This window comes from Cervus elaphus, chromosome 4, assembly GCF_910594005.1.
Source record: "Cervus elaphus chromosome 4, mCerEla1.1, whole genome shotgun sequence".
Lineage (NCBI taxonomy): Eukaryota > Metazoa > Chordata > Mammalia > Artiodactyla > Cervidae > Cervus > Cervus elaphus.
Window position 1 is genome coordinate 40,849,329 of NC_057818.1, and position 71,446 is coordinate 40,920,774.

The window sequence follows — 71,446 nt, forward strand, 5'->3', positions numbered from 1 at the left end:
CTTCTTGTTCTCCTTCACTTTCCGGACTCCCAAAAGGAATCTCATTTGAAGAAAGACCTCTCCTCAGCTGACAGGAGGTTAAGACCGGAGCTGTCGACAGCTCTTCTACCACCACATGGGGACCACTTGCCCGAGAATAATGCCAACACAGAGAAAGGCAGAGACAAAGAAGAAAGAGTCCTGTCAGCAGAATTCAAGCCCCTGGAGCCAGCCATACCTGAAATCCGTAGATGTTTTGACAGCAAGAGCCAATAATTTGTTGATGTTATTTCAGTTTTCACGTGAGCCTGTTGACTCAGGGTTCTGTCACTTTTAGCTGAACGAATCCTGATGAGTATGGGTCTATCTACCCTAGAATAAGCACCAAGCTTTCCCCGGCTTTGAAGACTTTTCCTGCCATCACAACAAAGAGAGACGCTCTAACACCCTGGAGGGACTGTCTTTCCTTGAGTTCCGTCAAGAGAGAGGAGGCGCTAGCATGAAGCCACTCACACCCTCACTTTCCCACCGAGGGTGCCTTGGAGACCAAGGTTAAGAACCAGAAGTCTGGAGAGGGGCCTATGGCTCTCCCAGCCAGAGGGACCCTCACCCACCACAACACCTTCTAATGTCAATTTTCCAGCCAGCAGCCTGATGGAGCTTGGAACAGAAACCAGCCCTGTCTCTCCCCTGCTCAAAACCACCCAGGTCTCTCTGCACTTAGATTCCAGCCAGCCCAGTGCTGTGCCTCAGCCTGGTCTCTCCACTCCCCCCTTCCTGGGCTCCAGCCCCTCTGGCTTGTTCTCTCCTCTAGGATCAGACCGCCTGCTCCACCTCCCAAGGTGGGAAGGCAGCTGTCACCTCCCCGGGGGCCTTCCCTGACCAGCCCCTTCCAGTCTCCCTGTGATTTCCTTCCTCTCCCACCACCCCTTGTGAACCTGCTGGCCCCCTGGAACAGAAGATAATTAGCGTTACGGTGACCACAGGGCCTGAACGAGAGCCCTTACACATCGGGCACTCAATAAACACTTGTGGGAGGAAGGAGGAATGGAAGGAGGGAAGCAAGAGGAGGGAGGGAGGGACAGAGGGGAGGGAAGGAAGAAAAAAAGAAAGACCATCGGGTGAACCCAGCCTCGAAGCCTTGCCAATAACACTCACGGCTCCTGCTCACCCAGCCTCATCTTTCATCTTCACTTGCACCACATCAGAGCAACCCACCCTCACTCTCCACCTTTCTTCCAGAGAAGGTTCAGCCCCCGTGATGAGGGGTCTTTCTTCTATCCCCGAAGTCCTCTCACCAACCCATGGCCACCCCTCTGATGAACCTGGGAATAAACGCCTCCCGAGATGCTGCTGGCCACAGCTGCTCCAGGGGACCCCCCATCAGCCCTCTGGGACTGCCCAGATGGGCTGGAGGTGGGGGTTCCAGCAGGCCTTGTTCCAGGGAGCAGTGGCCCAGGATAGTGGGGTTTTTTTTTTTTTTCCATATGAGGAAAAAATTAGCTTTCCTTACCAGACAAGAATGACAATTTACAGAAAATTATGCTCTGAATTCATAATCTGGAGTGAGCGGAAATGGTATTCTATAGTAATCCATCCCAACTGACTCGCTATTGTATACGCACCTGCTAACATTTTTTAAGCCGGGACTTTATGGAAAGGACATTTTGATCGCTTCTGAAGTTTGCTGAGCAATTCCCCCCTCTCTCAGGCATACGGTCTTTGTGCTGGAAATTTCCCTCGTGGCTTCCTGCAGGCACCGGCAGACGGGCACGTGGGCTCGCAGGCGGGCACGCGTACATACAGCCGCAGCCCCCTCTCGTTGGCATGACTCTAATGGGGGGCTTTGCAGGTGCCGAGCTGTGGAAATGGAAGCTGGGAGAGTGAAATAACAGTTGGCACCTGTGCCGAGCTTGCCCGAGGAGCTGCAAACTGTGGTGCCCACCGGAATTAGAGCTGCTTTCCAGCACGGGCTGAAAGGAGAGTGGAGGACAGGGGAGGGCTGGAGGGCTCGGACTGGGCTGCCCCTGGGCCATCCAGGGTCAGGGATGTGAGAGTGGGGCATCAGGCTGTGGAGATGCTGGGAAAGAGGGGGCCAGGTGATCATCAAGCCCTCGAGCACCCAGCCTCTGTGCTCCCAGAGATATCACCCACTCCAGGCCCATTGGTCCTTGCCTCAGCCTCCAGCCCAGCACTGACCCAAGGCATAGTGGACTGGGAGCCCCATGGGCAGAATGAGGCTGCAACATGCCTCAGTGCCCTGCCTGGGGTTGGCACATAACAGGTACTAGAAAAGTACCTCCAAACCTTAGTCAAGACCTGGTCAGAGGACCACTCCTCTGGAGAATGGGCCCTTCACACTGATGTTCAGGCCCTGCAGCTCCTGGATCTCCAAGTCCTGTTCTTTCAGGGGCTCACTGACACCAAAGATCAGAGAACAGGTGGGTTGTGGGCGGGGACAGCAGGGAGGGGCCTTGTTTCCATTGGGATCATCAGGAGAGTGACAGTCACGCCAACCTATGACCCAGCTGTGAAGAGTTTGCTGAAGCTCTCTCTAGAAGAACTAGTATTTAGGAACCTCCTGAATTGACAGCAGGAGGGTAGCAGCAGACAAGCCATGGAAATGGGCTACAACAGCAGTGGGTGAGAAGTCTGAGATGCACTCTCCTGTAGAGGAAACTTCTGGTGATGCTCTTCCTGACAAAGAAAGCACATTTAAGACAAAGTAAGATGCAAACAACATACAATGTGATTTCACTTATTTTTGTCCTTTTTACTTTTTTTTTTCACTTTTTAAAAAAGTCTTACAAAATGATACCATACACTGTGATCAGGTGTGTGCATGCATACACACTCCCACATACACAAATATGTCAAATGTGCAGAGAGCAGGGAAGGAAGTCACCAGCTATCGACCATATCTCCCTCTGGGGTGAAGGAGTTTCTGGAGTTGGTGAGAAAGGGGTGCTTGGGCCTTACCTGTATGATCTAGTAAGTGTCTAGATCATACTTACTATGGGGATGTTCATGCCTGATTCTATAATTAAAAGTTAATGATTATTTTAAAAGAATCATCTGAGACGGGACAGTCCCCTCAACCCGAACCATTATGAAGCCCTCCTTATTTATTCCTTTGTTTCATTCATACATACATTAGTTCATTCATTCAATAGGTACCCTTCTCCTGTCATTTGCTTATTTAAGAAGCATTAACTGTTAATCCAGGTTCTAAACTGCATCACTGAATAAACACACAAGGTCCCTGTCCCCAAACTACACATTTATGTGTGTGTGTGTGTATAAATGCACACTCATGCATGTGTGTCTTCTCCACAGCCCCACTGGGTACCTGGAGAGGGAGAGGAACAACAGACAGTTGTTTTCCTTCGTCCTCTGAGTTGATGGAGGTGGAGGGGGACAGTAAAATGGCTTCCCCTGAGCATATGAAAATAACACATTGGCTAGGAAATGGGCTGACAGGAGGCCACTGCCTCTTCCTGCAAAGTCTCTGTCATGGGCTTGTGGACTCTGCTCAACCTTCAGGCCCAAGTCAAATGCCCCCTTTTATTGAAAGTCCTGCTGAGTGTCCCCATTCCTGCCCCAACCATGTGGGCTCTGCCTCGCCAGTAGCTCCAGGTCATAGTCACAGACTGGCAGCCAGCTGGCAATTGGAAAGCTGAGGGGTATTTGGTGATGTCAGCCCGGTGGGTTGAGAGGCTCCATACCTGTGCAGGCACGAGGCCCGGCTGACCTGCATCTAGCCTACTTCCCATCCTGTGGCACCAGAGTTTGTAGCCCTCCCTTCACAGTACATCTGGGTGTGCGTCTGTCGTGCTCCTGCACCTACCACCCGACCTGATGCATTGCATTAATCCCAGGCCAGGCCAGTCCATGCCAAGTGGACGGCTGGATGGTTAGACAGAGGGGTAGATGGCTGGATGGGTAGGCACGTGGATAAACAGATTAAAAAAAGGAAAAAGAAGGGGCAGCCTGACACCTAGGTGTCAAACTACTCTGCATCAGGAATCTTGGGGATGAAGGAAGATGTTGGGGAAGGGTAGAGGGGCATCTCCTTCTCTTCCCCAATAAGAGGAAAATGTTGTCAATGAAGTCAGCCAGATAGCTGCTGCCCTACTGTGTGCCACCTGCTGCGTGGTGGGTGGGGAGGAGCAAGAGAAAAGGGAGGAGGCAGAGAGGGCTAGGCAGGGGAGTGGGGACGGGGTGTGGAGAGAGAGAAATCAGGCCCAAGGCTGTATGGACAGGAATGTGAGGTTGGGGGAGCCTGCATGCAGCCCAGGTCAGCTAGAGGGAGGGCGGCGCCCTGGAAAGTTCAGCCCTTCCCCCTGCCACCTGCAGACGCTGTGCTCTGGTATTATAGGTGGTTTTTCTGGGAATTAGGCCTTGAGATGCCCAACCTGGAATGAGCCAGTTCTTGTCTCTCTAGAACAGCCTCTGCCACGTAAAGGCTTGGGCTCTGGAGTAGACAGGGGTCCCCAGACTGAGGCGGGGGTAGGGATCACCAACCTTATTGGAACTTCCCCCAGTTTGGTGTCAGCTCCCTGAACCTGAGAATCATGACAATTTCCCCCAAAGGTATGTCTAATGCCCCACCTGCAGTGACCACCCAGAATTCGTTCATTTAATGAATATTTATTGGGGCCCTTTGGTGTGGGAGGCTGTGCAAGTATTGAATAGGACAGGTACTGAAATCTGCTCTCATGGAAGCTGACAAAATCATGGGCATGGGGGTTTGGGAGAGAGATAATAAGAAAACAAACAGGGAAAACAACAGCTGGGTTGAATGCTAGGAAGAAAAGAAAACCAGTACTATGATAAGGTGACTGAAGGGCGACAGGTCAGAGGGTGGGCAGGGAAGGCCATGTGGAGGAGGTGGCACCTAAGCTGAGAGCTGACAGAGCTGAGGGAGGAAGCTTGTGAGTCTGTTTTCCCAAGGCAGGCAAGGCATACCCAGGTTCCTCACTCCCTCCAGTTCTTAGATCTGTCAACAGACACTGCCCAGGTGCCATCACTGGGCCTGGCACCAGGCTAGGCATTGGGGAGGTGGCCGAGAAGAAGCACCTTCAGGGCATGCATGGGCCAGAGAGTGTGCCACCAGCGTCAGCCTAGTTCAGAAGGGTGAATGGCTTTGGGCACCCAACAGAGGGCACTCTTAACTGCTCAGTAAAGTCCTGGAGGCCTTCCTGGAGGAGATGATGGCTAAGCTAGGTATTGAAGAAGAATTTGCCAGTCAGACAAGCTGGAAAAGGGCATCCCAAGCAGTGGCTTGGGGCAACTTGAGGTTTGAAAAGCCTATTGCACAAGTCTCAGAGGGAGGAAAGAGCAAGGAGAGATGGGGCTGGAGGGGCACAGGATCAGATTACCAAGAGTTTGGACATACTTTTTAAAGAAGAGTGGGCTTCATCCAGGGGACAATGAGGAGCCATCAAGGGTTTTAAGCAGGATGCGATCTTTTTATGTCTTAGAAAAACCTAAATTTTCTAAAACTTATGTTTTAGAAAAACCACTTGGCTGTCCCTTCAGGGAGAAGGGACAATGGTAGTCCAGGGAAGGGATGGGAAAGGGATACGTTCTTGGTGAGAATAAGACACAAGTGTGAGAAATAGCCTGGAGGAAAGTAAATAAGACGTGCACACCCCTGAATGGGCCACTGAGAGGGAAGAAGGAATCAGGAAAGATTACCTGCAGGGTGCTCCTGTTGTTTTGCCTGCCAGGAGCTAGGATTTCCCTTGGGAAGCACCTCTCCTCTCACTCTTGGTCTGTGGCAACACCCCCAGGCCCAAGATGAGCACATAATGTGAGCCAGAACAGTGGACATCAAGTCGGGGGCGCTGCTGGGATAGCTAAGCTGGCCATTCCTGCCACCACTCAAGGAGAGCCTGCCAGACATCAGGATCGAGAAGTGGACAAAGCCCTGATGAAAGGGGCCCTGAACCCAGCTACACCTGAAGTACCATACTTTAAGTAACATGAATTGGAAAATCCTTTTCCTAAGGCCAATTTGCACTAAGATTCTGCTACTGGCAACCAAAACAACTCTGACCAAATCAATACAGAAGGCAGAGGTAAGTGGCACCAGGTTCCTGTTCTTAAGGAGAGCCATGGTAGCTGATGGGACCTGAAGTTACAGGCCACCTAGAGCACAGAGTGCCAGGCATCAAAATGAAGTGCAAACGTACTGCTTCACAGGACATTCAGGGAGAGCAAAGACAGGATAGCTCCCTGGAGGAGGTGGCATTTGACCAGGCCTTGAATCATGTTGACAGCTGAAGATGGACAGATGCACAGATCAGGAAAGAAAGCAGTGAGGGAAAAGAAGAAAAGGTGAGACTCTCAGATGCATCTGGCTCCCAAGTGGCAGAGTTGGTGCAGGGGTGCACTGGGAGACTGGGCCCTAGGAGGTGCTGACCCTGCCAGGGCAAACATATGCCTGTTGTAGCCTCACCTGTTCAGGGAAGCAAATTGCCAAATATTGCACACCACGAGGAAGAGCCACCTCAGGTAGGCAGCCTCGTCTGATGCAGCGCCATCTTGAGGACAGGGGCTGGACTGCAATCTGGACAAGACATCTGAGACTGTGATCCACATGTGGACCCAGCTTCCTTGCCAGCTGAGCCCTTGGCCTTCAAGACCAGGCTCATGGACTGTTTCATCCTGGCCTGGCCACTTCCAGAGATGCCAGGCCCCTGCAGCACGAGCAATCTCCTTGGTTAGCAGCACTGGGAACATCAGTAGGCATTCTGTGGCAGGAGCTCGAGGACGCTGTTTGGAAGGTGGGCTCATTTCTAGGGGTCATCTGCTCTCAGCAAACTCCTCTTTCCTGTCACCTTCCCAGTGCCACCCATTATGGCTTGCAGAGCAACAGCCTCAGCAACCAGTGGGCAGGCCCAGAGCCCTAGCCCGGTCTCCTGCACCTTCACCTCTCTGAGGCCTCAGTTTCCCCAACTTAAGAACTTCTGCCCTGGCTGCTTCCTGGGGATCTTTTGGGACATGGAATGAAATTGTAGTAGGGAAGTGCAGGATCTGGCAAAGTACAAAAGTAAGACAGCAATGCCACCCAGCCCAGTGCACCATTTGCATCCTCCATGGTCTGGGGTAAGGCGAGGCTGCAGGAGGGGATGGTCAGATGGGCCTAGAGAAAATCCTCCATTGTGGAACACTGAACATAACTACATCCAAAAGTCATATAATAACAAGTGTTGGTCAGGATACAGAGAAATCATAACCCTCATATACTGCTGATGGGAGTATAAAACAGAGCAACTGCTTTAGGAAAAGTCTGGTAGGTCCTTCTGTGATTAAGCATAGAGTTACCATGTGTGCATGTCCTCAGTTGTGTCTGACTCCTTGAGACCCCATGAGCTGTAGCCTGCCAGGCTCCTCTGTCCATAGGATTTTCTAGGCAAGAGTGTTGGAGTGGCTTGCCATTTCCTACTCCAGGGGAGTAGGCGATCTTCCTGACCCAGAAATCAAACTTACCACCTGGGAAGCCCATAGAGAGTTACCATCAGTCAGTCAGTCAGTTCAGTCACTCAGTGATGTCCGACTCCTGGCGACCCCATGAACCGCAGCATGCCAGGCCTCCGTGTCCATCACCAACTCCCGGAGTTTACCCAAACTCATGTCCATTGAGTCGGTGATGCCATCTAACCATCTCATCCTCTGCCATCCCCTTCTCCTCCTGCCTTCAATCTTTCCCAACATCAGGGTCTTTTCAAATGAGTCAGCTCTTTGCATCAGGTGGCCAAAAATATTGGAGTTTCAGCTTCAACATCAGTCTTCCAATGAACACCCAGGACTGATTTCCTTTAAGATGGACTGGTTGGATTTCCTTGTAGTCCAAGGGACTCTCAAGAGTCTTCTCCAATACCACAGTTCAAAAGCATCAATTCTTCAGCACTCAGCTTTCTTTATAGTCCAACTCTCACATCCATACGTGACTCCTGGAAAAACCATAGCCTTGACTAGACAGACCTTTGTTGACAAAGTAATGTCTCTGCTTTTTAATATGCTGTCTAGGTTGGTCATAACTTTCCTTCCAAGGAGTAGGCGTCTTTTAATTTCATGGCTGCAGTCACCATCTGCAGTGATTTTGAAGCCCCCCAAAATAAAGTCAGCCACTGTTTCCACTGTTTCCCCATCTATCTGCCATGAAGTGATGGGACTGGATGCCATGATCTTAGTTTTCTGAATGTTGAGCTTTAAGCCATTTTCACTCTCCTCTTTCACTTTCATCAAGAGGCTCTTTAGTTCTTCTTCACTTTCTGCCATAAGAGTGGTGTCATCTGCTTATCTGAGGTTATTGATATTTCTCCCAGCAAACTTGATTCCAGCTTGTGCTTCCTCCAGGCCAGCGTTTCTCATGATGTACTCTGCATATAAGTTAAATAAGCAGGGTGACAATATACAGCCTTGACATACTCCTTTTCCTATTTGGAACCAGTCTGTTGTTCCATGTCCAGTTCTAACTGTTGCTTCCTGACCTGCAAACAGGTTTCTCAAGAAGCAGGTCAGGTGGTCTGGTATTCCCATCTCTTTCAGAATTTTCCATAGTTTATTGTGATCCACACAGTCAAAAGCTTTGGCATATGGCCCAGCAATTCTACTCCTGGGTACATACTGAAGAGAAATGAATATATATGTTCCTACAAAATCATGTACCCAGATGCTTATAGTAGTAGTAGTAGTAGTAGCCAAGAGGTAGAAACAACCCAAAACAAAATGTGGTATTTTCACACAATGGAATATTATTCACTCGTAAAAAGGAACATGGATAAACTTTGAAAACATTATGCTAAGTGAAAGAAGGCAGACACAAATGCCATATACTAGTAATATAATGATTCCAGTCTATTAAAAGCCAGGTTCGGAAAAATCTAGAGACAGAAAGTAAATCAGTGGTTGCTTAGGGCTGAGGAGAGGGGCTTAGAAGGGTAAGAGGTAATGAGTTTCTTTTTGAGGTAATAAAAATTTTATAAAATTGACTTGGTGATGGTTGCTCATATCTGTGAATAAATTAAAGCCATTTAATTGTCCACTTTAAATGGGTAAACTATGTGCCATGTGAATTATATCACAGTAAAGCTCTTTTAAAAAAGAAAAAGCAAAAGAATTGCAACTACCAGACAAATTCAGAGTGGACAATGTCCTATAAGACAGCTGGCCCGGACTTGTCAAAAAGCCAAAGCCATGGGAAGAAAGGGGGTGGGCATGGGGTCAGGGCTGCTCTGCACTGAACAAGCACAAAGAGCAGACCCCACAACCAAAAGCAATGTAGGGACTTTGACTGGATCTAGGCTGAAAGCAAAACCTGGGGACAACTGGAGCTTTTTGACATGGATTAGGTATCAAGTGGTGTTGTGAGATAATTGTTAGTGTTCTTATATTTGAAAGTGCCATGGGTTTTATGGAGGAGAATGTCCTTATTCTTAGAAGATACAAATATTTAGGGGTGACGTGTCATGATGTCTACAATTGTACAGCAGAAAAGGTGTGTGTGCGTGTGTGTGTGTGTAGAAAGAATGAGAACAAGCAAATATAGCAAAATATTAACAACTGGGAATTCTAAGTGGGAGTTAGGTGTTCATCACACTATTCCTTTAATGTTTTAATATATTTGATATGAAAAAGTCAGAGGGGAAAAGGTCATTTTTGCCTTTGTGTTACTCCCCCAGACTTTGAAACCTGGGTTCTCCACCCCAGTGAAGGGTGTCATTAGAGGCCAGCTCTGCAAGCCAGAAACTCTGGATCTCTGGACTCTTGCTCCCCACCACAAATCAACCCAAGCCGAGTTGATCTTACTCCATACAGCACTGAATCCACCCTCTTCCTGCCTGGCCCTGCCATACGCAGGCCCCGGTAGCCACCATCTCTCTGATGATCACTGTAGTCTCCAGCATCTATCTCCCCCAGAAGCTCGTTCTCCACAGGGCAGCCCAAGGAGTCTCTCTAGGACACATCTTTGGTTTCCTCCTATGGCTCTCAGTATGAAGAAGGGAGAACTCACCATGGCCTGAACCCCAGCTTGAGCACCCGGGCCCCTGCCACCTTCCAGCTCCGGGTCTCACCTGTGCCAGGGCCTTTTCCATGCCCTTCCCTTCACTAGGAGTGCCTCCTTTCTCTGTCAATTCCTTCCAACCCTGTACCTCTCAGCTGAAGCATCAACTAATCTCAACTCCTTAGAGGAGCCATCCTGGACCTCCACCCTCCTCCTGCCTCCACTGTCCAGGTGGTGATGGTGGTTTAGTTGCTACATCGAGTCCAACTCTTGCGACCCTATGGACTGTAACCCACCAGGCTCCTCTGTTCATGGGATTCTCCAGGCAAGAATATTGGAGGGGGTTGCCATTTTCTTCTCCAGGGGATCTTCCCAACCCAGGAATCGAACCCGGCTCTCCTGCAATGCAGGCAGATTCTTTACTATCTGAACTATAAGACTGGGTTCTGGATAACTCCATTCCTGCTTTCAGTACAGGTACCTGTGCTGGGAAAGACTGAAGACAAAAGGAGAAGAGGGCGGCAGAGGATGAGATGGTTGGTTGGCATCACCAATTTAATGGACATGAATTTGGGAGAACTCCAGGAAATGGTGAGGGACAGGGAGGCCTGGCATGCTACAGTCCATAGGATCACAGAGAGTCAGACACGACTTAGCGACTGAACAACAACCTGTGCTCTGCTGTCTCCCAGCCGGTGACCTTGAGGGCTGCTGTGACCTGATCTGAGGAGAGGCTAGCACTAACCAGCATCAGGTTGTTGACAGTGTTGGTGTCATATCTTGTACTTGCTGAGATGACGCAGCTAACACACTAAAGCAGCAATGTTTGCTGTTATCAGTATTCACGATGTGGTCCTCGGTGTGGTCATGTGATGGATGTCTCCCTGCCTCACGAGCCTGTGGACCCCATGAGGGCAGGACAGCCCTGAGCACACTGGGAACACACACAGTGCACGGTTCTAAAGAACTGAATTATTAACAGATTGACCAGGGCTGCCTAATAGGGCCTGGCTCAAAGCCTCCATTTAAGGGGCATTTGTCTTTGCTCCTCTAAGCTGCTGGCACATATTATAAATGGGGCTCCCACTGAGTCTGCTGCTCATGGCCTTGGACCTTTGGCTAGTCCTGCTTAAGGAAAAGGAAGATGACCCTTGAGCACAAGCCCAACTGCTGGTTTACAAATCAGTCACGTCTGAATTAGTGAAGTGTGATGAACACACAGCATGCCGCCCAAGACCCCTCTGAAGAAAGTCCTGTTGTCCTGGCTATTAGCAGTGCTGTGGGCCCTCCGCCTCCAGCCGCCAGTCCAGTCACGGATGGAGCAGAGACAGCAAGGGCCAGCCGCTGTGGCCCAGCACCGCGCGGCTCCAAAGCTCAGAGACCCCTGCCCGCTCCTGCTTGCCCGTCTTCCTTCACCAGGAGATGGTCCCTCGGGCGCTCCCTGACACACCTCTGGACGTGTGTTTCCACAGAACCCAAACTGCAGCGTGTAGTTTGCCTCTGTTATGTGGTGCACGCTCAGTCACTTCAGTGGTGTCTGATTCTTCATGATCCTGTGGACTGTGGCCTGCGAGGCTCCTCTGTCCAGGAGATTCTCCAGGCAAGAATACTTGCCATTCCCTTCTCCAGGGGATCTTTCCAACCCAGGGATCGAACCTGGGTGTCCTGCATTGTAGGCGGATTCTTTCACTGCTGAGTCACCAGGGAAGCCTGAGCCTCTTCTCGGATAAGGCAAAGGGGCACTCACATGACTAAGACGCAAAGGCCTGCGGCTATGGCTGAACAGGAACATGAGCCCTTGCTGGGGTGAAAGGGCCAGGCTTTCTCCACCAGCTGCTGTGCAGTGCCGCCAGGTGGCCCTGGGAAGGGCCGTCTGACACCCGGGGCTAGCTGGGGTCATCCGGAGGCGGCCCTGTCACTGAGTGATCTCACGCAGTCACCCCTCCTCCCCAGATCTCCACCTGCCAGAAGAATGGCAGTGGCCTGTCACTATGCTTATGACCACAGAGGTGAGAAGACGGGAAAGAAAGCTAGGTTTTCCACAAAGAATGAGAGAGACGGGGCACCTTGCTGCAGAGATTTATGTTTTCACAGCTACCCTTGGCTCCTGTCAGCCTCTGGGCCTCAAGGCTATAGGTCCCCATTCTCAGCCAACCCTCACTCTATTTGCAAACATATCTGATCCCCATGTCCACTCCACCTTGCCCCAACTCTGGCCAAGCTGCCATCTTGCCTGGCTTGCACCACTGGTCCCTAGGCTCCAGGATATGCCCGTTTTCCATGTCCACACTCCCCTCAGCAGCAGGGTGACCTTTCAACATGTAAATCTGATGAACCACTCTCCTACTTAAAACCCTTCAAGGGTTTCTAATAGCATTAGAGTAGAACCCAAATTCCCACCTACATGCAGCTGACGACACCTTGGCTCCTCTCCCCCGACTCCCCCTCTCCCCATACCCCTCACTCACTATACATACTCCAGCCTTCTTGCTGCTCCACTACAACGCTGAATTTGTGCCCACTTCTATGCCTTTGTACACACTGTTCCCTCTGCCCGGGACACTGTTCCCACAGCTCTACTTGCTGCATTTTACTTATGCTTCAGGTCTTAGCTCATATGTCTCCTCTTGAGAGAGACCTTCCTGAGGCCACATGTCTGAAGTGGTTTCCCTCTGCTCTGCTGACTCTGTCACATCACCCAATCCTTTCTTCAGGAGCTCTCAGAACAGCTGGGAAACATCTTATCTTTTTCACATGTTGGTTTACTTACTTACGTCCTGATCTTCTCTCCCCTCTGATCTCTGCTGACATGGTTCCTCCATTGCTAGTAAAGGAGCAGTACTTGGCACATGACAGGACTGCAGTGAAGCTTTGATACACAGATGGATGGATGGGTGGATGGATGGATGGATGGATGAAAGCTGACCGGCCTCAGAGAGGACAGGCACGGCACTTGCTGAGGGAGCTCTTCAGACGAAGGCCGGGTGACGTGCTTCTGTTGTCTTCCTTTTCAAGTTTTCACCATATGGCTTGCTGCATTCTTGGCTGAATTGCAGATGCTCTAACTTGGAGCTTTCTTGCTTTTGTGTGTTAATAACATAAAGATGGAACACAGCTTACCACACATTTTGTGTTTGCTATCTATATGTACATAAAACAGACTTCAGTGTTACTAGCCAACCCACTTGTGAAGTGGAAGGAAAACAGAGCAATTAGAGAGAGAGCAAGGCGCGTGCTTGTGGAGAGCACGGCCAAATCTCCACACTGGGTGCGCTTCCCGAGGAGCAGGCTCCATCCAGGAGGCCATGAGGCAGGTGCTGGGGGGTGGCCACAGAGATTTTAGGGCCCATGTGCCCAGGATAGAGTCCATCGTGGGTGCTCCTCTGACCCCTGGCCCTGAGCCCCCCTCAGCCTCAGCACTCCCCCTTTCCCACCTCGGCCCTGGCCCCAGACACACTCATCACCTGTCCTCCCAGAATGTGTTGTGCTGTCTTTATCCTCTGAGTCTTCTCCCCAAACACTCGCCTCTGCCGCCCCACCTCTAAGACTGCCGTCTCAGCCCTCCCAGCCTTCGTCTGTGAATCTTTCACTCAAATGTGTGAAGACCGAGTGCCTCCCACGAGCCTTTGTGCAGATTCCTCCTGAAGGATGAAGGACCCCGAACAAGTAAAAGAATGCACAATTATGAAATATCTCAAGTGCTATGAAGAATGAAAATATGGAGCCTAATTAAAAGGAGAGAACTCAGAATTCAGCATGTGTTCTACCATTTGAGCTGTATTTCAGGGCAACCAAGTAGCCCTAATTGATAGGGAAAATTTCTTTACAGAAGACTCCAGTGAATAAATTCGGAACAGCAGTGTATGTCATGGGGTGCTGGGCAGGTGCACTCTGCCCCTGCCAGGAGCAGTGGTCCTTCACTGATGTTGTTTAGGATGGCAAGGCCATGGTGATGATAAAGTAACAACTAAAATGATTTTTTTAAGTTCTTTACAGAAAATGCACCCCCAGCTGCCTGCCTCAGGGGGGACTACTCCCACATTCCATCCCCTCTGGGTGCACTTCTATTTTGGAAGAAATGAAGGAAATAGGAAAAACACCATTTGGCAAACCCTCATCAAATAACTCGGGAAACACTTATCAATGGATGAAAACAACAGGAGAAGAGCTGATAGGAAGCTGTAAGATGGGAGAAAGAGGCTGTCACCACCTGACCCCACTGGTCAGTCTCAGCATCACGAGAAGGGATAGCAGGGCACCATGGGCCTCCAGGATGCTGACACAGGAAGCCCATGGCATCACCTACAGATGTGAATTTAAGCGGGTTACTCCTACCCTCAGGAAGTACAGGGAAGAGAGGAACATGAAAGACGGCTCCGTGGAGAAGCAAACAGACAAAACCAGAACACGGAATGATCCTGCAGGAGGCTGACCTGGCTTCTGAGGCAAGCGTGGAGAAGGAGGAGCTGCTCTAGAGTAGAGAGCAAAGGGTACCGGAGCCATGCGGTACGTGGATCCTGTTTAGGTTGCAATCCACACCAACGGTTCAAAGACATATCGGAGATAACTGGCAAACTTGACTTTGGACTGAGTACTGAATGACACCAAGAACCACCCACTTTGCTATGTCTGTCACTGGCATTTTGGTCATGTAAGAAAATATCCATATTTTTCAAAGATGCATACTCGAGTATGTAAAAGTGAAATGGCATAATGTTTCAAATATGCCTTAAAAGACTTGAGCAAAAAAAAAAAAAAAAAGAAAGCTGCAGGCTTGAAGAAGTAAATATGACAAAATCTTTTTTTTGGTGAGGCTGTGTTGGCTCTTCACTGCAGCACGCAGGCTTCTCCTGTTTTGTGCACGGGCTCTCGCGCGTGTGGGCTCAGGAGGTGCAGCGTGCAGATTCAGTGGTTGTGGCACTTGAGCTCTGCAGTTTTGGCGCACAGGCTTAGCTGGTCTGTGGCTTGTGGGATATTAGTTCCCTGACCAGGGATCAAACCTGAATCCCCTGCACTGGAAGGTGGATTCTTAACCACTGGACCACTACGGAAGTCCCAACAGAATCTTAATTATTAAATCTATAGACCAAGCTTATGAGGGTTCATTGTACTATTCTCTCTCTACTTGTGTGTACCTGTGAAATTTTTGTAATTAAAAAAACAAAAAAGATGCTGAGAGAAAATTGGCGACATTGAGAAAGAAAACACGTGTACTAGGAATTTCCTGGCAGGCCAATGGTTAGGACTGGGCACTTTCACTGCAGGGGCCAGGGATCAATTCCTGGTTGGGGAGCTAAGATCCCACAAGCCACACAGCATGGCCAAATTTTTTTTTTTAATTTAAAAAATTGAAAATATCTGTTCTTCAATGGAGACAACCGAATTTCGGTGGTGTTAACTAGGCAAGACCTCCTTGAGGAGGGGATATTGAAGAAGGGGACAGATACTGACAGACAGTGGGGGGTGGGTGGAGAACAAGTGCAAACACACCAAAGGAATCGAGCTCTTGGCATAGCAGAGAAAGAGGCCGTGAGCCTGCCAGGCTGGGGCAGAGGCAGAGGTGGGAAGAGGGCCCAGGGTCCCAGGACAAGAGGGCAGTAACAGGAGCTGGGTCAGGCAGGTCCCCCTGCTGCTGCAACCAGTGGGAAGCTGACAAATAGTTTTCAAAAGGGGCATGTTTGATTGAGGTTATGGACGTGAATTTGAGAAGACTAGCCATTCCACGCAACAGGCAGTGATGATGGGAAAATAGTTCAGGAGACATTGCACCTGTCCAGGAAGCAGACAGCAGCCTCGCTCCAGCATGGGGTAGAGAAGCAGAGAAGTAGACGAACTGGAGATACTTGGTGGGGCAGAGAGCTATTGGGCTTGGCTGATGCATGCAGTACAGAGGATGAGAGAAAAGGAAAAGATCAAGGATGAATATCAGGTCTGTGGCTTAAGCAACTGAATGAATGGCTGGCAGCAGGTGGAGGAACTTTGAGGCAGGGAGAGGATAACCAGAGTTCACTTCTGGGCACCTTACACCGAGAGGCTGGTAGACTGACACGTGCAGTGGTCCAGGGGGCTGGGCAGAGGTGTGAACTGGATGTGTTAAGACAGCGCAGGGAGGGAGAACCACCACATCGCCTGAGAAAAGGAGGAGCGAAGGCGGTAAAGAAGAGAACCAGGGCAGGAGGAGGGACCCCAGGAGAGGGCAGTGGTGTTCTTGGGGGGAGGGCAGTGAGCGATCACACCGATACTCCCAAGAGGGTTGAGCAACACAGCCTGGAAAGTGCCCTTTGGAGTTGGCAAGATGGAGGGTGCTGGTGACCTTGACAAAGACAGTTTTGGTGACTCCGCTTTCTGCCCCTCTCCCCTCCCTGAGCTGGAGCAGGACCCCTTCTGCCAGATGTGTCCCTCCCTGCATTTCTCTTACTGCTCTGTGGTGACAGGTGGGCTGCTTTTCTCCTCCATTGGGCGTGAGCATCTTGAGGACAGGACACTTGTTCACCCTTCACGCTCCTAGAACAGAATTCATCCCTGAACTCTGTCAATGGACACTTAAAGAGACAATGGCAAGATCACAGATTCCTCCATTGGCCAGCATCTTGAAGGACGTGAAGCAGGGAGTTTGATCAACTAACTGTCCCAGACACTGGAACCAAACTCATAGATCTCCCCACCAAAACTGACCAGGGAGAACCCAAGGGGGCTCCTTGTGGAAGCCGGGGAGAGAGCCTGCAGAGTGCTCTCCCACCCAGCACCCAACTACAACCTCATGTCCACCCTTTCCTCTCCTCTTGGCCAGAGGAGGAAGTTGAGGCAGCTGGAGATGAAGTGCTTTCCCAAGATCATGCTGAGCTGGGAACCCTGCAGCTGGAACCCGTGCCTCCTCAGCACGGGCTCACAACAGCCTACAGCAGCTCAGGACCTCACGGCAGGACACACGGACACCCACACTGCAGAGCGGCTGCCCTTCTGCACACCTTCTTAAACTTCTGGCTTATCCCTTTTCTTCCTCTGACCACAGCTTTGCATACTGATTTGAAATAATACGATGTTACATGGTGAGTCACTCTCTTTCCAATTCTTCACATGTTCTGATTAATCAAGGAGAAAGTCTCAGTTTGAAAAAGATGGCTTTGACACCTCTCTAATGTCTACGCAGCTCCTCTAAAAAACGTGGTAAAATACACATAACAATTAACCACCATAACCATTTTTAAATGTCTAATTTGGGGGCATCAACTCCATTCACAATATTGTGTAACCATCACCACAATCATCCTCAGAACTTTTGAATCTTGCAGAACTGAAACTCTGTACCCATTAAATAATAACTTCCATTCCTGCTCCCCAGCCCTGGCAAACGCCCTCTTAGTTTCTGTCTCTATGAATTTGACTACGCTACTACCTGGTATAAATGGAATCATACCGTCATCTCCTGTTTTAAGCAGAAAGAGACCAGGCCTCAGACTCATGGCCTGTCTCACATTGTCCTGTCTGTGGTTATCAACTCTTTGAAGCTTCCCTTCTCTTTGTGGCTGGTGATGTTGGTTTTTCATTTATGATAGGGACAGTAGATTTCCCTTTTAAAACAGATTTAAGTCGGAAAAATAATTCACAGTGAAACGTTGAAGGTAGAGAGGCTCTCAGACAGAGAAGAGAGGGTGTGAGTGTGGGAGGTGGGGAAGCCCCAGCCTTGACTGTGGAGGCTACTTGTGCCTAGCCCTCTGTGACCCTGATACCAGCCCCATGTAGGCTGCAGCAAAGGAATGTGCCCCCCATTCCACGCACCTGGGCTCTTCAGCTTCCCGTCACCATCTGGAAAAGGCTTTCTGTACCTCTCACCTTTGCCCCCTATACATTCATCCATGCACTTATTTATTCAGCAAACCTGGCTGTCCAGACTCTGTGCTGGTCTCTGGGGAATGCTTAGGTCTGGGTTCCTCCCAGTCTACGCCCTCCTCAATACCTTCTTCCTTCTCTCCTTCTTGTTTATTTAATCCTGACCTCTCTCATCCAAGACCCTGCTATGCAAGCTCTGGTTCAGCTCTGAATTCCCAGCAAGGTCTCAAGGTCAGACAAGTAGGAGGCCAAGGTTGATACCAAAAGGAGTAAAGACATAGGGTGAAGCTGCCCCACCCAAAGAGGTTAGCAGACTGCTGTTGCCCTGCACAGACATGGGCCCAACTTTGCCAAATCATCCTGTTGCTCAACAAGTCGGAAATCCTCATGTGTACAAGGATTCAAGCTTTTGCTAATACTATGTGGACCAGGAGCATCAGTTTGTACCCTCTATCTGATCATGTTAGGAGTGAATCTTGCTCAGGTTGAGTTCACTTGCTTCCAGAAGGTGTGTGGTGCTCTTGGGAGCTCCTGGAGGCCAGAGTCAAGCCAGTCCACCCCAAACCAACCTGCACTTGGGGGTGCTGAGGCTGCCAGGCTGATTAATAAGCAGAGTTCTATGTGACGGATGGCAGCAAATAATTAAGGAGGTTGCCATGGAAGTCAGGATTCTGGAGGAATTGAGACCACAACCATCCCTGGCACCACCAGAACCACATGCCAGCCAGCCAGCCAGCCATGCCACTATAGACTTACAGACCTTATAGAGAAGGGCCTGAATGAGTCCGGGAGACCACCAGAGGCTCTTTGGTGGGCACAAATGACACCCACAACTCTCTCGGCAGCAAGTTATGAGAAATCCAAACTCTACTGTCTAAATAAACATGAAAATAATTGGCTCCAGCATCCGGAAAATTCCTAGTAATCTGGTCTTGGGCTTGATTAGATCCAGCAGCTCAACAAATCACAAGGCTGCCTCCCCTCACCTCTGGCTCTGCTTGCCTGCAAACCTCCCCCTTCCCCCCAAAGGACCTCCCTCAAAGGGAGGTCGCCTTGAGTGGCAAGATGGCCTCCTAGTTCCAGACCTCTTCCCATCAGCTTAGCAACTCCAGAGGATTTTCATTGGCCCAGATTGGGTCACGTGCCTAGCCCTGACCCAATCACACAGTCAAGAATGCAGGGCTCTGATTGGCCAAGTCCCCCTCCCCCATTAAGTTCAAGAGCCTGGTTGCTGTAAGGAAAATGTGAGTCCCTGACCAGAAGAGAGATTCCAGGGCTTCCTCTCTCCAAGCCCCTGCTCTATATCTTGCAGCTGTGACTGCTTTCAGAAAACCCAAGATGAGGCGATTTAACTGAAAGCTGGGAATATGGTGGTCAGACACAGAACAAAGCTCTCTTGTGTCTTAGCCCATACTAAGGGGGTTGCTTGTTGCTGCATAACTGCCCCTCCTCCCCACAAAACCTGGTCACACACTCCCACTCCATGAAATGTCTTCAAATTAGTCTCTGTTCCTTGCAACTCTGAGCTTGGGACAGAATCCATAAATGTCAGCTGCCATAATTGTTCTATGATACACTGAGTTGAAAGGTAAATTTTAGTTTTCACTGGAGTTTTTTAATTAACCAGAACTTGTGTCCAAAGGGTTGACTGGATTTGCTTTCCAGTGTAAGAGAGGGTTAGGCCAGGGCTGGGCCACCCATTGGTTTGCCGGTCTCCCCCCTTGGAATCCACCACAGTGTGATTCTGGTCTGAACAATAAGCAAGTCTTGGGGAGCATAGCTGGGCCCGGGGCTCCGACTGACCTGGCAGGCCTGTGCAGATAGGTCCCCAGGGCTACAGGAGGACAGGAGCCAAGCCTCTGAGGCCTTCCCACACTCAGTTCCCTGGTGCTGCATCCTGCTCATCCTGCCTGGCCCCCACCCCGCAGCCCACACCGGTGCAGCCAGTCTGACCCTCTTTCCTCTGGTTTTTCTGTGTATAGGACCCTCCCCTGCCCCTTCCATCTCCCACACACCTTTGGCTCAGCCAGGCAGCCACAGTTGTCCAGCTCTGCCTGAAAGCAAAGCCTGGGCCAGCTCTACTCCTAGTCACAACCCACGCCTTCCTCGATCTACCCTCGACAGAGCTCCTTAACTTTTTGTGTGTACCTTTAAGGAGCTGGTAAAAGTTATGCACCAGCTGCCCGGGAAAGTGAACTTGATGGGCTGGCATTGTCAGTAGGCAGTTGCCTGGGATCCTGAAGGCTGTCTGCGGGCCCTGGATTAAGGAATCCTATCTGGGAAGAACTTGGCTCTTGCAACCCCCATGGGCTTACTTCTTAATGTTTGCATCCTGGTTCCTTAACCTCTACCATCATCTACCTCTACCAGCCAATGCCCCAAATTTCTTTATGAATAATAATAATAGTTGTTACATACTGAACATTTACTATATGTTAGATACTATGGCAAATCCATTATACATGTTAATACATTTATTCTTCACAGATTGGGATAATTAAAATCATACCCATTTTACAGATGAGGAAATTGAGGCACCAAGAGGTTAAGGAAATTTCCCAAAGTCTCATGGCAGAAGAAAGGTGCTGTCCTCCCTACACAGCAGCTGTTTAGTCACCTTTAGTGTAATCTTTAGTCTCCCTCAAGGCTGTCAGTGTTTGGACACAAATTGAAACGGACTCAAAGAGCCAAAGGTGAACTGCTCCAGACAAGTGACCATTGGTGACTTCTGAAGACTCCAAGTCTTTGTGCAGGCACTTTCTGCTGCCTTAAACATATCTTTTATACTGTTCCTGCCGAATTCATTCATCTGTCTGGCCTTGATGCTGCTTCCTCCAAGCAGCTGTGTCCAAGAGTAAACTGAATGCTCTTGCTCCCAACTCCACATGAAATCGTAGCCCCCAGAATTTTCCCATCCAAGTCCTTATCACTCTGTACTGCAACTGCCCATCTACATGATTGCCTCCTTTTCAGACTGGAAGCTCCCAGTGGGCAAAGATGATTAAAGTCTTACTTTAATTTTTTTTCAATTATTAAAAAAAATTAACCATTTTATTTTTTAGTGAAGTATTGCATACACTCCGTAAAGGGCACAAACAACAAATATATAGCTCATTGAACTTTTATTTATGAACATAGCCATGTAGCCACTGCTTAGATCAAGATATAAAACATGTGCGCAGTAGTACCTAGGACTCCCCGCCCCCAGCCCCCGCCAGAGGGGTCTGATTGCTGTCACCACAGTTTTTGTCTTTTCTTTCTTTTTTTAAATAAATTTTTAATATTTATTTATTTTTGGCTGTGGTAGGTCTTCATTGCTGCTTGTAGGCTTTCTCTAGTTATGGTGCACTGGCTTAGTTGCTCCACAGCTTGTGGGATCTTAGTTCCCGGACCAGGGGCTAAACCCATGTCCCCTGCATTGGCAGGCAGATTACTAACTACTGGGCCCCCAGGGAAGTCCTGGTGGTATTCTTTGCTATAGGAGTATAAATTACTACAACCTCTAAGGAAAACTGTCTTGTCTATCATTACTAACAACTGTCATTTACTGGGTATTTACTATGTGCCAGGCACTGTACTCAGCAATTCATCTACATTATTTCACTTAATCCTTACAGTGACCCTAAGAAGTAAGATAGTGCCATATGTGAAATAAGACAATAATGATATCAATGTCATAGGATTATTGAGAAGTTTAGTTGAGATAACACTTTGAAGTATTTAGGACAAAGCTGTTATTTTTGAAATGTTTGTGATACCCATTTTTGTTACTACCTAAGGGCAGAAGGCTGGGAATTTAGGAGCCTGGGTTCCATGCCTACCTAAGCCAATCTGAGCAAGACATTTCAGCAGCCTTGACCTCAGAGACCCTGGAAGGTCAAGAATCTGCTAGCAGGGACCTCTGAGGATGACACAAATGGTGTCTTCCAATAAGATTCAGGCTCTAACCTCAAAAAGACAATCATGGAAAGAGGAGGCCCAAGACTGAGACTGTAAATCAGGAAGGGCCTTGAAAGTGTTTAGGAGCCCTCTGCTATATGCCTTTTCTAGAAGTTGAGTACAGTAGGTACTTTCAAGTGATGATAGTTCAATACTTGTCTCCTTAGCCTGTAAACTCCACAAGGGCTTGGTCATCATGTTTTTCAAGCATTCCTTCACAAATAAGATTGAAGTGCCTCCCTTCCTCCAGGCACTATGCCAAGAGCTGGGGCATACAGCAGTGAACAAGACAGACAAGGCGGGGAGAAGAGAACCAAACAAGGACAAGAGACATGTGGCGGCAAGCGCTGTGAGGGAGCCACAGCGGGGCAATGCGGTGGAGAGGAACTCCTGGGGAAGACCTGGAAATTCTTAGGAAAGATGTAGCTGGAAGGGGCCGGAGCTAGGGACAACAAATTCCAAGGTCCCGAGATGAGAAAGGACAGAGGATGGCCGGAGGGGCTCTGATGGGAGGCAGTTGAAGGAAAGGTCTGAGAGGGGGTGAGGGTAGGTCTACGTGGAGTCCTCTAGGGCATGGAGTGTGGATTTGATTTTACGACCTGCTGAAGTGAATACTTAAGGTAAAGAGGGCCGCATGGAATCCAAGCATCAAAAAGGTCTTCTGATGCTCTTCTGATGCTCAGGGGAAAATCTGTGGCAAAGGGCACACATGGAGGGTAAGGTGCTAGACTATTAGCTGAATGAACACACGCACGCATGGACAGATGAATGGACGCACGTCCAGGAGTAACAGCTGTTCCACAGGCGGCCCCCGATCTGGCGGCCTGAGGCCCTGGTTCTAGGCTCTGTGACCATGCGCTGTGACCTTGGGCACATCCCACCCTGACTCAGGGCCCGGAACCCGGCGTCTCGGAGGCGGGGGAAACGTGCAAGAAGAGACAGTGCACGCGCGCTGCAGGCCTACGGACGTCAGGTCTAGTGGCCGGACCCCTCAGTCGGGGCCCGAAGCCTCGCCGCCCGCCGTGTTTACATTCCACCAGCGCCGGCCACGCGGCTTTTTGCCGCCCCAGCGCCGCTCGGCTCCGCCCCCAGAGCCCCGCGACCCGCCCCTCCGCCGCACTCGCGCCAGACCGCCCCCGCGTCCCGCCCTGCGCAGCCCCGCCCCACCGCGAGCGCCGGCCCGCCCCCGCGTCCCGCCCCGCGCGGGCTCCGCAGCTTGGGCGGCGCAGGCCCCGCCACGGCCCCAGGGCCCCTCCCCTCCGGCGCGCAGGCCCTGTCACTTAGCCCCGCCCCGCCCCCGGCGGGCCTGAGCGCCTGGGCGGGCCTGCGCCGCGCAGGGCGGTCCTGAGGGCGGTGGCTGGGCGGGGCCGGGCCCTCTGGCTGCCGCTGAGGGGCTCCGAGCCGGCCGGGGCGGAGCGGAGGGTGGCGGGAGGGCGCGAGGGCGGTCCGGGGGCCGGTTCCGCGCGCTGGGATTTTTAAATGTCCCGCTCTTAGCCGGGCGCAGGAGCAGCCGGCTCGGCCGCCAGCGCGGTGTAGGGGGCAGGCGCGGATCCCGCCACCGCCGCGCGCTCGGCCCGCCGCCGTCTCCCGCCTCCCGGCTTCCCGCTCGCCTCTGCCTCCTGCCTCCGGCCTCGGCTCGTGCCGCCTGCCTGCCTGCCTCAGAGACGGCTTCGGGTGAGGACCCTGCCGCGAGCTGCCGGACTGCGGGGCGGGCGAGAACTCCTGGAGCGCCCGGGTCGGGTCGGGCCGGGCCCGGGTGGGGGTGGGGCGAGGCCGGGTCGCCGGGTCCCCGGAGGCGTCAGCGCGGGGTGCCCCGGTAGGGCGACTCAGAAGCGGGCTACGGGGAGGTGTTGAGGGGAAGACTGAGGCAGCTGGGGTCCCCAGGGAGGCGATGGGCCGGCGAGAGCTTCAGGGGGCGTTGAGCCCCCCCACCCCACCCTGGGTTCCGACCCGGCGTCGCGGGCCGCTGGTGGCGCCGCGGGTGACAGGCCACCCCGGGCCCATCGGCCATTTTCCCGACCGGCCCGGGAGGCTCCCGCCGCCGCCGCCGCCCGCGCGGGAGGGGGAGGGGTGCTCGGGACAGGCCGGCGGGCCCTGGACCCCTCTGCCTGCCGTCCTCACCCCACTGCCGTTTCGTGCCCCCAGGCTTGAGGTCTGATCCTGTGCCCAGCGCCATGCCGAAGGAAGAGGAGAGGTGAGTGGCCTGGCCGCTGCGGGAAAGGGGAAGGTGTGCAGTGGTGGGGGAGGGGTGGGCCGAGATTTGGGTAGAACTCTTACCTCGGTGCCATCCTGGTTTTGCAGGGATGCGAAGGAACCGGACACCATGAAAGAGGAAAGTGGCACCGATGTCTCTGTTCGCTCCAGGAAAAGAAAGGCAAATGTAGCCGTTGTGAGTACAAAGGAGACAGGTGGGGGAGGATACCCCCCCCCCCCAATCTTACCTGGGTACCAGAATGGGTTCTGCTCACGTATTTGTTAATAAGGGATCAAGGGGGGAGCGTTTGGCAGAAATGGTGATCATAACCTTACTAGCTTTCTTTTTCTTCTCTGTGTCTGTGTTGTCTTTGGGCTGTTTGGTGTGTTTCCTTGGGGTGTGGGGGTTGTTTTATGTTAGTTTTTGCAGGATCCAGATGAAGAAATTGCCAAAATTGACAGGACTGTGAGAAGCCAGTGTGGCAGTCAGGTAGGTACATTTTCTGATTGGGTCGAAGTTGAGGCTCCCCTTGTTTGGGGTCAAATTGAGTCTCATACTTGCTTGCCTCCTGCTGAAGGCTTTTTCTCTAACTATGGCCACAGTTCATATAACTGAGCACTGTGCCTGTCAGTGGGCACTGACCTCTGCCAATCTTGGGATTCCAGGAAGGGCCGTGTTCCTGACTGACATCCCTGAGATTACAAATATGCGCTGATGTCTGGAAGAACCAGAATGAACCTCACATAACTCAGTCCTCTCCTTTTGCCCTTGAGGAAACTGAGATTCAGTTAGAGGAGGAAAGTAACCCAGAGTCCTGTGCAAGTCAGGGGCGGAGTCTGTCCTATAGCCTAGGCTGTAGGCTAGTGAACTGTGGGAGGGCTCCTGACACAGAGCTCTTTGGGTAACTGTGATAATGGGGGTTTGAGTGTGCTCATAAGCAACTCCCCCTGCCCCATCCACACTTGTGTTTATTTCCTCATGGTGCTTAAGGACTTCCCTTCCCTGCTCCCACCACCTTTAGGTCATTTTTCAAACTTTTTCCCCCTTTCTGATAGTTCTTCTAGCCTCTTCAGCAATTACTTACAGTGATAACTGCTGCCTGGAGCTTGATCGGACCTCCACCAGAGTATTAGTAGGACATTCTGTGTAATGATATGTGCATCTCAACACATTTTTCAAATTGACTAGTCAGTCCATTTCTCTTGCCCCTCCTTCATGGAGTTCGCGCCATATTTCTTGCATGTTCATGGTAGCATCATAATATCAGAAGTCCCTAGCAGAAAAAGCTTGTATTATCTCTCAGGCTCCAGAAATGGCTGGAGACTGTAGTTATGGCCCCAATAGGGGAAGCAGTCTATCTCCAAACTAACTGATTAGGCTTTCTGACGCTATAATAGATAAAAACTGAGCAGGAATAGTATTTGAGCCAAGGAAAGTGGTTCTGATGAGGTTAGCAGTGGCAGCACATCACTTTGTAGGACAGTGAGCAACAGCCATAGCAGCTGAATCTGGAAGAGTGAAGGTCTTCAAAGCCATGGGATACATGCTAAAGCTGTTGTTACTGCACACAAGACCCTAGTTGTTAGCATTTCTGGGGAGATTCCACTTAATATTGAACAACAGCTTGATGATTTATTTGCTGTATTGGAAGAAGAGATACTTTGTTTTAGGAAAAGAAATAAGACAGTGCATTTCAAGTTCTTTTCCTTTTTTTTTTTTCTTTTTATTTTCTCCCTGTAAAGACTTCAAACCAAGCAAGTTAATTTTTGTGGGTCTCTACTAAAATGAATCTCAACTTTGTGAAATTCAAGATTGGTTGTCTTCCCAGCTATGTTTTGAATTGGAGTTTTTAACTGAGGATGAAGCAAAGCTGTCCCTGTTGACTTCTTGGGATTTTAGAGTAGTTTCGGTTCCAAAGATAACTGGAGCAGAGCCTAGGGTGCCTAAGACAGGGCTTGGGCCCTGTCTCTGGACTGCAGAGAGCTGATCGATGTGATATGTGAATAGCCATACTATTTCACACTAGAAGGCGTTTTCATGGTTCAGAGATTAATGACAACAGGTTTCTACACATTGTCTAAAGTAGATAGCTTGAAAATTACCCATCATTTGTGAAGCAGTCAGTGTCATATGTTATTTCTCTGTAGATTCATGAAGCTAGAATTGTGGGGTAACAACCTTTTTGCCAGTTAATTACACAGAATTTTTCTGTGGAGTTATAGTTCAGCCCTGTTCAGTAGCCCTGTGCTACTTGTAGCCATCATGCTGAACTCTGTGATACTGCTACATCAAGATCACATGGAACCTTTGATTCTTACCTTAGGTTTTTCCCAATGAAAATAATGCTCTTTTGTCTAAAGTCTATTTAACATATCCATTCTGTTCAGTTTTTTGCATGAGACCCAACTTGTTTATTGAAATGGAGTCCTGGAATTTCTTAGTTACTTCTCAGAACATAATTTTGCATAAGGTAGTTTCATTCTTCATTAAAAGTGGCATAAAGAGTAAGAGGTGGTTAGAAATAATCAAAATTAGTCTCTTGCTTTTATCCCCTTCCTTCCTAAAGTCAGATTGATCTTGCTTTCTTTGAGACATGGTATACATTCAAGTTAAAGAATATAGACTTCATTATTCTGCTTCATATAGTGGTCAAAGGCCAACTTTGGGGACCATTTGTCTGCTTGTGGTTCACCTGATTTGTCTGCGTACTGCAGGTTGGGAACTGTTACCATTTTATCTCCAAAAGTCTGCTCTCAACTATTTCAACCATTTGGCTGTAGAGGGTGACACCCAGCTTCTGCTTTCAAAACTAGAATTCATTCTTGAATGAATACAGCTTAAAGCAGTTGTAACATGACCCTTTTGAGTCAAGGAAATGATACCAGCATATGATACTAGAACTGGAAGAGGATGTTGCCCTTCTCCAACAGCTGTTGGCAAGAGCTGTCATGGTTAATTTGCATGCCCAATTCTTTGCACATTGGATGGAGGAGAGCTTTATCCTACTTTGCTCTTCTCAGTACCCTGAAAGTGCTCTGGCTTCCTCTAAAAGTAGCCGGTGTGCTGTGATAGCCACCCTGTCCCATATCTTCCAAGCAGCACTTGGAGAGCCCAAGTTTTCATGTTCATTTATAGTCCTCTCAGTTGTCTCTTTTCCAGTCAACATTAATGATCTCTCTGCTTTAAGAAAAATTGCTAAGAGTCTCAGACCTTTAACAGAGTGTCCATGCTTGCAGGATTGTTAATATGCCATATCTTCAATAAATTCACTATTTTATAATTTTAAAAAAACAATCATAGTTATTTAGAGTAAGATGATAAAAGAGTAGCTTTAAAAGGAAAAAACTTTAAATGGCAAAATGACATTTTCCAAATATTAAAAATTGAATTAAATATCTGAACTTTTTAAAAGAAGCATTGTTTGGGTTCTAATGAAGGTTTAGTATTTATTACTATACAAGGCTTTGGGGGTGGGTTTCAGAGGTCTTCAGGAATATCTAGGCTTTATAGACTTCTTAGTAAATCCTGTGACTGTTGCTTGATGTGGTTTTAAGTAGGCAGATACTCTTTTTTTGCCATTTGAATTAAGGAAAATGAAAGGTCCTCATTATGCAATATATTTGGCTTGACCTGCAACCAAAGGAAGATGTCACATTTGGTGGGTTTTTATTAAATGAAGAGACTAAATATAGATGGCAGTCAGTTTTATATTTGTGGTTGTGGAGTGCTTATATGAATACTTTTATTGGAAATTTTGTCTTTCACTTTTAAGACATTTTATTAGGTTAGTTGTACTTGTTAAAAAACCCAAGTCTTTGAATTGTGACCGAATCTCACAATACCCTTTTGGAGCCATGCTTAGTGTCTTACTGAACTACGAGTAGATTTTCTTTTTTGGTAATGTAAGAGCTGTTTGCATTTTGTCTTACCCTTCCTGTGCCCTCACGCACCTCATAGGAGGATGATGATATGGAGAATAAAATGCTACTGACTTGTTTTCTTAGGTTCTTATTGCATAGACTCCTGAGAAAATGAAAGCTTGGAGTCATTAATGTGTCTTCTCTGCTATCTGCATCTTAATTTAGGCCGGAATATTGATTTAGGCCTAGAGATTGCTCTAGGTGTGTGAAGACATTTTTTTGTTTTACTGGCTCTTTTACAAATCAATGAATGTAAAAAACAGCTGGTTTACATCAAACATTTTTTAACATGTCTTTATTTTACAGCCTTGGGACAGTAATACAGCCTGTGAAAACCCCTGCTCCCTGATTCCCACACCTGACAAAGAAGAGGATGAACTTCTGTACCCACACGCTGCGTACAAGCCTCAGAGGTGCACGCCATCGTCATCCAGAGTGTCGCCACTGCCTGTGCTGAAGTAAGCTGACCACCGAGTGCCTCCTGGGTCTCTTGCCCCCTGTGTGCACTTCCACTTCACTAGTTGGATGCATGCTAACGCCTGTCTTTGGTGTCTTGCTTGGTTTTGTTTTTTCGTAGCTGGGCAAATAGAGAGGAAGTATGGAAAATCATGTTAAACAAGGAAAAGACATACTTGCGGGACAAGCACCTCATGCAGCGGCACCCTCTTCTGCAGCCTAAAATGCGAGCAATTCTTCTGGATTGGTTAATGGAGGTAGGTTGAGCCTTTTGGTTAACTAGAAGCACTGACCGTTTCTAGATTCTTTTGTGATGTTGTTATCTCTTCATGTGTTTGATTCCATTGACACATTCTGTGTCTCTGTGGTATATATACTACAGTGGTTTAACTTTTTTGCTTCCTTAAAAGAATTTCTGAAGTCTCTTTATCCCTTAGATGTTTTTAAGTTGGCATCTGATTTTTTTTCTCAAAGTTTAAGTAGTTGCAAAGGTTGTATTTTCCAATTAATTATAAATATTGGTATTTGATCTTTGTTAATTAAATTGCTTTTTAAGTGTACACAGTAGAATGTGTAACAGCTACTTGATAGCTTATTACCAAATGTTTTAAAAATATATGAACAAATTTATCTTTAACAGTCAGAAATTTTATATTGTTTCATTTTAACTCCTTGGGACCCATTTCTCTTTCCCCACAGTTTATCCTAACAAAATATATTGTTCAAATCTTCTATTGATCACACTCTTATACTTCACATTATCATATAAAAATTGATCAAATAACAAGATTATAAGTTATAGTAAATAATTGTTAAATATAAGAAGTTATGTTGTATAGGCAGTGCACCTCTTTCTGGGAGGAAGTGTGGGTGTTTCAATAGTGGCTTGATTAAGGGACATTTCTTGGACACCACTTCCCTTGTGGCTCAGATGGTAGAGAATCCTTCTGCAATGCAGAAGATCCAGGTTCGATCCTTGGATCGGGAGGATCCCCTGGAAAAGGGAATGGCAATCGACTCCAGTGTTCTTGCCTGGAGAATCGCATGGACAGAGGAGCCTAGTGGGCTATGGTCCCTGGGGTTGCAAAGAGTCAGACACGACTGAGTGACTAACAAAAATACCTGGACACCTCTGTAAACCTTGGGTAGGTGCAAAATGAGCTTTCTTCTGTGAGTGGAAGGGTATCTTAGGCAGATCCATTTTATGAAAGTATATATGGAAGTTGAGTCTATGTATTCCCTAAAAACAAACTGTGCCGTGTACCCTTCAGAAAGTTTGTATTGACAGGGGTATATGTGTACCCTAGTTGTGCTTGTCCTAGTGTCAAATCTCCTGCTGCCACTTACCATCTTTGTGCCTCAGTCAGGCAAGTCACTTAACTTGATTTTCTCATTGTAATGTTTTCTATTAGTATTTTCCTTACAGAGTTTGTGTGGATTAGAAATAGTGTATATGAAGTACAGCTTACATGTGTGTGTGCGTGCTAAGTCATGTCCAACTCTTTGCGACCCCCTTGACTGTAGTCTGCCAAGCTCCACTGTCCATGGGGTTCTGGGCAAGAATACTGGAATGGGTTGCCATTTCTTCCTCCAGGGGATCTTCCTGATCCAGGGATTGAACCCAAGTCTCCTGCACTGGCAGGCAGATTCTTTACCACTGAGCCACTCAGCCACAGATTCCACCACCTGGGAAACCTCTTGGTAGGGAAGATCCCCTGGAGAAGAAAATGGCAACCCATTCCAGTATACTTGGCTGGGAAATCCCGTGGATAGAAGAGCCTGGCAGCCTACAGATCTCCTTTTTAGGGTTGCAAAGGAGTCAGACTTAGTGACCAAACAATAGCTTACATAGTAGGCCATGTAAGATATTACATAAAAACATCTTTTTTTCATTCTTAATTTGCTTTTCTTTATTGGTCCCTGAAAATGTCAACATAGAAAATGTACAAATGTACAAATTCTTTGGCAGGCCTGCTTAAAACTATAGGCCTTACAGTTGTCTGTAGACCCACCATGGCACATAGCCCTCCTGGGCCTTTTGGAACTTTTTATAATTCCTTGAAGCATTAGATTGTAGTATGCTTTAATCTCTTAGGCTTCAACTCAAAAGATGTTGTGACTTAGTGGATCTGTTTTATATAATGCAATTGATGCAATTGATACTTCCTAAAGAAATGATTTCCCCTGGAAGTCAATCAAAAAAGTCATGTAGTACTATTGAAAGGATAGAAAAGAATGATAACTTTATGTCTGAAGTGGGACAAAACGTGAGTCAGCAGTTCACAGGCAGTCTTATCTGCAGTGATGTTAAATTTCCCAGCCCCCAGCCCATCCAAGAAGTGTGTAGCAAAAAAAGAAGTGCTTACACAGTGTGCCTGATGGTGAGCTGGGTAAAATAGGTCTGAAAGTTTGTTCCTTAGAGAACAGAAGCTCTGGTTTCACTTCTAATCCGATTGTAGTTGTGTTACTTAATAAAGACTGACTCTAAACATGGTTCCACATGGACTTAGAAACTCTTTGGTGATTGATGGAGTTTTTAGTAATGTTCTGTTTGTTGTTTCCTCTGGTGCCTTTTCTACTTATTATAACCCTGTGAAGTGTACTTATTTGGGATATACTGTTTAGGAATAGCAGTTTTAAATGCATAATCAAACATTTGATGATAGTAATGAATTGAGGTCTAATATTTCTTTGGTCCTTTTCAACTCCATCATGTACACTATTTTTCCATATCTCACAGCAGTCCTGTGAGGTTAACAAAGCAGGACTAATTTATAATGTCTCAATTTTATAATCAGTTTTCCTAAAGGGGAGCCTAGGATAGAACCTAGGTCTCAGAGTCTTTAATTTAATGCTTTTGAATAAAGCTTTTGCCTCTTGTGATTAGATTAACAGTGTTTTAGTGTTGTGGTCTTTAAATAAACCTATGTTCCAGCTTTCAAACTTTCATACTGATGATGTTCATTGTGAAGAAATATTGTAGTTCCTTCCTCACGTCATAATGAAACTTACAAAGGGGGACATAGTTCTTTGAGAAAATTTTGTTTTTCCTTGAAACGCTGCTTTTACTGGACTGTGAATGTACCTTCTTTCTGCAGCCTGTGAGCTTTTGCTCTTATATTAGGTCACAGAACATTTCATCCTTATCCTGAGTTCGAGTTTTTCATTGTGCATGTGCTTAGGGATAAACAAGGTAACCATCCTTTACGAAAAGCCAGCTTCTGTCTCTTTGGTTTTATCCTTCACCAAAATCATGGCAAGTTTTTTTGTCTTTCTTTTTTTCCTCAAGTAACTATTCTAAAACTTACTATTTTTTCAGGTATGTGAAGTCTATAAACTTCACAGAGAGACATTTTACTTGGCACAGGATTTCTTTGATCGGTATATGGCAACACAACAAAATGTTGTAAAAACACTTTTACAACTTATTGGGATTTCATCTTTATTTATTGCTGCCAAACTTGAGGTAAATAATTTTCAAATTTTTTTATGTAGTACATACTTTTCTTGAGATCCACTGAGATTAGGGGAAGGGATCAGCTATTTGTCTGTATTTGTATTTTTCTAATTTGAAGCCTTCTAAAGTTTAGCCACACATAAAAAAAGGCTAGAAATTAACCAAGAAAAGTATGAGTATTTAAAATGCTTAGGTTAATTTAATTCCTTTAATCAAAAAAATTGAACTTCTCCCTAAGAGGAGTAAAATTTTGGTGTGATTAGAAGGGTAGACGGGCCCAACTTTCAAACACATTGCTAAAGGTATTGAAAAGGTGAAATTTTAAAAACTCTTCAGTAAGTAAAAGGTTGATTGATTGAGGGTGAATGTTTCATTTCTTTTACAATTAATGCATTTTGAACCACTAGAGTAGCTCTTCCATTTATCCCGTCAGTGTACCCGCTCTTTCTTTCTGTGTTAGCATACTAAAAAATAATTTGAGAGGTACAATATATAAGTTAAAACTATAAGAGATGGGCATTTTGCTAGTAGTATCTTCTTTTATTTCCTTTCAGGAAATCTATCCTCCAAAGTTGCACCAGTTTGCTTATGTTACAGATGGGGCTTGTTCAGGAGATGAAATTCTTACTATGGAATTAATCATTATGAAGGTATGTTACAAGTTAATTTTTCAGTCCTTTTCAAAAATACACACATAATATCTTTCCTACATTCAGCGTGAGTGCATCTGGCTAGGTGTTCTCCAGCTGGACACATTGTGGCAGGGGAAATGGCTGCATTTTGAAACTCCTTTAGAGGGGCTTCCCTGGTGGCTCAGATAGTAAAGAATCTGCCTGCAATGCAGGAGACCAGGGTTCAATCCCTGGGTCGGGAAGTTCCTCTGGAGAAGGGAAGAGCAACCTACTCCAGTATTCTTGGCTGAAGAATCCCATGGACAGAGGATCCTGGTGGGGTACAGTCTGTGGGGACACAAAGAGTCAGACACGATTGAGCAACCAACACTATAGAGGACCAAAGGGACTAGAAATGTCTTTTTCTTTTTTCAACCAGTGGTTTGTTTTCTGTTTTCCCATAGGCCCTTAAGTGGCATTTAAGTCCCCTGACCATTGTGTCCTGGTTGAATGTATACATGCAGGTTGCATATCTAAATGATGTGTATGAAGTGCTCCTGCCTCAGTATCCTCAGCAAATCTTCATACAGATTGCAGAGGTAAGTGGCTCTCCTACCTCTGTGGGGCACCCTAACCCACCACTAGACTGAGTAACTCTAGAAGCGATACGTGTTGGCATGTCCCTTAGTGTTCTGTTCTTCTCCATAGCTTTTAGATCTCTGTGTCCTGGATGTTGGCTGCTTAGAATTTTCTTATGGTGTACTTGCTGCTTCTGCCTTGTATCATTTCTCTTCATCTGAACTGATGCAAAAGGTTTCAGGTATGTTGGCTTTCCAGTCCATTAACAAGATATATGAAACTTACAAACCAGTTGTTCATCTCAAATTGAGCGTAACATGTATTTTCATTGCAGGGTATCAGTGGTGTGATATAGAGAAGTGTGTCAAGTGGATGGTTCCATTTGCCATAGTTATAAGGGAGACAGGAAGTTCAAAACTTAAGCACTTCAGGGGAGTTCCTGCTGAAGATGCACACAACATCCAGACCCATATAAACAGCTTGGATTTGCTGGTCAGTACTGTTCCTTGTTTCCCAGACAAAGTCCTAAAACTGCCTGGGCAGCCTCTTCACTTTGCTTCACACAGGTTCCAGATAATCCTAAAAAGACTCCAGTTCTTTTTAATTCCTTGGAAAAGAAAAATTGGGATCAACAGATCCTATCTCTTAGGTATCATATAGACCACAGGCGTTTAGATTGTTCTTTGCTATTTTTTTTTCCTTCACTCACCTACATAGGAAAAAGCACAAAGTTTAAGTGAAGCCCAGAGGATATATTCTTCCACTGTAACATTTCTATTTCTTGCTTTTATTCTTATCAACAGGACAAAGCCCAAGCAAAGAAAGCCATATTATCTGAAGAAAACAGGATTTCTCCTCTCCCCACTGGAGTCCTCACCCCACCACAGAGCAGTAAGAAGCAGAGCAGTGGGCAGGGATCAGCATGACCACACCAGCACCCTCACCAAAGACAGCTGTGCAGAAGTGCCTGCTCCAGGTTCTCTCCTGTCCATGCAGCAGAGGCGTGCATTAGCTTTTACAGATATTTAAATGGAAGGGCATGTCTCTTCCGTGACAGAAGGTTTCTGTGGATGGCATTGGACAGGGAGAAGTGTTTTTTATTGAATGCTTAGATTTTTTTAATAAGTGGGTCAAGTACACCAGCCACCTCCAGAACACCAATGAGTGCTCCAGATGCTGCTAAGGAGGGTGATACTTGACTTGATTGACTATTCACATGAATAACAAAGGCTTGAAGTTGAAGCGTGCCATGTTGCTGTTGGTGTCCCCACGGCTGCTCTGGGCTCAGTCGCATTAAGTGGACAGGCAGTTGTGAGTGTTGTGATGTACAGCCCACCACCAGCTGTGCTGGGGGCCTCGCCTTTCCATACTATCAGTTGACAGTGTACAATGCCTTTTATGAACTATTGTTTTTGCAAGTGCTGCTATGTTTATCCGTTTTTTAATAAAGATAAAACACTGTCTTTGAGACAGCTGGTTTTATGAGCTATGTCTGGTAATTTAAGTTAGGAGTCAACGTTGAATGTGGCTGTATCAAGTTCTCTTTGTTAATTAACTTCATGCTTCTCAAAGCTCAAGACTTTCAAACAAATATATTAAAAGAAAACTTTTGAAGTGAGCTTCAGGTGCCAGCCTCACAGGCCTCCCAAGGGCCCCTGAGCTAGAATGAGGCTCTGATTGGCATCTTTCAACAATGCCCTGTGCAGTGGTGACTCCGGGTGGGCTTACTGGCTGGCTGTGGTGATAGTAGTGAAGTCACGTCTGCATCCAAGAGGATTCTTATGTGTGATTTCTTCCCGAGCACAGGACAAAGGTCATAAAGAATCTGTGATTAGTGTTATTTAATACTCTTTGCGTCCTTATCCAAAGCTTAACCTGAAGAATCTTTATTTGGAGAACTTGTTAATGTAGTAGCCTAAACTACTTTGAAGAAGAAAATGCAAAGTAAAATTACATGTAACTCAAGGCCATGATGTTCGTAAAGTCTGTTCCCTGATCATTGATGGAATCACCAAGTGCCTTGCTAACAGAAGAGGTCACTGTCCACTTTAAGGCCCAAGGTGCACAGTTCACATCACGTTTTGTGGGACATTCTCAAAGTGATGGCCTTGTCAAGTCTTATGTTTCATTTTCTCACAGTGTTTTGGTCTATGTATGAGTTTATTAAGGGAGGGTGAATGAGCAAATAAATATTATTTCAACTTGGTATTTGTTATTTTGCAAAAATCTATCTGAAATAGAAAAATAGCCACTTTTAATCTACCATATTTATATGAAATTTGAGAGTGATCCTACTTTTTCAAATTGTGATGTTATAGTTCTGTCATTTTAATGCAGTTTTCTTAATAAATGCATTATAAATATACATGTAGTGGCATTTAGCAAATGATACTTAGTTAATTATTCATCTCAGAGATACTCTTGCCTTTAAAGTAGTGGGTTTTTAATGGTGATCATTTGTGACTTGAAAATTCCTAAAAGGGGTTAATTTACATTTGACATTTTCTGTGCAAAAATGTGGCACTAAATACATTTCTGTTTTATAAGTTTGAGAGTTTGGCAGATGTGAGGAAACACTGGCTCAAAAGCATGTTTAAGGTAAATACTTCATGGACTGGTGAGCCGTCCTACTGCAAAGAGTGTTAGTTACTGAGTAAGCTGAGATGAGGTTGCCTTGTAAATTGTCAGAGTGCTGTATTTCTGGAGATCGGTATTCTTTTAAACGGCAGTGTTGCCACAGGCAGCTCTTGATAATCTGTGCTAATAAAGGATAAATTCCAGATGGATAGGTGAAATCCATAGTATCCAATATTTTCTGACTCTGCCAGAAACTCTCTAAGCCACTAGTAAGTAAAATCAAGTTTCCCCTCTTGAAGGAGCTTGTTCCAGTACAAACTTTGACCCCTCACTGGTTGGCTCTATACCCATTTGCCAGATCATATTTATTTTGCAATTCATCTGAAACCAACTGAGGCAATGTGATATCAAACAGATAGCAGGGGTGGAAGTGGCAGCTCTAGTCAGCCCTGGTGAACAAATGCTATGAGGCAAAGATGTGTCAGAGGAAGGACCTAGAGAAGGGAGGGGTAATTTATCAACCAATCATGAAGATTGATTCGATTGTGGTAGAGCACACCACATCCTCATGTCGCACCCGAACTCACAGAATTTACACAGCAGCCCTCATTAAAGCTGCTGTCAGGGCTATGGCCCCTGTGCCCAAGAAAGAAAACAGATCTTCAAGTGGTGGGTGTTGAAGGTTTTCCAAGGCCATTGCCCATGTGTGGAACCTGGACAGCCTGTTTCACAGAGGTCAGTTTATACCAGTGGGAGAATAAGATGCTGTGCTTCACCTTGACTTGTTCTTGAGACCAAGAACCAGTAAACAGAGTTGTGGGTCCATTAAGACTTAGAGCTTAGTGTGTGGATACACTTCTATTCTCCAACTCAGGCACAAAAGAGATTGAAGTTTATTTGGGCAAAATTAGGCTCTACCTCAGAGCAAGGATGGAAAGAGAAATCAAATCTGATAATGTCTAGTCATATTTATCCAACCGTGCATTTTCCTACCACATGTTTAGCATTTTGAAATTCAAATCACATTTATACCTTGGACATTGTTAGAAGACTATTTTTATCCCTGCTGTAATCATCTAATTTGCTGATTACAGGTCTCAAATTGCCACAGAGAACTCAATTTTTGAAAGAATTGTCCTGTTTGATCAAATATGTTATTCAAGCAATGCAGTCATTTGTTCCACAAGGTTACCTGCCAGGCAGAGCTAACCAGGAGTAATAGCATTAGAAGCCTATACTTAAAATCAAGCATTAGCTAATCTGCCTGTGACAATAGAGTCTTAAATATAATTTGTGGCAGATACTTTAGTTCCTGCAATGACAGACAATTGCATTTTGTATTCAATGAGCATAAATTTTTCCTACCTCATCCCAATTTCAAATTTAACTTCAGAAGACTCTAATGTGCTCAGTTTCACAAGCTAACAGGTACTATTTCCCAAGAGCCTCAGACAAGAGGGCAATGTTGTCTTTTATTCAATAAACACTCTCTCTGCCCCCTCAAATAATTTTCCTGATCAATGCCAATTCCAAAAATTGTGTAGCATCTGAGTGTCTAATGCTGGCTTCCCTGGCATGACACAGTGAGCTGGCCTCCCATGGGAGCCCCTGCTGTGTGCTAGGCTGTGCTAACTCTGGAGATGAACGCACAGCGGGAAGAGTCCAAGAGCTCGGGAGAGCCTGGGAGACAGAAGAACAGCTGGAATTCGGAGGGCAGCGGTATGAAATGCAAGCATTTGTGGAAGCTGTGCTTGTGCTCGGGAGGGAGGCTGTTGAGTCCTTCCAAGCAGTCCTGGAAAAGTGGAGTGGAAGGAGACAAAGGCAGATGAGGTGACAGAGGCTACATCACAAAGGGCTTCTGCACATTAAGCTCAAGACGGGGCTGACATCGCTGTGGCAGAAGAGCTGGTGTGAGAGGAGGAGAGTGAGGGCTCAGAGCAATGTGTGGACACAGAGGTTGAGAAAACAAGCCCAGAGTCATGCTTCTGCACCACAGGAAAGTGACTGTGCAGGAAGGCGATGGGGCATCGAGGAAAGTAGCTTCCAGCTGGCCCTGCGTTTCGACAGCCCTGCATCACTCCCAGACGATAGTGATTTTGGCCTCTGCACCTCTGCAACCTCAGCCAGCTGAAACCTCGTCTCCTGCAGTAAGAGGACCCTTTCCGGACCTACACTGATGTCATTTCTTCACTGGGCTCTGGAGGCAGTTACCTGGAGTTGGGACCTTTCCCTGCCATTTCACAATGTGATTTTGGGCACCATGCTTAAGTTCTCCAAGCCTAGTAATCCTCAGATGTGAAATGGGGATGATAATAACAGTCTTTGTTCCATAAGTTAAGAGGGAAGTTAAACGGGAGAATGCATAAAAAGTCTTAGCCTAGCACCTAGAATGTTAAAAAGAAACAATAATAGATGGTTGCCCTTGCTATTATTGCTGCTGGTGGTGGTGGTAATACAAAGATATGCTGTCAGACAGGCCTGAGCCGGGAGTAGCCCTGCAGTGGGGACTCCAAGAACACATGGCACTTGCTCTGAGGTGCTCTTAGCCTCTATAGGCTCCTCCCCACAGGCCTGCCCCCTGGCCCTCCCCAGGCTTCAGCTCCATCTTGCTCCTGCCCTTCCTGGGCAGCCTCCCGGAAAGTATCATATACACCTGCTCTCCCTCCTCCTTCAGGCTCCTCCAGTGGGGCTTCTGCCCCACTCACCACACACTACCCTGCCAAGGCCACCTAAGATGGCCACGTAGCAAAGCTAATGGCCATGTGGTACCCTTTAGCCTTCATCTCATGGGGCGTCTTTGCCACACTTTGCACAACTGACCCCCACCTTCCCTCCAGAAACCTTCTGCCCTCCCTTGACTTCTCACACAGACACACTTGCTGGCCCCCTGGTAACCCTCCCTAATCCCACAGTGTTTCTTTCCTCCTCAAAGGACACCACCACCCTGAGGTCCAAGTGGATGATTTCCACACATACATTTAGAATTCTATCATTTACATTTGGATTCGCAAGCAATAGATTTACAGGAACACTGCTTTGGGTGTTTTTAAAATTCATGTAAGTGTAATAGAACCTCACACATCAGGACTTTCCTGGTGGTCAGTGGTTAAGAGTCTGCCTTCCAACACAAGGGATGTGGGTTTGATCCATGATCTGGGAAGATTCCATCTGCCTTGGAGCAACTAACCCTCTGGGCCACAACTACTGATGGGCCCATGCTCTACAGTCTATGAGCCACAACGAGAGATAGACCCCGCATGCCACAATGAATAGCTCGTGCAGCCAAAACAAAAAAACAAAACAAACAAAAAATCCCTTACACATCATAATACCACTTACTATCTTTTTCAACATTATTTTCAACATTTACCCACGTTGATACCTGTAGGATAGGGTTTACTCATTTTCAACTGTGATAAGAGTTTGCTCTTGAATGAATATGCCACAGTGTATACCTTCTAGATGTATACGTGTAGGTTTCCCATTTTTTTCACCATCACAGACAGTGCTGCAGTCCACATCTTGTGCACACGTGTGCCATGTGTGTTAATTCCCTAGGGCACATTCCTAGATGGGGAATTGCCACGTCAAAGGGCATGTGCTGTTGCAACTTGCTAGACGTGGTCAGTTACTTCCCCAAACTGTGCCAATTTATTCTCCCAGGTGAGGAGTGTGAGAGTTCCTGCCCTCCCACATCTGCTCCAGCCCTTTGGTAATGTCATCTTTTCTTCCCAGTAAAATTGCTATTATTTAACTTTGTTGGTCTTCCTATAATTACAACAGTGGAGCATGTTTGTTATAATGTTGGAATGCTACAAACACATACAACATCAAAAGTGAAAACTCCCCAGAAATGCCATTCTGTTTTGGTGTTAAAAGAGTGTACATTGCTCCGGAATTTTTTCTGTTCATACAACTAACATATGAATAAGTGAAAATATTTGTTGTTTCCTTCAACTGTATCATCTCTAAGTAGTTTAAAATGCACGTAAAAACTTGCTCTTTTGTTTTTATTTTTCAGTGGTGGCTTGCCAATTTATTTCATTGCTTAGCACATAATTTCAGGGTCTGGCACATTAAATATTTTCTCCATGTGTACATGGAGTGACTCTTACATGTATAATCACTTTCATTAAGTTTCTTCTTTTCCATGCCCAGGAGAATATACACTACCAACATTAAGATTGAAAAGCTAAACATCAACAGGAAAGAGTCAGGCCTCTGTCTCTGTTACAGTCCTTCTCTGAGCAAAGGAGCCATATAGTTCCTGGGAGGGTTGCAAGAATGGGATGACAAGCAAGTGCCCAGGCTCCAATGCATCATCAGACAGGGATCATGCATTCTGCAGACTGTGGTGAAGCAGCCTAGCAGTACCTTCCTTAATAGAAAAATAAAAGTGCAAAGTTAACATATCCTAACAGTCACAGCCCAGGTCATCCAGAAGTTTCTGTGTCTCCCTTGCTAAGCACCTAACCAAGTTATCTCTTGTTAAGACATAAGCAGTGAACATTCGATCTGCGTGAGGTAATGACTTGGTCTGAAGTGAGTCCCTTGGAGTTCTGTGTACCCCATCCCAGAGGCTGTGGGGGTCCCTGCAGCAGACAGGACAGATCTAGAGGTGCCACCTCAGGGTTGTGTGTCCTGTGCTGGTGTGCCGGGTTTGTTGTGTCTGGGCTGCAAAAGGGGTCTGAAAACATTTGAGCCAACATTTAAAACTTGGGAGAGTTCACACACAGACACGGCTCCCAGAGCTGGGCAGCACCATCCGTCTGCAGAGAACTTGCGTTCCCACCATACTCCCCGCTGCCTCGCGGGACCCGCTGCTTTGATCTTTCCTTAAGTGACCCATGACTCTTATCAAAAGTGAGAAAACAGTATAGATCAAGAAAGTGGAATGTCTCAAGAAAAGTGGCAGAGAGGGCAAATTTCTCTCTGAAGCATAGAATATTTGAACATGTTTAATTTTCAGGACAAAATGTCTTGGTGTCCAAAGGTATGTTCTTTATCTGCCTGGCTCCCACAGGCAAGTTTCAGACTTCTGGATTTTACAGGAGAATCTCAGCTGGCCATCACTCAAAGGCATACAGGCTTTTAGCTCATCATTTGCCTGCCCTGGGCCTCTGGTTCCTCACCCACCTAGCAGGCAGTGTGGCCACAGCACGTGCCTCTGAGGGGTTGAATTGCTTTCTGTTTCTCTTCAGACTCTAGTCTTCCAGGTGGTGATAAGAGACGGGTTTAGGGTATTTTCAGGTTCTCAATCACACTTTAGGGAGCCACCCCCTACTTCCTGTCATGCAAAGAAGTTTCGTTTCTCTAGATGTCAGGAAGGCAAGAGCATGCAGCAGACGTCAGACTGGCAAGCAGGTGGCGGGAAGCCTCCTGGGGGCTGAGAGCTGCCTCACCTCCTCCTGGGCCTCCAGGCTTCCTGGTGACCCTCAGGGTGACCTTTGACCTTCAGGCCAGCTAGGGCACATCAAGGCCAGAGTTTGGGCAGATGTGATTCCAGGGCTGCTGCCAGAAAATTGACCTCTACCCAAAGGCTGAACCTGAAAAGTTCCTGGTCCTGCCAGGTGGCCTGAACAGGGTCTTGAGTGGGAGGGACCTTGGGCCTCCCTCAGAAGCCTCGACCTTAGGGTGGGCTTTGCTCTTCCCTGAATGGAATTCTGCCTTGTGCTACTGGAAAATGCTCTAAATCTGCCTCTGTGATGGAGAAAACTGAGGCATAAGAAGACAAATTACTATGGAAAAGATGAGTTTCCAGATCTCAGGAGGGATTTTCTGCACTGTTCATTTTAGCAGTGTCCAGGGCAGCGGAAAGAGAGGGCTTGTCTGTGGATGAGATAGATGCAGAAGCCAATAAAAAATTTATGGGAAGCACAAAAGGCTGTCTGGATGGGTTTTATTAATTATATTTCTTTTATCCTCACAACAATGACACGTCAGTAATCTACACTGAATATGCTCAATTGATGCTAATGATTTCATCCTTTTGTTTCTGTTTAAAAAAAGAGAAAAGGTCTGTCTGCCCAGTTAGTCAGGCCCAGCATGAGCCTGGAGCCCAGCAAGGCCCTGGAGGCCCTCCTCTGGGCCCCTCCTCCATCATCTGCGCACCCTGGCTCTCCCTGGCAATGCCAACAGCAGTCCTGCCTGGCGATGGTCATTTGCTGTGTCCCCAACTGGGCCCTGCCCCCATCCTCCTCCACCCTGCTTCTCCATAACTCCATGTACAGGTACTCTTCCGTAGGTAATGAGTCATCTGGGTGGAGTGACAGGCAGGGAGGGAGGGTGTGTGTGTGTGTGTGTGTGTGTGTGTGTGTGTGTGCGCGCGCGCGTGTGCGTGCACAGCAGGATTTTGTTGTTCAGTCACTCAGTTGTGTCTCACTCTTTGCGACCCCAAAGACTGTGGCATGCCAGGCTTCCCTGTCCTTCACCATCTCTTGGAGCTTGCTCAAACTCATGTCCCTTGAGTCACTGATGCCATCTAACCATCTTGTCCTCTGTTGTCCCCTTCTCCTTCTGCCTTTCCCAGAATCAGGGTCTTTTCTAATGAGTCAGCTCTTGGCATCCGGTGGCCAAAGTATTGGAGTTTCAGCATCAGCATCAGTCCTTCCAATGAATATTCAGGACTGATTTCCTTAAGGATGGACTGGTTGGATCTCCTTGCAGTCCAAGTGACTCTCGAGTCTTCTCCAACACCACAGTTCAAAAGCATCAATTGTTCGGCGCTCAGCCTTCTTTATGGTCCAACTCTCACATCCATACATGACTACTGGAAAAACCATAGTTTTGACTAGACGGACTTTTGTCGGCAAAGTAATGTCTCTGCTTTTTAATATGCTGCCTAGGTTGGTCATAGCTTTTCTTCTAAAGAGCAAGTGTCTTTTAATTTTGTGGCTGAAGTCACCATCTTCAGTGATTTTGGAGCCCAAGAAAATAAAGTCTGTCTTTGTTTCCCCATCTATTTGCCATGAAGTGATGGGACCGGATGCCATGATCTTTATTTTTTGAATGATGAGCTTTAAACCAGCTTTTTCACTCTCCTCTTTCACCTTCATCAAGAGGCTCTTTAGCTCCTCTTCACTTTCTGCCATAATGCTGGTGTCATCTGCATATCTAAGGTTATTGATATTTCTCCCAGCAATCTTGATTCCAGCTCTGCTTCATTCAGCCCAGCATTCTGCACGATGTATTCTGCATATAAGTTAAATAAACAGGGTGACAATATGCAGCCTTGACATACTCCTTTTCCAATTTAGAACCAGTCCATTGTTCCATATCCAGTTCTAACTGTTGCTTCTTGACCTCTGTACAGATTTCTCGGGAGGCATATAGGGTGGTCTGATATTCCCATCTCTTTAAGAATGTTCCACAGTTTGTTATGATCCACATAGTCAAAGGCTTTAGCATAGTCAGTAAAGCAGAAGTAGATGTTTTTCTGGAATTCTCTTGCTTTATTTGATATACCTTAAATCACATCCTTCACCTAAGGGTTCTTTTTGAAGAAAGAAAAAAGGAGGTTGAGTTGCTTTCCTCCCACAGTCCCTATCTCTTATTACTAAATTTTGTTGTTTTAGCATAAGTTAGAAAGGGTATATGTGCCGGGGGCATGGCAGTGACTGAAGTTGTCATGAATCATTTATTTGCCCACGTCTGCTGTCATCCTTCCACCTCGGAACCCAGGAGGAGTTGTCAGCAATGGCCTTGAAGAGTTTCCGCACTGCAGTGTGATAAACCTCAGTGTCTTTTTCTCCTTCTTCTCCTTATGCTACCCCATAATGTGCTGCTGCACCTCTGTCCCAGGAGAGAAGCCCAAGGAAAGCGTGCAGGTGATAAACAATGTTTTCTGTTACAAATGAATGAGACAAATGTGCACACCCGATACCTCTGCCATTGTCTGAACACCAACTTCACTAGCCCAGGATGCATGGGGCGGTGTGCAAGCTACAGAGCCCTGTACCAGACCCTCAGCTGGAACACCCCACAGAGGGCTTTCAGGATGGGCTTTGATGGCTTTCCTGCACACTTCCCACTAGCATGTGCCCTCATCCCCATGCCAGGTAGCCCTGGTTTGTGGGAAGACCCTAGAAGGGATCCCAATGTGGTCATATCCTCCTGTAGCTCAGGCAGGACAGTTGCGGAATTTCTAAGCAGGGGGCTTGAGAATGCCCTGCAGCTGAAGGTAGGGGCTGTGGTATATCCTGAGGATGCATCTGCAACTTAGTGTTTATTGAGGTTGTTTGGAAGGAACTGATGGTGACGATGGACGGGGTCAGAGCTGCTCTGGCTCCCATTCTCCAGCACTGCCAACCTCCTCCCTGCCGCATCCGCCTTTCTATTCTCCAGGGCCCCTCTTCCCAGGAGGCGGGGGCCAATTTGCATAGCTGGTGACCCAGGCTGGCACCCTTGGTGGAGCCCACGCTGAGAGAAGCCCAGTCCTGAGAGGCTGCTCACTTTCCCCGAGCAGCTGCTGGCCTCTGGCACACTCCGCTGCTATAAAAATACCAGCACTGCAGCCCCAGCTCCTGGAGAAAGTCTCAGCGTGACAGCCTGCAAAGTAATCCTACATTTGAATTTCATCTACAAATCCTGGTTTCCTCCAGACAAGCTCAAACCTGCACAGATGGCCCCTCACACCAAAAAGTAAAAATAACAAAGCTTGCAATTCTGGGCCTCCCTTTTTCTCTGGACAGATGTGCTGCTGCACATTTCAGGAGGTGCACAGCCTGCTTATGGGCATCAAGCTCTCACCTCTTGAACAATTCTACTCACCCCTTCTGGTGTGCTGGTAGGGAGCAGTCATGGCCTGTCAGGGTGTTTCTGTTGTGCCTGGGCCTTTGGAGTCGGGCAGGGGAATCCAGGGTGGGGAGGAAGAGTGAAAACTCATCTCTCACTCAACGACCCAAGACTGGCCACATGGCCATCCATGAGATGGTGCAGGGTTTTGATGGTTGAGGGTTTTGAGTGAAAGTCACTCAGTTGTGTCCCACTCTTTGCAACCCCATGGACTCTTTGCGACCCCATGGACTGTATATGGCCATGGAATTCTCCAGGCCAGAATACCGGAGTGGGTAGCCATTCCCTTCTCCAGGGGATCTTCACAACCCAGGAACAGAACTCAGGTCTCCCACACTGCAGGCGGATTCTTTACCAGTTGAGCCGCCAGGGAGGGTTTCGAGGTAGTCAGTAAAAGTGGGGACATGAGGCTGCCACGCATGTCAAGGGCAGGTGTCAGGGTGGGAGAGAGGAAGCTCTGGGGGTTCCTGATTTTCTGAAATCCCCACCTTCAAATCCCAGCAGGCCACAGGAATTAAAATTCCCATTAATTCTCTCCACCAGTATTTGCCAAGAGCATCTACGCTGGAACCTGAAGATACAGTTATAGACAACACAGACCTAGAGTTCACAAGCCCAGCGAACACAGAGTGAAGGTCACCTGTGGGCTGGGTGGCCACAGACCCACTGGTCAGGAAGGCCAGAGAAGGAGGCCAGAGCAGGGGGTCTAGAGAGAGGCCAGAGGAGGCAGGAGCCCCTGCTAGAGACACCAGGAGAGACACTTCTAGGCTGGGTCCACCTCTGATGAGTTATGTGACCCTGAGTACCCAAGGCTCACATTTCTTTCTCATCCAGAAATGATGGCTGCGGTCTTGGCTCCACCGGAGGGTCATATGACAGAAAGACAGTCAGTGGCAAGTGAAACACAATTCAAACAGCCAGGAGAAAAAAAGAAATTCTTGGATACAGACCTCTGGATAGCCCAGGGAGGTATTTAGCCTCAGGCACGGCATGGCTGGATCTGGGTGTTTGCATGCTGTCCTCCGGAATCTAATTCCATTGCTCAGCTTAGCTTTGTTCTATGCCGATCTCATCTTCCATGTGACATCTGCCAGTATCTCCAAGCTGGTATTTCTACCAGCAAGCCCCTCCTCAATCTCTAGCCAAAGTCCTGGGGATGATTTTCATGGGTCCAGTGGGTTACATGCCTGTCTCTTCTCTAATCACTGTGGCCAGGAGGATGTAGTGCTCTGATTAGCCAGGCAGGAGCCAGCCGGGATGGAATTAGTGCCATGTGAACTACCTGGCCTCACAGAAAGGGTGAAGGGATGCTAGTGTGGAGAAAACAGCAGTAAACACAGAAACAAATAACAAAACTCTCCCAAACAATGGTTGACAGCAAAAATGTGCGCATGCTCTGAGAGCGCTGCAAAAATCCTGCTTTCAACAACGTTCATCTTACTGTAAGTGTGGGGCCACTGTCATTCAACCCTTCAGCGCCCTTGACTCCACAGTGCTGGTCTCTGTGCCAGGTCCAAGATGCAGGGAAGGTTCTAGACACCCCTGTGGGAAAGCCTGCCCCACACCTGGTCTCAGGGTAGGAACAGCCTAACACTGAAGTCTGCTTCACTCTCAAACCCTGCAATTTTCCTCTCTGGTGTCTGCTAGGTTTCCCTGTGTTTTACTTCCATTTTCCTCTTCCTTAGACCAGCACCCAAGATCCCCCATCTGGCCTGGAGTAAAAAAGACAGAGATTAGGAGGGTCCTCACTAGCCAAAGCACCAAGCCTGTGCCTCTCAGGCACAAAGCGTTTGTTTGCCACCCAGAAGACCACTCTGCATAGACTTGCCCTCCTTAGTAGAATAAAGGTATGAATCCAACATTCCACTACAGTTCAGGGAGGCACTATCAAAACAGGGGCAGCCAAACATGTGTGGCCCTTGGTCCTGGGGTGGGGGTGGGGAGAAAACAAGTAGCATTATCAGAGACAGACATGCTGACGCTGGCTAGTAGGTAAGTGAGCTGGGAGGAGGCAAATAGAAGGCTTCAGTTTCTGGGCCACCACACAGGCCTGTGTGACTGTCCTGACATGTCTCAGGGACTGCATCAGGGCAAGTGGCTGTTCCATGGTGCATTCACAGTACCTTCCATAAAAAAGATCTTTAGAGAAGAACTGACTTCAAGGGTTGGATTTCGATTCAGACAGCAAGAAAGCCGAGTTCTTAGTCCTGGCCTGAGTGCTCCCAACAGTGTGCACGGCACTGTTGTTAAGGCTCTAGTTTAGTCATTTAACTCTCCCGCCAACTCTATTTCAGACAAAAGGGTTCAGACAGAGGGAGGTTCAGCAACTTGTCCAAGGTCATGGGGTTGGGGAGGGGCACGACAGAGGCTGGTTTCAGGGTCCGTGGCTGCACTGCATGAAAAGCCAAGGCCTGGTTATTCCATTAACCAGTTTACATGAACCCCCAAACCAAACGGAAGGTTGGGGCCCAAGTATCTGCTTTCTGGTACCTTGGGACCTATGGTGGCCCCTCGGGTGCACTGGCTGCATGGCCCTGGGAAGAGCGCTTGTTACCCGCCTGGAGCGGGGCAGCCCAGCTCCTGTGCCCAGGACACTCTCTTTGAAGAACCCTGCGCACTCTGCCCGCCCCTCCCAGGCCACCCCGGCCCCCTGGCGGCCACCGACTCTGCGAGCGGCGCTCCAGGTCACGCGGCGCGGACGGAGGAGGAGGAAGAGAGATGGAGGAAGCGGAGGAGGAAGAGGAGGAGAAAGGACGGAGGAGGGCCTGAGTGGAAGTCGGCTCTGGGAAGGAGCGCAGACTGCTCCCGAGTGCCCAGCGCGCCGCTGCAGGCGGCGCTGACGACCCCCGGCTCAGGCCAGAGAAGGGTGGGCCAGAAGGAGGGCCAGAGGTCCCCGCCAGCTCCATCCCCTCAACTCCGACACTCTGGCGGAAGCTATCGTGACGATTCGCTGAGCGCCGCCTCTGAGCCTCCTCCGGAGGCGGGCACCATTGCTACCTCATTGTACAAACTGGGAATCTTAGACTTCACGAAGTGCCCTAGGCCAGCACCAGCCCCAAGGGGAGGGAGCAGGACGCCAGGAGCAGGATCTTGGCCCCTGCACAAAAGAGCCAGGCTGCCTGCATCGGGACCTTGGATGCACCATTTTCTGACCACATGGCTTTGAAAAAGATTCTTAGCCGCTGAGGGCTCCGCTTTCCTCATCTGGGAAATGGGATAGTGCCTACCTCACCGGGTTATCAAACGTTTATTACTGTCCTTTAGACCAGGGCCTGACACTGCTGAGCCGACCACAGTGTCTGCCATTGCTAGTAGGAGTTTAGCTGAATGGAAGGAACTGAGCCCCAGAGGGGTGCACGCGGGCCTGGGCCTGGCCTCTGCTTCCCAGCCTACGGGGCGCGCGCCGCGGTAGCCTGCCCGACTCCCTCTGCGAGCAGCTAGCTGACACCACCTTCAGGGCTCAGGCTGCTCTCCACGTGCGGCGTGTTTACCCACGTGATGCCGACCCGCCCACCGTGCCCGGGCCCCGCCCCCGCCCCCGCCCCTCTGAAGCTACTGGCTCGCGGCTGAAAGCTGTCGGCTACGGCTGCTCCGCGCTGGAGACAAGTGAGCGCGACCTGACGCCGCCCCGATGCCTGCCCAGGAGACTAAGCTGACTGCTCACTCTTTAGACACGCCGGGCGCGGGCGCTGCGCTGGATCCGCACCGAAATGGGATGAGCCAGGGGTCCAGTCCAGCGCAGAGGCTCTACGGAGTGCGCCCCATGGAAGGGGCGGGACCGGAGCTACTGGGGGCGGGCGCGTGGGAGAGGGCGCTTCAGAGTGCGCCCTGCGGAAGGGGCGGGTCCGGGGCGGGTCCGGGGCGGATGGGGGCGGGTCCGGGGCGGATGGGGCCGGGCCCGTGGGCGGGGCCCTTCCTGCGCAGGCGCTTCTCCAGGTCGGGTCCGGGGGCGGGGCCGTCCCGGGGGCGTGGCGGGCCCTTTCAGTGCCTCGGCGCCACAGCTCCGGGCTCTAGTGCTGGTCGCAGTTTGCTAGATCCTTCCAGGAGAGGTGGAACTCGTTGAAGCTCGGTCATTAGCGGAAGTGCACATTCAGTCCCAGATTCTTGTACAATCTCAGTAGAGCCACTCCCGGCTCCTTGGTTTTGTCCCCTTGACTTCCTCAGCCGGCCTTCCGCCGGTCTCCTTGACGTCCTCTGCCGCTCCGCGGTTGACGTTGCACAGGTCTCCGGCCTCAGAACCGCTGGCTTCTAGGCTGTGACTCGGAGAGTTGGTCCACTCTCTGGCTTCAACTTCCACTGCTGTGCGGCTAATCCGATAGTTCTACCAGTAGTTAGCACACACGTGCTAGGCACTTTTGTAAGTGCTTTGTGACTTATTCACCAATAACCGCGTGGACGCGTTACACCTAAATCTGTTTCACATCCGAGACCACTGCCTTCAGCTGCATATTCTTCCATCCAGATGCCCACTCGACCCCTCACTGGATGTTCCACAAGCCTCTCTGAATACACATCTGCAGTGGAACCTACCGTTCCCTAAATCTGTTTCTCCCCAGATCTCCCGCTCAGCGAATAACATCGCCATTCCCCTAGTCACTGAACAGGGCTTGAGTTCGGTTTTTCTTTTTTTAAAAAATTCAGATTTCACATAAAAGGGCTCTCATACAGTATTTGTCATTCTCTGAATGACTTGTCTCACTTAGTCTAATGTCCTCAAAGTTCATCCATTCTGTCAAATATTACTGTCAAACTATCATCAACATAGAAAACAGGAGAACCAACAGGCTAATTAACCTAATAAAAGAACTGAACAAAGATAACTTTATAAAATCAGAATATGAAGCCAACAATGGGTCCCTCAGCGATAATACACTTCTTGAAACTGTAATAAAAATAACTTGCATGATACTGAACTATTTAGGAATTCACCTGACAAAAAATGCACAAAATCTTTAGGACACTAACTCTAAAATTCAAATATATAGATATCTAAAAGAAACTTGAATACATAGGTAAATAATGGGATGTCTTAACGTTGGAGGGATGATCTATATATAAAACGCAATTCCAGTAAAAAAAAAAATTCTAGCCTGATTGTGTTGGAACTTTAGAAACTGATTTTACAATGTATGTGGGAGAATAAAGGTCCATGATAGGCTAAGAGCAAATGTGAAAAAGAAGAGCAAAGGGAAGGTCTTGCTCTACAGGCATTAAAACAGATTACAAGACCAAGTAATTAAAATATTGTGATATTGGTATAGAAACAAATAGATGAATGGAATAGTTTGAAATGCCCAAAATGAATTCATTTGTATAACTTGGTATGTGATAGAGAAAAAAATTACAAATGATTAGAGAAGATCTAAATTATTAGTAAATGGTTCTGGGAATATTGATTTTTTTTCCGTAATGCAGAAAAAATAAAATTGGATCCCTACCTCAGACCTTATACATAAATTCTAAATCAATTAAATATCTGGTTGGAAAGGTAAGAATGCTAATAATGCTCATAAACTAGAACATAGGATAAAATCTGTGTGATAGCAAAAGATTTATCATTACCTCAGAAGCTTAATCCATGAGGAGGAAAATGATGGATTTGATGGCACCAAAATGGGAAATGTCACTTTACTGTAGACAAAATCAACATATATGTGATGAGATAGGAGAAGACATTCTTCATGTCTTAAACCAACATATTTATATTCCAAGCTCTAACTAGAATAATCAAAGAACTCCTAAAAATCAGTCTAAAAAAAGGAAACTGAATTTTTAAAAAATGGGTGAAGGATATGAGTAAGTCATTCCCAGAATAAATTAGATTGGCTAAGGTGTTCAAGAGGCTTACCCTCACTGGTGATCAGAGAAAGGCAAAGTAAAGGAAAGAGGTGCCGCATTACCCCAGCCAGCTGACTCGTCTCAGCGGGCCATATTGCCTTAAATGCTACCATGGAGGGATGGGAGAAGTATGCGGCAGATGTAGTGTAATTAAATTTGCAGGTACCTTTGCAGGGCTCAGACCAGAGTGAGAAAAGTAAAGCCCTCACTGTGCCGGCCGACCCTCCCCTGCCGGCCTTCTTACGTTTGCACTCTTGGTGCCTTAAACTGCTTCCATCTGGTCCCAGCCTTGTACCGATGGACTCGACAATTCCAATCTTGATATGTACCTAGAGAAACTTCCTTAGGAAATGTATTCCAGTCCACTTAGCCAGCAGTTATGTAGGATCCCCGAAAGGGGGAACTGAACAAACAGTATTCGGTAAGTGAAGATAATGACAGGGTCTTCCATGGGGAGGAGGAGTAAAACTGAGAGCAAGGAAAAGGACTTCCATCCACCTTCTCACAAGTGAGGCAAGACCAAGATGACATCTGTTTCTGTCTGGAAGGGTTTGTAGGTCTCTGGGCCTTTGTCACTGATGCTCCTGCCCCTTCCACCAAGCGTTACGTTTGGTCTTGGCAGGGGAGAGAGAAAGTTGGAAGTTGCCCTGGGGTTACCTGAGAAGGATTAGGCATGTTTTCACTGTCACATAAAGAAAGAGAGGCCAGAAGTTTCAGGATCTGGCTTCTGTGTTGAGGCAGAAAAGATCTAGAGGGTAAAGCTTGGACTTTGGGGTTTATGTACATAGGTTCTAATCCCTTTTCAACTTTCTATGGATGTGAACTTGGACAGAAACCACAGCATAGTGAAATTCAGGTTTGTTCCCAGTGAGAGAGGAGTAAAAATAAGGCTTAACATAGGAGTCCAAGGAGAGAAGATATCTGAAACCTATCTGCTTCTCAAACAGCATGGACAAGTGAAGATTCTTTAGGGGTCTTTACCACACTTTTCTATTCTCTGGGTAGCAGTCTGGAGGCCTTTCAGAAGCCAAGGGCCAGGGAATGTACTTCAGTGGGTGACAAATGGAATCATCCATCAAATTCAGATATTTCCATCTCAACCCCTCCAGACTTTAAGCATGAGGTTGGGACCAGCACTATTTTGGATGTTGCTCAGCTCTGGAAGCTTTGGAGCAGCCCCCATGTAGGAGCTGGGCTCCTTACCCCAGTCCACCTCTCTGACAACTCTCACTTCTAAGAGGAACTGGATTTTCTTTTTTTATATTTAAATGAGAAATAGAGACACATTGCAAAGTAATAATATCAATAAAAATTGTAATAATCAGCACTGCCCTAGCCTAACTGTTAGCATCTGTGGTGAATGTCTGCTATTCCTCTATTTAGCCTCCCTTCCTCCTGGTAACAGTTCCCTATTTTCCACCGGCGAACCAAACCTCTTATTCTCAGATTGTGGGATTTGAGTTGGTTTCAGTCCAGACCAGCTCTGCAAGGCCCAGTACAAAATGGAAGTGCAAGGTGTCTCATTCAAAAATTCTTAAGAATTTCAAGATGCCGTAGCAGAGCATTAAACCAAACTAAGGATCCTATGAGGCTGCACCCCTGAAACCAGCCCTGGGATGGGTGCATGACTCACATCTTGCCAATGAAATTCAAAACTTTTGCCAGAAAGAGGCTCTCACTTTCTGCTTATATTACTAGATCAATAAAAAGATAAACCTGGATCTGTTGACTGCCATCCTTGTCTCCCAGGAGGAGAGCCCTTGCTGGAAAAACATAGTCCAGAAAGAGATGGACTTCTGGTCACATAATGTGAGATCCTTCAGCTTCAGCTCTCAGAAGCACCAGTCATTTCATTCTGTCTTAGGCTTCAACTAGTTTGAGAAACAGCTAAGAATCGAAATTCCTGGAACGTTTCATTGTTTCTATGCATATTCACTAAGTTGTAGGCATTAAGGCACATATAGTGTTATATGCTTTCTAAAAGTTACATTTTAAAAAAAGACTTCCCCCACTGGTCCAGTGATTAAGACTCCACACTCCCCAATGCAGGGGGCACAGGTTTGATTCTGGTTGGGGAACTAAGATCCTGTATGCTGCATAGCATGGCCAAGAAAAAAGAAAAAGTTACATAATACCATGAACTTTTTGGTGTTAATAGAGTCTTCATAGGCTGTATATTCCATTCCCAGTTGATGGCCATTTGATTATTTATAGGTTGGTGCTTTTAAAAATACTCTCGTGATAAAGATGTCAATGCATATAGTTTGGGGAGAACATTTTTGATGTGACATGATATGCCTTTCATGTGAATCCTACCTAATTATGAAGTTTCACTAGGATTTGGAATTTCTGCAACAACCCAGGTGGGAAGGATGATGTAGGATAGAAATAGCTGGCTATTTACAGCCTTGGACACAAACTCCCTGTGAGGTTGATCTGGAAGGGTGGTGTGTGTGAAGTAAGCACAGCCCTTGAGCTTTGAGTGAAGGGGCAAACTTTCCCTGGAAATGTTCAGGGGCATAGCCACAGGAAACTTTCATCTAGTCCAACCTCCTCCTGTCATAAATTGAGAAACTGAAGGCCAGACGAGGGAAATCAGCAAGGTAGTGCAGAACCGGGCTTGGAACCCTGTCTTCAGCATTTGGATGCTCACTTAGGGCAAGCACTTGTGAGCCTTCTTGACAAGCACTTGTGAGCCTTCTTGACACTAAATAAATGACAATCCTGATTCTTGAAGGGATTGCAAACCCCCAGTGACCCTGTGTGTGCTAAGACACTTTAGCTGTGTCTGACTTTTTAGGAACACGTGGGCTGCAGCCCGCTAGGCTCCTCTGTCCATGGGATTCTCCAGGCAAGTATACTGGAGTGGGTTGCCATGCCCTTCTCCAGGGGATCTTCCTGACCCAAGGATTGAAGCCATGTCTCTTACGTCTCCTGCGTTGGCGGGTGGGTTCTTTACCCCTAGCGCCACCTGGGAAGCCCCCTGTGACTCTGGACACTATGTAAACCGAGAAGCCTTCAAGTGTTCTTTAAGCTCAGCTGGTATTAATAACTCAACTCCACATCCCCCTCAAGTCCATCTTTCTGCCCGCTTCATAGCCAGCCCTAAAGAAAAGCCATAAGTACAAGGACCACCCTTCCTTATGCACAGGTGTGCTTCTAGTTTGCTTTAACTGTTGCATGGAGCGCCATCCTATACATGTGCAGAATATTGATTTGATTTACCCAAGGATGGGCCTTAGGTTGTTGTTTTTCTATTTTCTTTTTCAAGTCTATTTATTTGAAAAATAAGAAGTAACATATGCATGTTTTTGTTTTTTTGACTGCACCATGCTGCATGTGGTATCTTAGTTCCCTGACCAAAGATTGAACCTATGCCCTTGCAGTGGAAGCACAGATTCTTAAACACTGGATGGCCAAGGAAGTCCCAACATATGTATGTTTTAAAATAAAATGTATTAATGTATAATTTATAATAAAATTTACCCATTTTAAGTTTTTTTAAAAGGGTCACATCAGTGAAACCATTACCACAATCAAGATACAGAATGCTTCCATTACCATAAAAGTTTTCTTCTTACTCCTTTGCAGTCAGAGTCTCCAACCCTGCTCTCACTACTGGCAACCACTGATTAATTTTGCATCCCTGTAGGTCAGCTTTGTCTTTTTTAGTTTTATATAAATCACTTACACTACCTACTTGTGTCCTGCTTCTTTCACTCAGCAAAAAAGTCTGTGAGACTCACTCATGCTGTTGCATGTAGCAGTAGTACTTCCCTTGGTCTTGTTGAATGTTACGGCATTGTGTAACAACTTGTTTATCTGCTCATCCCTTGATGGACATTTGGTTGTTTTCAGTTTGGGGCTGTTGTGAATAAAATTGTTATGGGCATTTATGTAAAAGTCTGTGTTTTCATTTCCCTTGGAAATTTCTGGAATGGGATTGATGGGTTGTATGGTTAAGTATATATTTGATCTTATGTTTAACTGACACCATATTTTCCAAAGTAGTTCTACCATTTTGCACTCCCACCAGCAGTATATGAGTTCTAGCTCCTCCATATCCTCACTAACATTTGGTGTTGGCACTCTTTTTAATTTTAACCATTCTAGTGAGTGTGTAGTAGTTCGCTATTATGGATTTCATTTGTATTTCCTTAATAAGCAGAACATCTTTTTCATGTAATTTGTGGTCATGGCTATTTGTTTATCTTCTTTGGTGAACTGGCTGTTTAAACTTTCCCTAGTTAATTAATTAATTGAAATATAAATGACATATTAATTTCAGGTGTACAACATAGTGAATCAATGTTTTATTTTTATTTTTTTCTTTTCATTTATTTTTATTAGTTGGAGGCTAATTACTTCACAACATTTCAGTGGGTTTTGTCATACATTGACATGAATCAGCCATGGAGTTACATGTATTCCCCATCCCGATCCCCCCTCCCACCTCCCTCTCCACCTGATTCCTCTGGGTCTTCCCAGTGCACCAAGCCCGAGCACTTGTCTCATGCATCCCACCTGGGCTGGTGATCTGTTTCACTATAGATAATATACATGCTGTTCTTTCGAAACATCCCACCCTCACCTTCTCCCACAGAGTTCAAAAGTCTGTTCTGTACTTCTGTGTCTCTTTTTCTGTTTTGCATATAAGGTTATCATTACCATCTTTCTAAGTTCCATATATATGTGTTAGTATGCTGTAATGTTCTTTATCTTTCTGGCTTACTTCACTCTGTATAATGGGCTCCAGTTTCATCCATCTCATTAGGACTGGTTCAAATGAATTCTTTTTAACAGCTGGGTAATATTCCATGGTGTATATGTACCAGAGCTTCCTTATCCATTCATCTGCTGATGGGCATCTAGGTTGCTTCCATGTCCTGGCTATTATAAACAGTGCTGCGATGAACATTGGGGTGCACGTGTCTCTTTCAGATCTGGTTTCCTCAGTGTGTATGCCCAGAAGTGGTATTGCTGGGTCATATGGCAGTTCTATTTCCAGTTTTTTAAGAAATCTCCACACTGTTTTCCATAGTGGCTGTGCTAGTTTGCATTCCCACCAACAGTGTAAGAGGGTTCCCTTTTCTCCACACCCTCTCCAGCATTTATTGCTTGTAGACTTTTGGATAGCAGCCATCCTGACTGGCGTGTAATGGTACCTCATTGTGGTTTTGATTTGCATTTCTCTGATAATGAGTGATGTTGAGCATCTTTTCATGTGTTTGTTAGCCATCTGTATGTCTTCTTTGGAGAAATGTCTGTTTAGTTCTTTGGCCCATTTATTGATTGGGTCATTTATTTTTCTGGAATTGAGCTTCAGGAGTTGCCTGTATATTTTTGAGATTAATCCTTTGTCTGTTTCTTCATTTACTATTATTTTCTCCCAGTCTGAGGGCTGTCTTTTCACCTTACTTATAGTTTCCTTTGTTGTGCAAAAGCTTTTAAGTTTCATTAGGTCCCATTTGTTTATTTTTGCTTTTATTTCCAATATTCTGGGAGGTGGGTCGTAGAGGATCCTGCTGTGATTTGTGTCAGAGAGTGTATTGCCTATGTTCTCCTCTAGGAGTTTTATAGTTTCTGGTCTTACATTTAGATCTTTAATCCATTTTGAGTTTATTTTTGTGTATGGTGTTAGAAAGTGTTCTAGTTTCATTCTGTTACAAGTGGTAGACCAGTTTTCCCAGCACCACTTGTTTATGAGGTTGTCTTTTTTCCATTGTATATCCTTGCCTCCTTTGTCGAAGATAAGGTATCCATAGGTTCATGGATTTATCTCTGGGCTTTCTATTCTGTTCCATTGATCTATATTTCTGTCTTTGTGCCAGTACCATACTGTCTTGATGACTGTGGCTTTGTAGTATAGTCTGAAGTCAGGCAGGTTGATTCCTCCAGTTCCATTCTTCTTTCTCAAGATTACTTTAGCTATTCGAGGTTTTTTGTATTTCCCTACAAATTGTGTAATTATTTGTTCTAGTTCTGTGAAAAATACCGTTGGTAGCTTGATAGGGATTGCATTGAAGCTATAGATTGCTTTGGGTAGAATAGCCATTTTGACAATATTGATTCTTCCAATCCATGAACACGGTATGTTTCTCCATCTGTTTGTGTCCTCTTTGATTTCTTTCATCAGTGTTTTATAGTTTTCTATGTATAGGTCTTTTGTTTCTTTAGGTTGAATCAATGTTTTAGTACATTCAGTTCAGTTCAGTTCAGTTCAGTCGCTCAGTCTTGTCCGACTCTTTGCAACCCCTTGAATCTCAGCACGCCAGGCCTCCCTGTCCATCACCAACTCCCAGAGTTTACTCAAACCCATGTCCATCGAGCTGGTGATGCCATCCAACCATCTCATCCTCTGTTGTCCCCTTCTCCTCCTGCCCCCAATCCCTCCCAGCATCAGGGTCTTTTCCAATGAGTCAACTCTTCACATGAGGTGGCCAAAGTACTGGAGTTTCAGCTTCAGCATCAGTCCTTCCAATGAACACCCAGGGCTGATCTCCTTTAGTACAGTGCATCATGATAAATTTAGTTGCCGTCTATCATCATACAAAGTTATTACAATATTATTGACTATATTTCCTGTGTTACACATTACATCCCCATGCCTAGTTTTAAATTGGGTGATTTGTCCTCTTGTTACTGAGTTGTAAAAGTTCTTAAGTATTTGGGATCAAGTCCTACATTGACAATATGTTCTGTCAGCCTGTGGCCTGCCTTTTCATTTTCTTAATAATAAATTTTGAAGAGTAGGTTTTAATTTTGATGAAGTGTAAACTTATTATTTTTTCTTTAATGGTTCGTGCTTTTTTGTGACATTATAAATTTTTTTGCCTGCTGCCAAGTCACAAATATTTTATTCTGTATTTTCTTCTAGGGGTTTTATGGTTTCATCTTTAGGTCTATGAACTATTAACACTTCAATTTAATTTTGTGTGACACAAAGTAAGAATCAAGGGTTGTTTGTTTTCCATAGGGATCTCCTGTTGTTCTAACATCATTTGTTGAAGTTGAAGAGACTATCTTTTATCTAATGAATCATCTTGAAATATTTGTGAAAAGTCAAGTGGCTGTGAATGTGTGAGTTTATTTCTGGACTCTATTCTATTCTATTAATCTTATATGTCTATTCATATACCGATACTATCTTGAACCACTGCAGCTTTATAATAAATCTTGAAATCACATAGTAAAATTTCTCCAAATTTATCTTTTATTTTTAATTGCTTTAGCCATTTTAAGTCTTTCACATTCCTTTATAAACTTAAAAATCAGATTTCCATTAACTAAAAAAAAAAAAAAAAAGCCTGCTGAGATTGGGATTGTATTGAGTCTACAGACTGGTTTTGAAAGAATCAATATCTTGACAGTATTGAGTCTTTCAATCTATGAATATGATGTATCTCTCCATTTACTTAGGTCTTTTCCAATTTTTCTAAAATTTTTTTTAGTATTTAATCATATTGTTGTTACTGTTCAGTCCCTAAGTTTTGTTTGACTCTTTTCGACCCCATGGACTACACCAGGCCAGGCTTCCCTGTCCTTCACCATCTCCCAGAGTTTGCTCAAACTCATGTGCATTGAGTCGGTGGTGCCATTCAACCATCTATCCTCTGTCACCCACTTCTCCTCCTGTCCTCAATTTTTCCTGGCATCAGGGTCTTTTCCAATGAGTTGGCTCTTTGCATCAGGTGGCCTAAGTATTGGAGCTTCAGCTTCAGCATCAGTCCTTCCAAAGAATATTCAGTGTTGATTTCCTTTGAGATTGACTGGTTTGATTTCCTTGCTGTCCAAGGGACTCTCAAGAGTCTTCTCCAGCACTACAGTTCAAAAGCATCAGTTCTTTGGTGCTTAGTCTTCTTTATGGTCCAACTCTTAACCCATACATGACTACTGGATAAACCATAGCTTTGACTATACAGACCTTTGTTGGCAAACTGATATCTCTACTTCTGAATACAGTGTCTAGGTTTGTCATAGCTTTTCTTCCAAGGAACAAGCATCTTTTAATTTTGTGGCTGCAGTCACCATTGCAGTGATTTTGAAGCCCAGAAAAATAGAGTCTGTCACTGTTTCCATTTTTTCCTCATCCATTTGCCATGAAGTGATGGGACCAGATGTCATGATCTTAGTTTTCTAAAAGTTGAGTTTTAAGCCAGCTTTTCCACCTTCATCAAGAGGCTCTTTAGTTCCTCTTCACTTTCTGCCATTAGAGTGGTATCATCTGCATATCTGAGGTTGCTGATATTTCCCCCAGCAATCTTGATTCCAGCTTGTGAATCATCCAGCCTAATATTTCTCATGATGTACTCTGCATATAAGTTAAATAAGCAGGATGACTGTGTACAGCTTTGACATACTCCTTTACCAATTTGGAATCAGTCCATTGTTCCACGTCTGGTTCTAACTGTTGCTTATTGAGCTGCATATAGGTTTCTCAGGAGGCAGGTAAGGTGGTCTGGTGTGCCCGAGATATCTCTTGAAGAATTTTCCAGTTTATTGTGATCCACACCGTCAAAGGCTTTCGCATAGTCAATGAAGTACAGTACTGTTGATTCCTAGCTTGAAGGATTTTGAGCATTACCTTGCTAGCATATGAAAGGAGCTCAATCATTTGGTAGTTTGAATATTCTTTGGCATTGCCTTTCTTTGAGATTGGAACAAAAACTGACCTTTTCCAGACCTGTGGCCACTGCTGAGTTTTATAAACCTTATAAGTGTTTTGTTAGATTCATTTCAAAATAGTTCTTCTCCTAAATGCCATTTTATATGTATTGATTACAACAGCTTCTTCAGTTTCTTTTTTTTTTTTTTTTATTCTTAGGTGTTTTCTACATAGACGATGGACTTCCCTGGTGACTCAGTGGTAAAGAATCTGCCTGCCAATGCAAGAGACTCAGATTTGATCACTGGGTCAGGAAGATCCCTTGGAGAAGTAAATGGGAAACCACTCCAGTATTCTTTCCTGGGAAATGCCATGGAAAGAGGAGCCCAGTGGGCTACATACAGTCCATGAAGTCACAAAAGAGTCAGACACAAATTAGTACTAAACAACAACAAGGTAGACAATTATGTCTTCTGTGAATAAAGCTCGTTTTAGATCTTCCTTTACAATTTGTATGTCCTTTATTTTTTTCTTTGTCTCATTTCATTGGCCAGATTTCTAGTACTGTGTTGAATCTGAGTAGAAAGAGAGAAATTCTCTGCTTTCTTCCTGATCATTTCAGTCATTGTTTCAAAGTTTATGATTTTACATTATCACAATAATCTACATTTAAAGAATATTTTATTACTTGACAAATAATGTAAAAACTTCACAATTGTATACTCTTCCTTCCCCCAAATCCTTTTGACATTTTTCTGTCTTATTTCTACATATGTTATAAACCCTGTAATATATTGCTAACATTTTAGGCTTAGTCAGTCAATTATCTTTTTAAAAATTTTTAAGTGAAAACAAAGCCTCTTAAGTTTATCCACATGTTAACCATTTCTGCTTTATTCACTTTCCATTTGGTATTATTTTCCTTCTTCTGAATAACTTCTTTGAATACTTCTTGTAGTGCAGGTCTGATGGTAGTAAATCCCCTCAGCTTTTGTTTGTCTCAAAAGAAATCTTTATTTCATCTTCATCTTTGAAGGATCATTTTGCTAGGTACAGAATTCTATGTTTCAGTGTTCCCCTGCCCCACCCTCACCACCACTTTAGATATGCCATTTCATTGTCTTCTAAAATAATTGTTTCTGGTAAGAAGTCAATATTTACTCCTATTTTTGTTCCTCTGTATGCATGATGCCTTTTTTTTTCCTGGTCGCTTTAAAGATTTTCTGTTTACTCTGGCTGGTCATAATGAAAATTTCTCCTCATCCTATAGAAGCTCTGGAAATTGTTCAGTTTCCAGCTTCCAGTAACTTAGTTATTCTTTACCTGGAATAGGGTTCACCCTATTCAACCATAGCTTAGTATTCAACCATGGACTGAGAATGGAATGCTAAGCAGATTTCTAAAGTTCTTTCTCTATGAAGTTCCTATTCTGTGGTTCTCTGTCTTGCAAATTCCAGCTGCCTCACTTTTCTTGAACTCTAATGCTTTTCTCCTCAGTATGACTGCATTGCTCTTCTCTGGATCCCTACACTTACTGTCTACAAAGTGCAAAAAGCCAGGGGTTCATGTGACAGGCTTATATGGTTTCCCTTCTCTCAGGGATGGGTTCTTTGATGCCTGTTGTCTAATGTATGAAAAGAGTTGCTTCACATGTTTAGTCCAATTTTCTAATTGTTAATTATAGAAGAGCACATTCATCCTCCATGACTCCATTATGGGTAGAAATAAAAGTCTTTAAAAATTTAAATTAAAAATTTATAGAAATTAAGCCAAACAGAATTCTAACAAAGCTCCAGGGTAAGACCTACTTTTTTCTAGAAACTTATGCTGCGTAATGCTCAAAGATCTAGTCCAGAGAATGTTTCTCCTGTCCCAGGGTATGGTATGATACTATAGATTTGTAGGGTGCCAAGGGAAAAAGCTTGGAGAGCTACTTTGACCCCATGTTTTATGGGCTTCAGTCACATTTTCCCATTCCCAAAAGAGGAAGAGGATATTTCTCAAAAGAGGACTCATAGGTTGATTTGGGCTCTTATCCTGCAAAATGGGGATGAAGAAGGGCTAATATGGTTTGACAACTGTGGATCAAATGGAGAAATGGCCTTCTCAGCTGATGCCAGGAGGTATAAATATCTCAGTTATAACCAGTGGGTTTCCCTCCACACATAGGAAGGTGATATCAATTTTTTTTGTTTATTTCTGATAGTTTTTATTATGTGCCTGAGAAAATTAATTTTTTTATTTATCATGATCAGATTTTCCCTTATGCTCATATGCATACTTAAAATAGCTGCTTTGAAATAATTATCTAATTCCAACACCTTTTGGGCGTCTCTAGTGGCCCAGACTGTAAAGAATCTGCCTGTATTGCGGGCAACCTGGGTTCAGTCCCTGGGTAAAAAAGATCCCCTGGAGAAGGGAATGGCTACCCACTCCAGTATTCTTGCCTGGAGAATTCCATGGACAGAGGAGCCTGGTGAGCTACAGTCCATGGGGTCACAGTCAGACACGACTGAGTGACTAACAATTTTCACTTTACATTTTCAAGGTCACTTTATGTTTGGTATCCATTGGTTATCTTTACTCTAGAGTTTGGGTGAAATTTTCCTGTGTCTTCATATACCAGATATCTTTGATTTTATCTCAGACATCGTGGAGATACATTACAGAGACTCTGGGTGGTCTATAATCCTCTGAAGAATGTTGATTTTTTATTTAAGCAGGCAATTAACTTGGATGAATTCAAACTGTAAACTCTCTCTTCCCTGCAGAGAATAGCAGCTGAAATCTCAATTAAGTTCTTTTAGTCTTACTCGGGATGATGGTGACTGCCTCACTCCTGTGTAGTTCTGGGATTGATGAGATTTGGGCATTTTATATGTTGAACTGGACCTCCTCTTTAATGACTCTCTCTTCTTTTGGATTTGTCCACTTTTTATTTCCCATAATTGTCTCGACTTTTGGTTCTTCAAGCCAGTAGGATTTTTCTATCCAAACTTTTCTATCTAAGTTTTAGCTGTTTTGTGTGGGGCAGACTGGAGCTTGCCATCAGGATTAAGCCCATAAAGATGGGAAACTTTTACAGTGCTCTTTTCTTCCTCTAAGTATTGACTCTCCCCCAACATCTGCCTTTCAGTCACTCTCCTGTTAGTGTCAGACTTTGTGGTTGTTATCTACAGAAGGTTTGATCAGACAGGAGCTATTTGCCCCTGAGCAGAGCAGAACTTCCAAGGAATGATACTGAATGGCCAAGAAGAACTCTTTTCCTGCCAATGTCCTCACTGCTATTCTTTTACCCACGAAACTCATGTGGAGAAAAGGGTAGGGAGGAAAATCTAAACTAAGTTTAATATGAAATAGCTAAACAAAGCACCAAGTGTCTGAGAAAACCTGAAACTAAGAAGATTAGCTTTTCTGTCATCATGTAAAGTGGAGGTTCAATTCTCACGTACAGAACATTAGAGAAAATTGCATTTTTCCATTTACATCTTACAGTCTGAAAATATCTTTTCTCCTATATATATAAAGATGGTAAATATGGAGTCGGGGGGAGACTGGATGGAAAGTAATTATTATCTTCATGTTATTCAGTTTTTTCATTAGTAGAATGGTGTGGGGACTAGATCTGGGAGATTTCAAAGGCTATTCATGTTTTAACACGCGTGCTACTTATGAAATTTTTAGGCCATAAACTGTCCTTGGCAGAGTGTCGTCTTGTGGAAGAGTGCTGTGCATCAGGGAGTGGAAGGTGCCACTCTGTCAGCCTCTCCTGATCCTGGAGTGTGAGTCTGGTGGTTCCTTAGGAAGCAGCACCGCAAACAGAGCTAGTGAGCGGATGGGAGTCGGGCTGAGCTGAATCAAGCCTGAAAGATGCTGCTGCGAAAGTGCTGCACTCAATATGTTAGCAAATTTGGAAAACTCGGCAGTGGCCACAGGACTGGAAAATGTTAGTTTTCCTTCCAATCCCAAAGAAGGACAATGCCGAAGAATATTCAGACTACCATAGTATTGCACTCATTTCACATGCTAACAAGGTAATGCTCAAAATCTTTCAAGCTAGGCTTCAACAGTACATGAATTGAGAATTTCCAGACATACAAGCTGGATTGAGAGAATGCAGAGGGACTAGAGATCAAATTGCCAACATCCATTGGATCATAGGAAAAGCAAGGGGGTTCCTGAATAAACATCTGCTTCTGCTTCACTGACTACTCTAAAGCCTTTGACTGTGTGGATCACAATAAACTGTGGAAAATTCTTCAAGAGATGGGCATGCCGGGCCACCTTACCTGCCGCCTGAGAAACCTGTATGCAGGTGAAGAAGCAACAGATAGAACTGGACATGGAACAATGGACTGGTTTCAAATTGGAAAAGGAGTACATCAAGGCTGTATATTGTCACCCTGCTTATCTAACTTATATCCAGAGTACATCATGTGAAATACTGGACTGGATGAATCACAAGCTGGATTCAAGATTGCTGGGAGAGATATCAGCAACCTCAGATATGTGGATGATACCACTCTAATGGCAGAAAGTGAAGAGAACTAAAGAGCGTCTTGATGAAGGTGAAAGAAGAGAGTGAAAAGGTAGCTTAAAAATCAACACTTAAAAAACAAAGATCATGGCAGCTGGTCCCTTCACTTCATGGCAAATAGAAGGGGAAAAAGTGGAAACAGAGACAGATTTAATTTTCTTGCGCTCCAAAATTACTGAGGACTGTGACTGTAGTCATGAAATTAAAAGATGCTTGCTCCTTGGAAGAAAAGCTATGGCAAACCTAGACACTGCATTCAAAAGCAGAGACACCACTTTGTCAACAAAGGTCTGTATAGTCAAAGCTATGGTTTTTCCAGTAGTTATGTATGGATGTGAGAGTTGGACCATAAAGAAGGCTGAGCGCCAAAGAATTGATGCTTTCAAACTTGGTGTTGGAGAAGACTCTTGAGAGTCCCTGGGACTGCAAGGAGATCAAACCAGTCACTCCTAAAGGAATTCAACCATGAATATTCCTTGGAAAGACTGATGCTGATGCTGAAACTCCAATACTTTGGCCGTCTCATGTGAAGAGTGGACTCATTGAAAAAGACCCTGATGCTGAGAAAGAGTGAGGGCCGGAGGAGTAGAGGGTGACATAGGATGGCATCACCAACTCAATGCACATGAGTTTGAGCAAACTCTGGGAGATAGTGAAGGACAGGGAAGCCTGGAGTGCTGCAGTCCATGGTGTCACAGAGAGTCAGGAACAACTTAGCGACTGAAGAAACAAGACTGTTTGAGGTGTCATTTCTCTCAGGTGACAGATTCCCATTGACTCAGTACTGCTTCCAGCAGGGGAGATTTGGAAATGCAGGAAAAGCCTGAGTGGTTTGAAGGGAGGGGCAGCCTGGCATTTTCTAGAGCTCTTTCCAGATTGATTCTCAGTAGGCGCTAGTGGTAAAGAACCCACCTGCCATTTCAGGAAGATGCAGGCAGGAGACCTGGGTTTGATCCGTGAGACAGAAGATCCCTTATAGAAGGAAATGGCAACCCACTCCCGTATTCTTGCCTGAGAAATCCCATGGACAGAGGAGCCTGGCCGACTACAGCCCATGGGGTCGCAGAGTCAGACATGACTGAGCAGCAGCAGGATAACACAAGACTTCAAGGCTTATGGCTTTGTCAAGAGAAGACAGCTTGTGCAGCTGAACCCGACCAGCTTGCCAACTCTATCTCATTTCTTTCCTCAACAACTGTTATTAATTTATTTTGAGAATTTTAATTTCTGCCTTGTTTAGGAGTGATGAGAGGTCCTTTGGACAGAGTCTTCATCTGCCCTAGGCTCTCCTTTTGCTTTGGCTTTGCTCAAGACTAGGTTGGCACTGAACTGCAAGCTCCCAGTCTAGCAAGTCTATTGGGAAAAGAGAGCCTGTTTCCTGGTAATTCCAGCAAAAGTCTCAGGACTGAGCCTCATCCATCTGTCTTAGGCGACATGACCATCCCTGTCAGTGAGGTCAGGGAAATGCAGGACTCTGATTGGCCATCCTTGGCCAGTAGCAACCTTTATGGTCAGGGGTGAGGTTAATTTCAACCTAGCCACCTGGACTGGGAGACAGAAAGGGGGCCACCTCAAGAAAAATGGCGGGGCTGCCCCCAAGAGTAGGGAGATGTAAAATAATCAACAGACTTCTACAATACATTTTTCTCAAAATTCCAGGTCTAAGACCGTTCAAGGCAGGACTGCTGTTTGCCCTGTACACATATTTCTCATTTTATTCACACACCAGCCCTGTGAGAGCAGTGTGGTTTGAGATAAGGAAACAGGTTTAGGAAGCTTAAGTACCTGGGGCAGAAGTGGGGCGGCCCTGTGTTTGAACTTCTTGCCTTTTAAAGGCAGGACCTGGGGTGTGACTTGGCCCCCTTTATTGTCTTAGACCTGACTCCCCTCTCTCTGCCTGCAGTCCTGACACCAGGGAGTCTGATCTTGTTTCAAAAAAGACAGGAAAAATTGGCAATGGCCGTTGAGTTGAGAAGATGTGATAAAATATTTCTTGTTTTCTCAAGTTTACATAGACCAAGTTTTCACTGTTGCTATGGGGTGGGTTGGCAGAGAGATGAAAATAAATCTGTGTAATTTATTTTTTCTATGCGTCAAGTATATTTCCGCTTGCTTAGCACACGTACACACACACAGACGCGCACACACACACGTACAGACGTGCACACACATGTCCGCACATATAGACTTTAATAAAATACTTAAACCCCTTTAATGCTCTCTGTGGAAGGAATAAATATGTACTGTACTTTCAACTTCTGTTCTTTGAAATACCATATGGTCTGCACTGTGAGCTTAAAATACTCTGGTGAGCGGAAGCTTTCATGCAGCAGATAGCCAGGTGGAGCTTTCCCCGCCAATCTCACAAGGTTAATTAATCCTTTAAAATACAGCATGGAGGGGTGCCTGCGTCAGGAACGGGCGCTGTCAGAGGGAGGCGGCCCATTGGCCTGCACGGGGCTGAGAGGAGCGTACAAAGGCGGCCGGCAAGGTGGGCTGGGCTGCTGCCCTGATGGTGCCTTTGATGAGCAAGCTCAGTCACTCAGATCCTCACAGTTTGCGTCCTGCATAATCAGGGATAACAGGCTGATGGTTTGCATGAATAACTAAGTTTGTCATTGTGGTTAATTTTCCCTCAAAAAGAGCCCCACCCCCCCATCTCTCTGGCTCACTGCATATTTATAAAGGGCAGGGATACCGGGAAAGGAGGCTGGATGGCCTGGCACCCCAGGGAGACAGGAGAGGTGGTTGCACCCAAGAAACCTGGAAGGCAGGTTCAGGCCAGGCCTGGCACCTAGAGGAGGGTGCAGAGTTCTGTGGAGCAGGGAGGAGAGGTGGGATGGGATGGGATGGGATGGGATGGGGTGGGGTGGGTAGCTTGGTTTGCCAGGCCCAGTGTGGGATGTCTTCTTCCCTGCTCTGAGCCTCAGTTTTCCAACCATACAAGGAGCATGTGAGCCACTTGACCCAGGTGTCAGGGACTGTCATTTCCAAATGAGGTTGTGTGTAGAGTCAGAGGAGAGAGAGAAGCTGACAGCCATCCAACACCTGTTGTGTTTGTGAGCAAATATTTTTTGGGATAAATCTAATTATCATTGCATTGTATATGTCTTGGTGTTAAAAACTATTAGACTGTTCATTGTAAATACCTCAAATGGGCAATGACTCTTGAAACCTCATTGTAGCATTCTTTTTAAATGTTTAAACAATTTTTATTTTGTATTGGGATATAGCTGACTTACAATGTTGTTAGATAAATTCTTCAATTATCATTGCATTGTATATATTTTGGTATTAAAAAGTTTTATATTGTCCACTGTTAATATTTTAAACAGACTATGGCTCCCGAAACCTCATTGTGGCATTTATTTCTTTTTAAACATTTATTTTTGTAATTTAATTTGTATTTTATTTTGGGGTATAGTTGATTTTCCTGGAGGAGGGCAATGGCAACCCACTCCAGGATTCTTGCCTGGAGAATCCCCGTGGAGAGAGGAACCTGGCAGGCTACAGCCCATGGGGTCGCAAAGAGTTGGATACGATTGAGCGAAGAGCACAGTGCGTAGCTGATTTACAACAGTGTTACTTTAAGGTGTACAACGAAGTGGTTCAGTTATACTTATGCCCATATCCATCCTTTTTCACATTCTTTTCCCATAGCATGTCTTTTTGACTCTTCAGGGAACATTTTGGCAGCCTCTGAGTAGTCCGGCTTCCCCTTTCCATGCCTTTCAGGGAAGCCCAGATAGGGGTTAGAAGGGGCAAGGCGGGGCTCAAGGACTCTTTGCACTTCCCTGGCAGCCCTCTTAGGCCAGTAGGTGGCAGTTCTGAGCCTCCCTCCTGGACCCCAGCCTTCCTCCAGTCTGGGGTCCCTAAGCTTTCCAGTCCACATAGCAGGGATCAGGGATGAGCAGGGAATCCAGAGGGGCAGCTGAATGGCCGTCTAGCTGCCCCTGCCTGGGACTGCCCTCCCTGCCCTCCATTCCTGGGTCCTGCGCAAGGCAAGTGGACTTCCTGGAGGAGTTGACATCTTAGGTAAAACCTGAAAGGCAGTAAAGGATTTCAGGCAGAGGGAAGAGAGTTTGCCAAGACCCAGAGAACACAAACCCTGGTGCTTCCAGGAACTGGCAGAAAGCTGGTGTGGCTGGGATACAGAATATTGGGATGGGGGCTGGGGGGTTAGAGATGATGGTTGACACTGGTGGGGAAGCAGGATCAGGGCAGTCAGAGTGAAGAGTCTGGACTTGATCTTGAGGGCAGTGGGAACTTCCCCAACCCACTCAAACCATCAGATTTGTCCTTTGGAAAGATCACTGTGGTTGCAGCTGCCTGACACCTCCTTATACCTCCCCTCTCCCCATCCAGGGCACTGACAAATGAGCCTCCCACACTGCCTGGGCACAACTTCAACCCCAAGGATAACTAGGAGCTGATCTGCCTTGCAGACACTATGCATCAGAAGGTCCTTGAACACTAAACAAAGGGGAGCTGAAGGTCACCACATCTCATGCTGGGCCATTTGGAGGAAGCACTTTTCCTTTTTACGGCTGTCAAGGAGCTCCTAACCCCTGGGATAATGGCAGGTCAAGGGGACAGGACACGGCCTGAAACCAAGGAAGTAATCTCTAATGATGGAATTTGGGGCTTTGGAACTATTTTTGGATGGAGGAGGTATCAGGTGTGTGTAGGTGTGTGTGAGCCCTGGAACAGGGCTCCTGGCTATTTCACTTCCCTGTAAGTTGGCCCTGAGACCCAACAGAAGAGACCCCCTCCTAAGTGAGCATGACATTCTAAAACAGCAAAGCCCACTACAGCCTTAATCATTAATTAATTACTGATGCTCCCCAAGTGTCTCCTGGAGGCTTCTCTCTTGCAGGGGAGGGGAGGCTGTGGCTGCAGAGGTTCCATTCTGTTGAATGTTTAATGGCTATTGAGATATAATGTCCACTAAGTCACATCTGATTCCCTATTTAATGTTTAAATATTTAATTAATTAAATGTGGCAAATATTTAATTAGATGCTATGAAAGGCACCCTGACATAGCACTCTGCATAACTCAAAGGTGGCCAGCTTCTTCTCCAAGTTCTCCATCCCACTTCTAACAGTGCTGACCTCCCCCTCCCACCACAAAACCCAGTTCTGAGGCTCGGGGCACCCATGCCCTGAGCATTATTGTTTGATTAGACTTCAGGCTGGTTGTGCTGTAAACAGTCTCCCTACCTCCCTCCTCCTCTCCTCTCCCCAGTTCTCCCCTCCTCCCCAGTGACACATGATTAATCCTAGCTCTTGGGCTCACCTCTGTGATAACAGATTCTGACCTTTGCCACATGATGGATGAGTAACTGAGGCTGGCCTAATCAGAATCCTTCCCCAGGATTTTTCTAACAGGAGTTAGAGGAGAAAGATTTTTTCTTCTCTAGCTACAGGGCTCTGAGGAAGTAAACTGAGGACTGCCTAAGGCCATGTTCCTGACTTCCAGAGAAAGAATAATCTGACATGCAAAGAGAATGCCTAAAATAGTCTCAACAGTGTTCTATTCTCTGGATCCAGCTCTCCTGAAGACAGAATCACCCCTGTTCTTTCTGTGGCAGGATAGGTGATCAGTAAGTGCCTTGCTTGTTTAAGTCATTGAAATCAATTTTCTCTCTTTTGTTGTAATCAAAAGAGGCTTGACCAAAACCAATCTCCTCCCTCATCATCATATCACTTGTGTACAGATAAAATGACTTTATTAGTTCTTGTAAATGATGGTTGTTAATAGTGCATATACCTGCCAGGTGTGCTGGGTTTTCTTGAATATGTCCTGTGCTTTTAAAAATGGAGGCATCTAAGTATGAAAGGATGAATCCCTCAGGCTACTGTTGCTACTGCCGGTGAGATCAGAACTTTTCCAGAACAGCTGGATCCAGGGGCTCAAACACTGTCAACGCCTCCTTCCCTGTGTCTCTGTCCATCTCTCTGCCTCTGTCTATCCCCCTGTGCATCGTGTCATGCTGGTTTCATCCTCCAGCAACCTTTCTTCCTGTTGTAGCCCAGCAGGTCCAGGCTTACGTTATCCTTACAAAGAGAAATCCTGATCCAGTCACTGAGACCACGGTTAGAATATACTGACTGGCTTGGCCTGGTAATGTGCCGGCCACAGAGCAGGGAATAGAGTCTGATGGACCCAGTCTCTGGGAGGGTGGGTCCCCAAGAAACGCCACAGGGCTGCTACCGCAAAAAGAGCAAGTGAATGTGGGCAGAAAAGAGGAACAGGAGGCTGCTAGACTAGTGTTAGAGGAGAAAGGGTGATGCGCTGCATGGCGGCCTTCCTGCCTTGAGCCCTACCCTGCCGTGTGCCCTCCAGGGCAGAGAGTGGGGGCAAGCCTGGCATAGGAGGCAGGAAGCGTGAGCATATCGTGCCCACAGTTTGCAGAAATGATGGGGTTGTCATCTCTTACTCCTCCCCCTGGTGGAGAGACGGGGTAGGTATAGTCTGGGCTGGAGTTGATGAGGGTTTTCTGACACAGCCAGCCTAATGCACTGAGAAAGCACCTATGGTGTACCAGACACTGGAGAGACTGGGCCAGGTCTGGGGGCCCTGCTGCTGGGGGACTGTTCAGCCACCTGAGCAAGCCCAGAAAAAGAAGATCTGGGTGGGGAAGGTTCTGGGTATGGGGATGTTCACCCCCAAGAGATGGGAAGGTAGGTATTCAGGCACCTAAAGTAGAAGAAGCTGGAGTCACTGATAACTGAAAATAAGTAATACAATTGAGAATAAATGATACTTATTGTGCTTGCTGTTTATTGTTTTCCCTCGTGCTTTAGTTATCTGTTGGTACAACTGCCCCACGGATTAGTGGCTTAAAGCAACAGCAATTATAATTTTAGTGACCACATGGGTGACTGGGCTCAGTGGGCAGTTCTTCTGTCCCAGGTGATATCGGCTGGGGTTGTTCAGATGTCTGCATTCAGCTTGGAGCTTGGCTGGAAGGGGGAATGTCAAGATGGCATTGATTGTACCTGGTGATAACAGATGCAATCTGTTATCAGATGCCTCAGCTGGTGTGGCTAGGATAGCAAAGAGCTGGCTCAGCTCCTTTCTAGGCAGGTTAGTTGGGCTTTGTATGTTATATTCTGGGCTTCAAGAGACCCAAATCAGAAGCTGCCAGTTCTCTTAAGGGCTAGGCCCAGAGCTGGTATAGCCTCACTTCTGCTATATTCTATTGTCAACGCAAGGCCAGCCCCGATTCGAGAGGAGAATTAGACTCCTCCTGATGGAAGGAGGGGCGTGTGTATGCACGCACAGTGGAGCTGTTGGCTGCCATCTTTGGAGACCATGTACCGCATCCCAAACATGGGCACTGGAACAGTCCTGGAACAAAGTACATGTTCAATAAATGTTTGATGATTGAATTGGACTCAAGTTGCCCATATTCAGCTTATATCCACACCTGTTCCTAGATCACAAGAGAGGACTCAGGGTGCAGTGACCTTACCTCACTGCTTATAGCATGACAGTCTGCGTGCACCCCTCTGCACATACGTACAGTTTATAAAGGATATAAAAGAGATAAAAAATAAGCAAAGCAAGCGGAATGATGGGTAGACTGGCTTCATGGCCACGGCAGCCTTCTAGCCTGGTTTCTAGGCTGGGAGAGAGTCTAGGAGTCCCTGTTCCACCCAGGCCAGCCTTTGGTTTCTCCATCTGTAAAGTGTGTGCATGGGGCCCATTGACTAAATGGGCTTGAGGGGAGTTTTTAGTACTGTAGTTTTCTGGTCAAGTTAAAAAACAGATTCATTCATTTATTGATTGATATGTCAGGCACTGTGCACACAGAAAAGATACAATGCAGTTGGTGACTTCTTAGACGTGTAAATAGACAGGCAAATGTGACCAGGAAGGTCTAGGTAAGATTGGTTCAGATGACATTCTTAGGCCGGTGCTTCTGTTGTTAGCTGACCAGCAGCGTCCACCTGCATAGTCTTTAAATGCTGATGCTGACGCCCCCATTCCTGGAGATTTGATTTACTGGTCTGATGTACAGCCTGGGGTTTAACCTAAATTAGAAGATCCCCAGGCAATTCTAAGATACCCAGGTCCTCAGGTCATCTTTCCAGCCTGGATTCCCGGTT

At 46.3% G+C, this 71,446-nt stretch overlaps 1 protein-coding gene across 3 annotated transcripts; it reads left to right on the forward strand.

The window, feature by feature from the left end:
- The first annotated feature begins 23,161 nt into the window (after nucleotides 1-23,161).
- CCNE1 (cyclin E1) lies at nucleotides 23,162-34,458 on the forward strand. 3 transcript variants are annotated; one of them, XM_043899033.1, is made up of 12 exons: nucleotides 23,163-23,437; nucleotides 23,909-23,957; nucleotides 24,065-24,152; nucleotides 24,378-24,446; nucleotides 28,184-28,335; nucleotides 28,455-28,590; nucleotides 31,653-31,799; nucleotides 32,345-32,440; nucleotides 32,866-33,000; nucleotides 33,110-33,221; nucleotides 33,315-33,472; nucleotides 33,784-34,458. In XM_043899033.1, the coding sequence occupies exons 2-12, from the start codon at nucleotides 23,938-23,940 to the stop codon at nucleotides 33,904-33,906; spliced, it is 1,236 nt and encodes a 411-aa protein (XP_043754968.1). In that variant the 5' UTR covers nucleotides 23,163-23,437; nucleotides 23,909-23,937; the 3' UTR covers nucleotides 33,907-34,458. The 3 variants fall into 3 exon arrangements, with proteins under 3 accessions (XP_043754970.1, XP_043754968.1, XP_043754969.1); XM_043899034.1 differs by having other exon boundaries at nucleotides 32,926-33,000; XM_043899035.1 differs by lacking the exon at nucleotides 24,378-24,446 and having other exon boundaries at nucleotides 23,162-23,437.
- Nucleotides 34,459-71,446: the final 36,988 nt, after the last annotated feature.

Bases quoted from the DNA above. Each gene is read 5' to 3' on its own strand.
- CCNE1 (XM_043899033.1), top strand. From the start codon at position 23,938: ATGCCGAAGGAAGAGGAGAG. The intron at 23,958-24,064 runs GTGAGTGGCCTG...CTGGTTTTGCAG, and splicing joins ATGCCGAAGGAAGAGGAGAG to GGATGCGAAGGAACCGGACA. The intron at 33,001-33,109 runs GTAAGTGGCTCT...TCTTCTCCATAG, and splicing joins TCTTCATACAGATTGCAGAG to CTTTTAGATCTCTGTGTCCT.